At 43.1% G+C, this 63,311-nt stretch overlaps 1 long non-coding RNA gene across 1 annotated transcript; it reads right to left on the minus strand.

Moving 5' to 3' along the window:
- Nucleotides 1-20,522: 20,522 nt before the first annotated feature.
- Nucleotides 20,523-26,950, minus strand: LOC112447075 (uncharacterized). The gene is made up of 3 exons (XR_009494880.1): nt 23,966-26,950; nt 23,292-23,469; nt 20,523-20,813 (listed from the first exon to the last, which is right to left on the minus strand). It is a non-coding gene; the product is annotated as an uncharacterized lncRNA (long non-coding RNA).
- Between the last annotated feature and the right edge of the window lie 36,361 nt (nt 26,951-63,311).

Below are 63,311 nucleotides of genomic sequence, written 5' to 3' on the forward strand. Positions count from 1 at the left end.
CAAGAGGGTTGGTCAAAGTAAATCTGGAAGAAATGTTCCATCAAAGTGATTCAGACTACGTCATAGTTTGACTACTATCTCTCTGAGCATGCTTCTGTGTCTATCCACATGTACTATACTCTTTTTCCTCCTAGTAAGCACTTTACTTGTTTCACTACTTTCTGTCTCTTTGTGGAAATCCATTTCTATGCAGTTGATGGGCCAGGGCCTTGTCAGTGGTCTAGGATTCAGAGCTCTCACTGTCATGGCCTGACTTCAACCTGTGGCTGGAAAACCCCAACCCTGCTTCAAACCACTGCTGCCCGAGGCCATCCGAGATCAGTCTGACTGTATAGGGACCATAAAACTGCTGCCTGACGTGAAGGAGGAACTAATAATGGAAGTTTGATGTCTATTCGAGAGTGAGGAAGAAGGTGGTCTTCTCCCTCAACTCCCACTTTTCCTTTGATTATAAAACTGTAGCCCACTAAGTTCTTGGGGTGGTACTACCTTGCCCATCCACTTGTGTCTTTCACAAGTGTCTCTTTCCTTACCTGTCACTCTGCCTTTCATTGAGTTCCTTCTGCACTGAGACAGAAGAACCTTCTTTACCAAGTCCCGAGATGTATTCTGTGGTTTCAGAAGGCTGCTGCTAGTCACTAGGAACAGATGTCACTGTTAATGATTTTAATGCTTCTCTAGGCATGAGAAGATGTAAGAATTTGGACTCTTTACATTTTCTCCTGGAAATATCCTACTATCTGATGGTCTGTTCTCCAGTTTCCCCCCAAGCACAGAGGGCCTCATTCCTGATATGTCTCCACCTCGAAGTCCTTTCAGGGTGGGTTGAAGATCGGTGACTACAGTAGTTGGTGATTTCATTCTTGTAGAACTAGATGGCAAGTGACATTCTTTAGTTGGCACAGGGATAGTCCTTTCCCTAAGCAACTGGTGCATCTTTGGGCTAGAGGGAGGGGCAGGCCATTCTTCTTTCTGGGGAAGATTTGTCATTGTTGTTCACTGCATAGTGTGTATTTTCTGCCCACATTATGTAAGAAGGTAGCACAATTTATGTATTGGGCAATGTGGAAAGGCAGAGTTAAAACTCCAATTTCAAATTTATTCCAACAAGAATTTGTTGATTGATCACCATTTACCCAACAAATATTTGTTCTGCTCCACCTCATGAGTTCTCAGTTGCCAGAGATACAGAGGCGGATGAGGCCCTTTCCCTCCTCAGTTGTTGACTGTTTATTGGAGGACATGAATAAATCAGCGGACATGGAGATGGGAATGCAGCTGCCTCTACCTGGGTTGTGTGGTGGGGAGGAGGCAGGGCTGCCATTTATGTTGTGCACTGCACAAGGGTGCCAAGCCAGGGGACAGAAACCCAGCCCAAGGACCCTGATGCAACACGACATACACCCAGGGAAGGGTTGCATTTTATGCTAACACCCAGAGGAAGTAACTCCTTTCTAGTTTGCACAGTCATGATTTCCACGCTATCATGAGAGAGGAAAGGACGTTTGAACTGAGTTTAAAATATTGAATAAAGTCACAGGTGTAGAAAACAAACTTAGGATTAGCAAGGGTGGCTCAGGTGGCAAAGAATCTGCCTTCAATGCAAAAAGACCTGGGTTCGATTCTTGGGTTGGGAAGATCCCCTGGAGAAGGGAATGGCTACTCACTCCAGTATCCTTGCCTGGAGAATTCCATGGACAGAGGAGCCTGGTGGGCAATAGTCCATGGTTGGGGGAGGTGGGTCACAAGAGAGTTGGACACGACTGAGTGACTATACTCTAGTAAAGAAAATTTACCTTGAATAAAAAAGACTGGATAGAAATGGACTGAAAGACAGAAGTGCGGAGGGTCTTGCAGGCACAGGGAGTAGTGAGTGCAGACGAACTGGGGAGGGAGAGAGGACGGGTGTATTGGCAGAAAGACACACAGCTGGGAGAGCCTGAGATCCCAGACCCTAGGGGGGACAGAGGCAGTTCTTGAGGGGGTGGGTGTGCTGAAGAGTTCGCCATTTGCCTTGCAGCTTTGGGGGCCTTTAGAGGAGAAGGCAGTGGCACCCCACTCCAGTACTCTTGCCTGGAAAATCCCATGGATGGAGGAGCCTGGTAGGCTGGAGTCCATGGGGTCGCTAAGAGTCGGACATGACTGAGCGACTTCACTTTCACTTTTCACTTTCATGCAGTGGAGAAGGAAATGGCAACCCACTCCAGTGTTCTTGCCTGGAGAATCCCAGGGACAGGGGAGCCTGGTGGGCTGCCGTCTATGGGGTCGCACAGAGTTGGACACGACTGAAGCGACTTAGCAGCAGCAACAACAGCAGCAGAGGAGTTTAAGTCTCACCTCCAAATCAATATATTCAGTGTGGCTTCATGCTTTCTCGCAGGCAGCCCCTCTCCCCCACTGACTTCTCTGTTTCTCTGACCTCTCCATTTCTTCCCTGCCTTGGCCACACGCTTTGGGATTTAATTAGTCTGCCTTGTTCATCTTCTAACTGCTTCCTGTGAAATCTTCCTCTCCTTTTATCTCTCACAAGATGGAAAACTTTGTGACTGTGAAGACTGTGCCTTGTACTCCTAAAGAAATCTCTTTTTTAGCAATATGTCTCCAAATATGGTGTACACACCATTGGTGGTAAGTGTGGCGAGTTTAAGGGGGATGTGAACAAATATTTTTCTCTTAATATATTTATTTTATGGCATTATGTTTTATAAATATTTTAATTCTAATAAGATAAAAACTACCATGGGCACATCAAGTCTGTAATTTCACTAATTTGTCTGTTTAGAATGAGGCTGAAATAAAGTTGAAGTGAACTAGTTAATTTAAAGAAAAAATATACTGATTATTCAAGGAGTTCCCTGGCGGTCCAGTAGTTAAGACTTTGTGCTTCCACTGCAGGGGCACAGGTTTGATCTCTGGTCAGAGAATTAAGATCCCAGCAAGCAGTTTGGCATGGAAATAAAAAAAATAATAATAATAGCAAATAAACTCAAAGAATATTAAAAAAGATTAAGGCAGAAATGATAGAAATAAGCACATCAACAATAAATTTCAAATGAAATTTTTAAAAACACTGATGGTTTGGACACAGGAAAATTTGCAGAGGTGATGTACAAATGACTAATATTTGAGAGCCAGCCCAGTGTTGCACCTGCCATTAAGGGCTTAACAAACAGCTTTGGAAAATCATCTTGATTTTAGTTGGTTGAGTACTGCATATTCAGAATATTGTTTCCCAAAGTAACAGTATAAGAACTTGGAAGGAAGGAGAAGGGGAAAGAGGGGAGGCAGAAAAGGATGGGAGAGAACAGGGTCAGTGGTGGGCCTCACGGCCAGGAGGAGCTTCAGGTCCCAGCTGCTGGGCTAGGGAGGTGGGCTGAGTCCTGGGATTTTAGGGGCCAGGAAGAGGTGGAGCTTTATCCCTTACGGTTGAGAAGGTTACCCAGAGCAGGAGGCAGCACTGTGTTATCATCTGCTTGTCTTCCCCTTGTGCAACTCTGCTTTGACATCTCTTTCATCCTTAGAGGTGACACTGTCCCCCTTCCTCCCCAGCACACACACACACACACACTTTCTCCTTCTCTCTCAAACACACACACACACATATCTCCTTCTCAAGGTCCCACTTATTCAGAGTGTAAGGGAGCTGACCCTCCAAATTGGATCCCACCTGAAACCAAATCGTGTTCATTTCAAGGTTTCTGATGCCTGATCACCTGATTGACCACTATGTCTTTGGTGTCAGTAACTTCAGGTAATAGCTCAGACAGGGAGAGAGTGTGGGATTGGGGAGCAGGCCTCACCTTTGGCTTTGAAATCATAGTCTGCCTAAGGTGGTGAGGGGATAAACACACTGTGGGGGGTGTAGGGTGCCCAGCAAGGCTGTCACCCAGCCCCCTGATCCTCTCTCTTGGTTTCCATGTCCACAAGTGCAGGGGGTCCTAGGCCTGTTTTCACAAACCTCTTGTATTAGCCAGGATCACGTAAGGGACACATGGCGTGCTCGGAAGGTCTAACTGGGGAGAGTTATTGAAGGGGCCACTTACTCAAGGGAGCCCCCAGAGGAGGTGATGCTCCCCAGAACTGGCAATGGTGGTACCTATTATTGTCCCCAGGCTTGATGAAGCTGGGGTGGGGCAATGTTACTGAACCCATGAGATGGAAACTGTGGCCATAATGGGATGCAGCTGCTGCCAACTCTGTGGCTGGGCAGGGAGGAGTGGAAGGTTGAGCCTCTTGTTTCTTTTTCTTCCTGTCCTTTCAGTTCAGTTCAGTTCAGTCACTTCGTCGTGTGTGACGCTTTGTGACCCCATGAACTGCAGCATGCCAGGCTTCCAGGTCCATCACCAACTCCTGGAGCTTACTCAGACTCATGTCCACTGAGTTAGTGATGCCATCTAACCATCTCATCCTCTGTCGACCCCTTCTCCTCCTTCCTTCAATCTTTCCTAACATCAGGGTCTTTTCAAATGAATCAGTTCTTCGCATCAGGTGGCCAAAGTATTGGAGTTTCAGCTTTAACATCAGTCCTTCCAATGAATATTCAGGATTGATGTCCTTTAGGATGGACTGGATGGATTTCCTTGCAGTCCAAGGGACTCTCAAGAGTCTTCTCCAACACCACAGTTCAAAAGCATTAATTCTTTGGTGCTCAGCTTTCTTTATAGTCCAACTCTTACATCCATACATGACTACTGGAAAAATCATGGACCTTTGTTGGCAAAGTAATGTCTCTGCTTCTTAATAAGCTGTCTAGGTTGGTCATAGCTTTTCTTCCAAGGAGCAAGTGTCTTTTAATTTCATGGCTGCAGTCACCATCTGCAGTGATTTTGGAGCCCCTCCAAAATAAAGTCTGTCATTGTTTCCATTGCTTCCCCCATCTATTTGCCATGAAGTGATGGGACCAGATGCCATGATCTTAGTTTTCTGAATGTTGAGTTTTAAGTCAACTCTTTCACTCTCCTCTTTCACTTTCATCAAGAGGGTCTTTAGTTCTTCTTTGCTTTCTGCCATAAGTGTGGTGTCATCTGCATATCTGAGGTTATTGATATTTCTCCTGGCAATCTTGATTCCTGTCCTTTAGTCAAACCAAAACAGAAGCCAGAGACCAGGGAGGCTGGTTAGGGTCAACCTCCTGAAGTTTGAGCACATGGTGGGAAGCCCCCAAGAAGAGGAAGATGAGGGATCTGACAGGCAGGCGAACAGCGGGCATCCCTCTGCCTGTCCAGTTTCTGGAGACTTCCAGCCCCACCCACAGCTTGAAAATCACGATGCTCCCCAGAAAGTCAGATTCCCAGGATTAGGGGGAAAAGGGAAGAAAGGAAATAGAGGAAACCTACATATTTTATGCCTTATAGACCTCAGTAGCTTTTTGTTGACTTTTTTTTATCTCGCAACTTTGTGAAAAACATTACAGAAGTGAAGTAGATAAGTGTGTCTTGCTCAAGTCATATTTACTGGAATCAGGCCTTGATTTAACCCTCAGTCTCTAAACTATTTGCTTCGGGCAACTGGCTTTCAGCTGTGGGTCTCCAGGCCTTGGTGAGCCTTAAATCAGCTCAGTGGGTTATGACCAACATTTGGAAAATAATGAAACAGTGTTAGATTAGAAGATTTCAGAGTTTATTACCTATAATATGGGTAGATATTGTTTCTTGAAACTTTCATTTCCATTGTGTACACACACACACACACACCCTTATGTGCTTGTGTGTACTAGGTTGTGATGCCAAATATGATTTTTCCTGAGGTGTCTGTTTGAAGAAGTCGGAAAATACTGCAGTGAACTATCATGCTGCTCTTCCCAGTCTATAATGTTTATTCTTTTATTCACCTGTTAATTCATTCCCGCTTATTACACACCTTCTATGTGCCACACTCTGAACTTACTGTGCTGATGCGGTGCACATCTCTTTCAGTGCAAATTCCTCCTCCATTCCCTCCTTACACTTCCTGCTTCACTACTTTCACTTCCCTGAACAATCCACGCTGTCTTTCATCTCAGGGGCCTTTGCAAAGCTCCACTCATCCCTCTGCTCTCTCTTTGAGCTGAAGAGTCCTTCCCCTGTCCTCAGACTGGCTTTCATTTCTAAAGCTATTTTTTAAAGAAGGCTGCAAATTTTTTGACACTTGATCCTTAGAGAGGAGGATACCATGTCACCTCCCCTTGAGTCTGGGTGTACTGGTGACTGGTTCAGTCAGTAGAGTAGGGTGCAGGTGACTTCTAAAGCTAAAGGTCATAACTGCTACTGCTAAGTCACTTCAGTCGTGTCCGACTTTGTGTGACACCATAGACAGCAGCCCACCAGGCTCTCCTGCCCCTGGGATTCTCCAGGCAAGAACACTGGAGTGGGTTGCCATTTCCTTCTCCAATGCATGAAAGTGAAAAGTGAAAGTGACGTCGCTCAGTTGTGTCTGACTCTTCGAGACCCCAAGGACTGCAGCCTACCAGGCTCCTCCATCCATGGGATTTTCCAGGCAAGAGTACTGGAGTGGGGTGCCATTGCCTTCTCTGAAAAGTCATAAAAGTTCATGTAATTTTCACCTTATTTGCTAGAAATATTCACTTTTGGAGCCCTGAGATGCCATGTAAGGAATCCAAGTACCCAAGGTCACCCAGCTGGAGAGGCCACGTGCGGATGCCTCAGTGGACTGTTTCAGCTGGGCTCAGCCTTCTGGCCATCTTTACTAAGATGCCAGGCATATGGCTGGGCTGCCTTGTACCCACCAGAACAGCCCACCCGTCAAATGCATACCAGTGAGTGACCTCCGTGTATGCCATGATGAATAGAATCACCCAACTGAGTGTACTTGTGATGACAAAACCATGAGCTATAATGAAATGGTGGTTGTTTTAAGCCACTAGTTTCTGGGGGTGGTTTGTTACATAGCAGTGTGTGCGTATGAGCTCAGTCGCTTCAGTTGCATCCGACTCTTTGTGATTCTATGGACTGTAGCCCACCAGGTTCCTCTGTTCATGGGGATTCTCTAAGGAAGAATACTGGAGTCGGTTGCCATACCCTCCTCCAGGGGATCTTCCCAACCCAGAAATCAACCCACATCTCCCGTGTCTCATGCATTGCAGACAGATTTTTTACCACTGAGGCACCAGGGAAGTCCATGTAGCAGCAGATAATTGCAACAATGCTATCTATGCTGCTATAGTGCTCTATTTTGTCCCCACCAGAGACCTTATGACACTGTAGCTTAATTTCTTAATAGCTATTGTCTGTCTTTCCTAGTAGAAAATATGAGGCCAGAAACGACATTTTGCTGCATATTATAATTCTAATATCTGGCATCAGTTCTGCAAAAAAATAGGCTTAGTAACTATGTTTTTAAATTTGGCATGAATTGCATTAAATGAAATGAACCAGAGCTGATTACAGGTAGGCTGTCCGTATGTTCATGTTTGCCTAGAACCTACTGACGTGATATAAATATACAGGTGGCTCAGTGGTAAAGAATCCACCTGCAATGCAGGAGACGGGAGCTCAGTCGCTGGGTTGTGATGACACCCTGGAGCAGGGAATGGTGATCCACTCCAGTACTCTTGCCTGGAAAAATCTCATGGACAGAGGAGCCTGGTGGGCCACAGTCCATAGTGTTGCAGAGTAAACATGACTAAGTGGCTGAGCACAGCATGCAAGTACTAATAAACTCCTCTCTCACTCTCAAACTTAAAGTGTAAAATTTGGGGGCACCCTAATTAGAGGGATCTTTGTGGGATCAGGGCAGGATCCCAAGCAACACCCATCAGAGTCTTTAGAAAGTTTGGACCTGGCTCTAGGTGGATAAGAATGTTGGATTTTTTTACATGAGAAACTTTGAAGAGTGGCTTATTAGTCCTGTTGCCATTATATTTTGATTATGTGCTCTATGATTAGATGTTGAAAATGCTAATGCATAGTAATACATGATTGATTTGATTATCCATCCTAATTATACTTTGATCACTTTTGATAAATATATTGATTCATATTTTATTTATTTCACAGAATTCTTTGTATAACTATGCTTTGATAATATCTGATTGCATCTTAATATTTGATTGCTTTGAGTAGCTCTTGTTTTAACCATTGGGAAGTTGGATCATATTAGCTATGATATATTTGACTAGGTGGTGCTAAGTGATTAAGAATCTGTCTGCCAATGCAGGAGACACAAAAGACACGGGTTTGATCCCTGGATCAGGAAGATCCACTGGAGTGGGAAATGGCAACCATCTCCAGTATTCTTGCCCTGGAAAATTCCATGAACAGTGGAGGCTGGTGGGCTACAGTCCATGGGGTCACAAAGAATCAGACACGACTGAGCATTCCCACGTGCACACACACATATCTGACCAGTGGTTATAAGCATAATATGCAAAACATGCCTGAGTATGATAATCCCTGCTACTTGTCACTGTGTTACATTTGGTAGATCACTTCTCTGGCCTCATCTGAGAAGTGGACATCATAATAAAATTTACTCGTAAGAGTGCCAAGTGGATTAAATGAGATAATACATATTAATAGGGTAAACTGGATGAACCCTGGTTGACATTCTGTATAATTACAATGTGTAATTGATATTCCTTACTCCCGTCCAAGCGTCTGTTTGCATGAGCTGACATGCATTAAAGTTTGTATGGTTCATGTTGCTTCACGAGGAGGCTCAGGAATAGGGGAGGGGTAGTTTGGGGTAGGGTGCTGGTGACGGGGAGAAAGGAGAGGAGAAGAATGAAGGGGGTGGTGGCATGGACACCACCCTCCCATGCCGGCTACATGGTCCAGGTTTTCACAGTTAAGAGATCCTATCTAAAGGGGCAGGTGGGCTGGAAATCCATGCCCGGACACAGGGTTGTGTCAGCTTTGAAGATTCACACAGAGGGGCCATAGGAGTTATTCAGAGGAGCCATATAAGAAAAGGCTTTGTTCCCACCGGTTTGAGATCCAGTAGAAAGAGAGGGAATGGCTGAAAGACTTGACTGAGTGAACGACCATGCAAGTCTAGGCACAAGGAGGGCTGTTTTGGAGCCCCCACTCCATCTGCTTCCTGCTGTGGCATTCTGCCCTGGCTTCCAGGGCTGCTGAAAGAAGAGGGCTGTGTCTGGGAGATCAGCATTTTCAGGAAGTTCAGAAACCTGGGTCGGGGGGGTGGTTTTGGTGGGGGGCAGAGTAGGGGGACATGAAATGAGTGAGTGTAGGGGGTGAAGGGTGAGCCCTTTAGGTACTGTAACAACTGAAAGTCACAGGTTCCCTTACTCTGCCAACACTTTACATACAGGATCACTTTTAATGGTCACAGCAATCTTATGACAACCACCACTGGTATATTTATAATCCCTGTTTTACAGATGGGAAACAGAGGCAAAAAGGGATTAAATAATTCCTCCACTGTGATAGAGAGTAACTGGCAGGACCTGTACAGGTCTACCCTGCTTTTTGAATGTTTGCTTTATGCCACTTTGCTTTTATGAAAAACCTCCATTAGTATCTGTTTTTGCAAACTGAAAGAAATATAAAGAGGATTTCCATTTATAAGAAAACAGATAAAAAGTGCAAGTCGAGTTTAGTGTTTGTTTTGCCTTGAGCAGTTATAGAGGCAGCATGCACCCCCAGCAGAGAGTGGTACCACCAGCCTCCTTCCCCAGGAACTACGCTCAGTGTCTCAGCATCAAACCACCATAGCTTTGGACTGTGTCTGTGAGCATCTGTGCTTTATCCCAACTGAATTTTGTGCATCCATTAGCAAGATGTGTCCTAAGGTAATTGCTTCTTCACTTTACACCATTTCAGCTTAAGAAAGGATTCACAGGAAAGCTTTGCTTTCAAAGAGCAGGGAATCCTGTATCTGAATCCAGGTCATCAGATGCCAGAGCCACCACTCTTGACCCTTACTCCAGATTGCCTCCTCACCAGGGACCCTGTCAGGGTTCCTGGGCACTGATGAGCATCCCACCTCTGCCCTTGGAGAGCCCCGGAGTGGGGAGGAGTTAAATTCCTGCAAATGTGTTTTAGTTGCTCAGTTGTATCCTACTCTTTGCCACCCTGTGGACTATACCGCACTAGGCTCCTCTGTCCATGGAGTTCTGCAGGCAAGAATACCGGAGTGGGTTGCCATACCCTTTTCCAGGGGATCTTTGTTACCTAGGGATCGAACCTAGGTCTCCCGCGTCGCTGGGTGATTAGAAAACTCAGTGAAATCTGGGCATCTGCGTCAATGTGACCCCACGTCTTCCCTCAGCCTGGGGACCCTTTGTGTTTTTGGATTTATAGTACATTTGCCCAGGACCTGGCCCACACTTGCAACTCAGTAGAGAGGTCCATTTTCAGTTTTGTGGATGATTGGTGTGGCCGCTCTTTTCTGCAGTTATGCTTTTAGAGATGAGAACACAGAACCCCTCTTAACTAAACGAGTGCCCTCTGTGGCCCCCTGTTGAGCCTGTCCCTTCCTCTGACCTGGCTTGAACTTCACGGGATACAAAGGAGACCAGAGAGTGGGTAATGGTCCCTGCTATTGGGCCATCAGACAAGGCCATCAACTGTCAGCTGGGGTCTCTGGCTGCCTTCCAGAAGATTCCAAGACCCTGAGAGTATGCAAAGCAATGACCAGACAGAGCACAAGTGCATGGAGCCCCAGAACGACCATCCTGAGGCTTAAAGTACACTTTAACAGAATCCCATGTGAATAACCATAAATTAGGAAGTACCTTCTATTCTTTCCTTCACAAAAAATCATTTTACCCACGTCCTTGACACAAGATGCTATCTTTCTTTTCTGTTATTCTATTTTATACCTTTTTGAGTACATATAGTATGATTTCACCCCACTCCAGTACTTTTGCCTAGAAAATCCCATGGATAGAGGAGCCTGGTAGGCTGTAGTCCATGGAGTCGCTAGAGTCGGACACAACCGAACGACTTCACTTTCACTTTTCACTTTCATGCATTGGAGAAGGAAATGGCAACCCACTCCAGTGTTCTTGCCTGGAGAATCCCAGGGACGGGGAAGCCTGGTGGACTGCCATCTATGGGGTCGCACAGAGTCGGACATGACTGAAGCAACTTAGCACCAGCAGCAGCAGCAGTATGATTTTTAATATGTTTGAGATTTTCAAAATTAAAATGACTTTCTCATTTATATATGAGGAGAAAATTAAAATTAATTTTTTTGCCATGAAGAGATTAAAAAAAACTTGGAGGAAATAATAGTAAAATGCTAGCAAGTCTGTGGGTGATGTGATTATGGGTTATTTTAACATTCTTTTCTATCCTCAGTAAGCATGTTCTGCTTTTATAATATGAAAAGAAGTAGAATTTATTCATATGTGTGGGTGTTTTCTTAATTTTTAAATTATGAGAACAGTTGTTTCCTTCAGTATAGTACAGACAACTTTTATTTCAAATAGTTATGATATTTTTTGTTTGTACTTCGTTTTACTCCTGGGAATTCCTCCACAGCAGATGTGTCCAGCTGAGACGGAGGTAGATTAATGACCAAAAGTACAGACCCAGCCAACTTCTCATCTGAGAGTTGAATGGAAAGAGTTTTGGATTAGGAATTTCAAGGGTGAGTTCTGGTTCTGACACCACCAAACACTGAGGGTCTCAGCCTCCTGATGTACAAGTAGTCTACCACCCCTTCCAGGACTAGGCTGGAGTGAATCTTTGGTGCGTTCTGGAAGTCATTGGGGAAATAGGGCAACCCATTAGCCTCAGCTGACTTTGTTAGACTAGAGCAGTTTAATTACCTGGAAAGTTGGCAGTTCAGATTAAGTCCGAGAATAGCTCTTGCACCTGCTGAGTAAAGGAAGTAAAGTCCTGTGGTGGCTCTATAACAGGGCTTCCTGGAATTGGTATTTGGAGTGATGTTTTTAAGGCATTGTGGGGCGTAGATGGATATGGAGGAAGGAGGACAGCCTAGGACCTGAGGGTAAAGGAGCAGCGGTGGCAGCAAGCCCATCATGTGTGGATGATGGATGGGAGACAGAAAGGCAAAGTGCCAGGGAGGAAACCCGAAATGTCCCCAGCTGGAGGGGAGCCCAAGAGCTTGGGAGTCCGTCGTCTTGCTCATGGTGCCCTGCAGTAGCCACCCAATAGCAGTCTCCATATATTCTGTGACAGTTAACTCATAAACTTTGTTTTTCTTTAATTTAGCTGTAAGTTTAAAGTAAATATTGATATTTTCTAAGATATAAAACCAGTCACTCATCACAATGCATTTCAGTAAAACCAAACAGTTTGGTGCCCTAGACTTAAAGAGGTTTCTCTAATTGGATAAAAAGATGAGGTCTGTGCTTTTTCATTTGCCTGATTAATTACTGCTCTGAAACCCTTGAAAACAGACATGGTCTCTAAGTAGTATCTGTTATTTAATCGAGGACAGATGTTTTCAGAAATCTTTAAATAGGCCTGGAGAGTTACTGGCTCTTAAGCGAAGTGAATCACTGAACTGTATGTTTTAAAAGTGACTGTAACATGCCAGCACGGAGAAGGCAATGGCACCCCACTCCAGTACTCTTGCCTGGAAAACCCCATGGACGGAGGAGCCTGGTGGGCTGCAGTCCATTGGGTCGATAAGAGTCGGACACGACTGAGCGACTTCACTTTCACTTTCACACATTGGAGAAGGAAATGGCAACCCACTCCAGTGATCTTGCCTGGAGAATCCTAGGGACGGGGCAGCCTAGTGCGCTGCCGTCTATGGGGTCGCATAGAGACGGACATGATTGAAGCGACTTAGCAGCAGCAGCAGCAACATGCCAGCAAAAAGCAATTTTTACTAATGTTCAAGTTATGGTCACTCTAATTGTGGTTTCTCCTAAATCACCAGCATCAAGAAGCAGCACCAAGATAAAGCCAGAAAATGGCATCACCACCCACCCGGGGGTCCAGGCTAAGCGTCATTGCACACAATGGTTGCACTTTTTCCTACCTGCACTTCCCTTTCTGTCCCTGCTGTGTCCAAGTTTTGCTGTCAAGTTCATCCCCTAAGCACCTCTACAGGGATTTCCTTTTGTCTAACCACTACCCAAGTTAAGGCAACAGTATCAGTTGAGTTTAATAGGAAAATAAATTTCACCCCAGACAGTTTGAACAAAGCCTTCAATGGGAAGGCAATGTTGGGGGTGTGGTCAGGGCTAAGGAAGCAAATGAGCCAGAGAGAGGTACCCAGGGAACAGGGGTGTTGGATACCATTACCAGTCCTAGCCAAGGGACCCTGTGAGGACACTGTGCTCCCAAAGCCCAGTGAGAGCCCCAGAGGAAGCTGTTGTGGTGGAGAGGGGGATCTGGAAGGGAGTGCAGCATCAAAGTGGGGAAGGCAGTTCCTTTTCTCCTCCCCTTCTCCTGCCTTCCACTGGCACCTCCTTCTGGCCAAACCCAATTGAAAGCCGTATTGAGGGAACCCCCAAGATGCAGACCCCATGGACAGCCTTGAGCACAAAGCAGGGCAGGGTGCAAATCTGGAGGCTCAAATGATGAGTAAGGAAAACAGGAGACAGCACCACCAAGGCCTCTCCAAAGCTTCCCACCTTATTATTTTCCATAATGTGACAAGAGGGCTCTTTCTAAAGCAGAACTCACCAAGTCACACTGCCTGCTTACAACCCTTGAATGACTCCTGATTGCCCTCAGGGTAAAATGAAAACTCCTCAACATGGCACCATGGATTGAATATTTGTGTGCTCCCCAAAGTCATGTATTGAGTCCTAATCCCCAGTGTGACGGTATGGGAGATGGGGCTTTGGAAGGTGATTAGGTCATGAGAGTGAAGTCCTTGTGAATGGGATTAGTGCCCTTATAGAAGAGATTCAGAGGGTCTTGCCCCTTCTGCCCCATGAGGACACAGGGAGAAGAGGGCCACCTGTGAACTAGGAAGCTTGTTCTCATCAGAATCCAGGTCCTCCAGCTCCTTGATCTTGGTCTTCCTAGCCTCCTAACCCTAACTGTGAGAAATAAATTCCTGTTGTTTATAGGCCCCCTGGTCTGTCATATTCTGTTACAGCAGCTCAAGCTGACTTGACTAAGAGACACAGTGTACAACGTCTTATGAGTCAGATTTCCATCTGCTCCCGTAACCCTTTGCACTCAATGCAGTTCTGAGACTGTGAACTGCTGTCTCTCATCACCAGCCTTAGTCCATACTGTCCTCTGCCTGTGACATTCTTTGATTTCTTGTGCCCTACTCTCTATGACTTTTTCTTTTAAAGACTGTTCAGGGTTCTTTCTATTTTTTCTTTTTTGAGATCTTTTGTAGTTTTTTTTTTTTTTTTTACTTTTGATTTTATTTTATTTTTAAACCTTACAATATTGTATTGGTTTTGCCAAATATCGAAATGAATCCACCACAGGCATACATGTGTTCCCCATCCTGAACCCTCCTCCCTCCTCCCTCCCCATACCATCCCTTATTTTCTAAAGAAGTTTTGATTTTACAGAAACCTTGAACAGGAAGTACAGAGAATTCTCATGTATACATTTCCTTTCTAGCCCTCTCCACAGTTTTACCTATTAGTAACATCTTGTATTAGTGTGGTATATTTACTCCCATTGATTAACCAATTATGATACATTATTATTAACTAAAGCCCATCATTTACATTAGGGTTCACTTTACTGTTGTACAGTTATATAGTTCTATGGTTTGACAGAGTACATCATGCAAAATGCTGGGCTGAATGAAGCACAAGCTGGAATCAAGATTGCTGGGAGAAATATCAATAACCTCAAATATGCAGATGACACCACCCTTATGGCAGAAAGTGAAGAACTAAAGATCCTCTTGATGAAAGTGAAAGAGGAGAGTGAAAAAGCTGGCTTAAAACTCAACATTCAAAAAATGAAGATCATGACATCCGGGCCCATCACTTCATGGCATATAGATGGGGAAGCAATGGAAACAGTGAAACACTTAATTTTCTGCGGCTCCAAAATCACTGCGGACAGTGACTGCAGCCATGAAATTAAGAGACAGTTGATCCTTGGAAGAAAAGCTATGACAAACCTAGACAGTGTATTAAAGAGCAGAGACATCACTTTGTTGACAAAGGTCCCTCTAGTCAAAGCTATGGTTTTTTCCAGCAGTCATGTACTGATGTGAGACGATGTTTAGCTTTGTAAGAAACTGTCTTCCAAAGTAGCAGTACCATTTTGCATCCCCACCCACAGTGATGAGAATTCGTGTTTTGCCTCACGTCTTCACCAGTATTTGATGGTGTCAGTGTTTCGGTTTTTAGTTACTATAATAGGCAAATAAGTGGTATCTTATAATTGTTTAAATTTGCATTTTCTTAATGACACATGATGTTGAGCATCTTTTCATATTTTTTTTTTGCCACTTCTGCTGTAGTTTGAGCTATCAATTTAGTTGACACTTTCTGCAGAAAGGTTACTTCCTCATTAAATGACTAAGACTGTTGAAGATGTGGTTGAGAAGACCAACTGAAATTTTATTCCATTATTTCCCTAAGCATAGTTTTAGGGATTTAAGTAACTTAAGATTTGTACCAAAATATATACTTAATAAAATAATTTATAACAAATATCTTGGTAGTAGGGTGTTGAAATAGATATTTTAATTTCTCCAAATCTTTCTAAGTATTTCAGGTTAAACAAGGTGTCTTTCAGCAAAAACACGAGTACAATTAGTATAATTAGCAGCTAACATGTAAGTCCTAAGAAAGTCTTTTTAGAATATGTCACAACCACTGAGAAAGTAAATGACTAATGTCTGGGTACAATCTTTATGCAAATCTAATGGTTTCTAATTCTTTGCACTTAAGTAAATTACAATAGAGTTTAACTGGGTTTTCAATTGATATAATTTTAAATTTAGCTTTGATAAATGGTTACTCTGTGATCTTAGCATGTACTTCAGAAGAATTTCAAAGAATTGAATGGCATGGCTTTAACCACCTTCTTTCCATTCCCATTAAACTACATTTAAGGGCACAATTTTCTAAGCACATATACTGTTATAAACAAAGAAGAAAATAAACCGAGGAAAAGAACTTTGTGAGTTTTTAGAAATGTCTTTTACTGTTGGTTGCTGTTGTTCAGCCACCCACTCGTGTCCGACTCTTTGTGACCCCATGCACTGCAGCGCTCCAGGTCTCCCTGTCTTCCATCTCCCGGAGTTTGCCCAAGTTCATGTCCATTGCAATCAGTGATGCCATCTAGCCATCTCATCCTCTGACGCCCTCTTCCCCTTCTGCCCTCAGTCTTTCCCAGCATCAGGGACTCTTCCTGTGAGTCATCTGTTTGCATCAGATGACCAAAATACTGAAGCTTCAGCTTTAGCTTCGGTCCTTCCAGCGACTATTCAGGGTTGATCTCCCTTAAGGCTGACTGGTTTGATCTCCTTGCTGTCCGAGGGACTTTCAGGAGTCTTCTCCAGTACCACAGTTAGAAGGCATCAATTCTTTGGCATTCGGCCTTCTTTACAGTCCGACTCTCACAACTGTACATGACCGCTGGGAAGACCATAGCCTTGACCATATGGACCTTTGTTGGCAGAGTAATGTCTTTGCTTTTCAACACACTGTCTAGGTTTGTAACTGCTTTCAAGAAGCAATCATCTTCTGATTTCATGGCTTTAGTCACTGTCTGCAGTGATTTTGGAGTCCAAGAAGAGGAAATCTGTCACTGCTTCCACCTTTTCCCCTTCTGTTTGCCATGAAGTAATGGGGTCAGATGCCATGATCCTAGGTTTTTTAATATTTACTCTTAGACCAGCTCTTTCGCTCTCCTCCTTCACCATCATCAAGAGGCTCTTTAGTTCCTCTTTGCTTTCTGCCATTAGAGTGGTATCATCTGCATATTTGAGGTATTTCTCGCACCTATCTTGATTCCCACCTTGTTATTTATCCAGCCCGGCATTTCTCACGTGCTCAGCATATAAGTTAAACAAGCAGGGTGACAGCAGACAGCCTTGTTGTACTCCTTTCTAGATCTTGAACCAATCAGTTGTTCCATACAGGGTTCTAACTGTTGCTTCTTGACCCGCATACAGATTTTTTAGGAGACAGCTAAGATGGTTTGGTGTTCCCATCTCTCTAAGAGCTATTCTTGTCTACTCATGTGTCAAAAATTCGCTTGGTACATGCCTCTCTGTATCTGTCTTTCTCTCTCTCTGTGTGTGTTTGTATGTGTGCTTAGTCGGGGTCTCTCTCTTTGTGATCCCATCGATGGTGCTCCACCAGGCTCCTCTGTCCATGGATTTTCCAGGCAAGAATACTGGAGTGGTTTGCCATTTCCTACTCCAGGGGATCTTCCCCACCCAGGGATCAGACCCGTATCTCTTGCGTCTCCTGCATTGGCAGGCAGATTCTTATCACTAGCACCACCTGGGAAGTCTCTCTCCAGGAAAGTGGAAGTGTTAGTTGCTCAGTTGTGTCCAACTCTTTGTGACTCCATGGACTATAGCCCACCAGGCTCCTCTGTCCCTGGGATTTTCCAGGCAAGAATACTGGAGTGGGTTGCCATTCCCTTCTCCAGGGGATCTTCCTGCCCCAGGGATCAAACCCAAGTATCCTGCATTGCAGGTGGATTCTTTACTGTCAGAGCCACCAGGGGAGCCCTTTTCTCTCCACTGCTGCTGCTGCTAAGTCGCTTCAGTCATGTCCGACTCCATGTGACCCTATAGACAGAAGCCCACCAGGCTCCCCCGTTCCTGGGATTCTCCAGGCAAGAACACTGGAGTGGGTTGCCATTTCCTTCTCCACTGCATGAAAGTGAAAAGTGAAAGTGAAGTTGCTCAGTCATGTCCGACTCTTAGCGACCCCATGGACTGCAGCCCTCCAGGCTCCTCTGTCCATGGGATTTTCCAGGCAAGAGTACTGGAGTGGGTTGCCATTAACTTAGGTGACAGTTTTTCCTAGTCTTTTTAATTGTTCCTTGCTAATTTTTTGAGCCTCTGCCAGGTGGCACTAGTGGTAAAGAACCTGCCTGCCAGGGCTGGAGACACAAGAAACGTGGGTTTGATCCCTGGACTGGGAAGATCCCCTGGAGGAGGGCATGGCAAACCACTTCAGTATTCTAGCCTGGAGAATCTCATGGACAGAGGAGCCTGGCGGGCTACAGTCCACGGGGTTGTAAAGAGTGGTACACGACTGAAACGACTTAGTCTGCACGCACACGTCCGCGTTCTAAGCCTAAAGCTAATACTGTGTATTTTAGGCTTTTATTGAGGCACCAGTTTGTGCACGGGTTTGTATTACTGCATGGCAAACCACTGCAAACCTTAGCGCCAAATCAGTAATATTTATTATTGCTCACATGTCCATGGATTGACTGGGCCTCAGCTTATAGGCTCAGCTCCACGTGTCACCTTTTCCTTGGACCAGTCAGTGAGCCCCTGGTCCCCATTCCTCTCATCAGAATGGTAGACGTGCAAGAGGGCAACTGGAAACATGTGACACTTCTTAAGTCCTAGGCTCAGAACTTGCACACCATTACTTCTGCCCACATGCTGCTGGCCAAACAAGTCACATGGTCAAGCGTGAGGCCTAGGGACACCCATCATAAAACCAAGACAAGAGTCTGGATACAAGGAGGGGTAAAGAATTAAGGTCACTATGTCAGTCTGGCATTGCTTCAAGCATAAAAATAGGAATCTCTTCTACGTGCTGGCAAAACTCGTAAAATTTTCCTCATAGTGCATTGTTTTCACTTCTTTCTCTCACCAATTAGACTGAATTTCAGACAGTACCTGGCATATAGTAGATACTCAATAAATACTTATGGACCAAACAAGTTGACTAGATACAGGAATGAATGCTTTCCTGAAGGGCAGCTTGCCAAGTCAGAGCTACAGAGACAAGGAATTAAGTCTTGATTTGGAATGTTGTCTAGACATTTAATTTGAAACTTCGAGATTTTCATTGCTATGTCTTCTTAGGAAAATATTAACAAGAGCTTAACCTTTTGTTTGACCTTTATTAAAGCAAGGTGATGCCTAGCATTTGGAAGACGTGGTAAACGGAAAAAGAGTCATCAAAGAAAAAAGATGGAACCAAAGGGACGTTGTTGAAAGGGAAGAGCTGATGATATACCTGTGTGGGTTTTCATGCTACTTTCTCCCTTTTTCTCAAACGTTTTCTTTCAAAAAAGATGAGCGAGAGAGTCTAAGTAGCTGTCCCAGGGGTGTCCAGCCTGTCACTGCCTGTTATTTGTAATCTGAGCCAAGAATCAGTCAGGGAGGCGGGTAGTGGTGCAGTAAAACCTCCCTGTGAAATCTTGTTGGCAGGCCGTGTGACAACGTCAGTGAGCCATTTGGGACGGTCCTGTCCACACCATCCTTCCATCTGTGCTCACAGCCTGGCTGTCGCCGCCAATAAGAGCAGCAATATTTCTTCCTCTCATAACCCACTCTTCTCTGTTCTGCTCTTTCAGAATTTTATTGTTGCAAATACGCTGCAGTGCTTGGAATGAAAGGAGAGAGGAATCTTTAAATTCCACTTGACTACCATCTGTGCAAATCAGACGGCTCCTTCCTTCTGGACAGCCTAAGCCTTCTCTGCTTTTCAACACAAGCCCTTTCCTTTGGTTAAGCATCCAGATTTTGCTCATGCTGTGCCTGGCCTTTCCTCCCAGGTTCAACAGAACTCAGCCATCCAGCCTTCACGTGGGGAAACATCACACAGAGCACAGGCGAGGGGGTTACCCTCGTGTGGATTCACATGCCCGCGCTGCTGCTCACGAGCTGTCTTATCTGAGGGAAGTTAACCTCTCTGAGCTCCATTTTTCTCGCTTGTGAATGGGAAGAGCAGTAGATTGTTGTGGTGTTAGACCTCACATGGACATGAGTTTGCACAAACTCCAGAAAATAGTGAAGGACAGGGAAGCCTGGCGTGCTGTAGTCCATGGGGTCGCAAAGAGTCAGACACGACTGAGCGACTGAACAACAACATATTTAGCATATCAAGTGCTCAGTGTGTGACTTTTTAAAAAACAGACTCATCCTGCCTTCTCCTTTCTCAGACTTCTCAGGCAGTATTTGCCATCTTATATGGTTTTTCATTCAGGAGACATAAGAGACAGGGTTTGATTCCTGGGTCAGAAAGATCCTCTGGAGGAAGGAAGGCATGGCCACCCCCTCCAGTATTCTTGCCTGGAGAATCTCCTGGCCTGAGGAGCCTGGTGGGCTACAGTCCATAGGGGTGCAAAGAGTAAGACATCACTGAAGCTTAGCATGCACACACACACACGGTCTTCATTATTCCATGGACTTATTCTTGCCTGTCACTCCAGATTAAATTACCTTATGAGTGGAAATCATTGACTGAACTGTTTTGAATCTTTTATGATAATTGGTGTATGGTAGGTGCTGATTGGCTATGTACTGCAACACGATTAAATGCTTGTTTTTTTTTTTTTTTTTAAATAACGAACCTATTTTAAATATTGCACAATGTATTCTGTTTTATGTAAAGTTTCCAGGCATCTGAGGATACAGGCTAGGGTTTCAAAGATCTCTTGATGAATATTTCATGTTGACATGTGATTTTTGGATTAAGAAAACATTAAAGGAGCCAGGGATTCTGACACATTTTGGTTTGTTTATTTGACACATTTTAATTTATTGCCTATTCTATGCCAGGCTGGCTGTTTCAGGCTCTGAAACTGACAAACAATATAGGGAAAAAAATAGAAATAAACAGGCAAACCCCACTCTGCCTGCAGGGAGCTTATATTCTAGTGGTTTATGGTATTGGAAGATGGCATAACATTTCTTGGATTTTTTGGTTAAGTCAGTGCCTTTGAAGACACTGTTTTTGATGTATCTTCTGAATTATCTTCTTTCAAACAAAATACCAGGAGCTGTGATACCTGTGAAAAAAATAATTTAAAAAATTTACATGTCTAACTGTATGCCAAATATTGTTCAGTTCAGCTCAGTTCAGTCGCTCAGTCGTGTCCGACTCTTTGTGACCCCATGAATCGCAGCACGCCAGGCCTCCCTGTCCATCACCAACTCCCGGAGTTCACTGAGACTCACGTCCATCGAGTCAGTGATGCCATCCAGCCATCTCATCCTCTGTCATCCCCTTCTCCTCCTGCCCCCAATCCCTCCCAGCATCGGAGTCTTTTCCAATGAGTCAACTCTTCGCATGAGGTGGCCAAAGTACTGGAGTTTCAGCTTTAGCATCATTCCTTCCAAAGAAATCTCAGGGCTGATCTCCTTCAGAATGGACTGGTTGGATGTCCTTGCAGTCCAAGGGACTCTCAAGAGTCTTCTCCAACACCACAGTTCAAAAGCATCAATTTTTCGGTGCTCAGCCTTCTTCACAGTCCAACTCTCACATCCATACATGACCACAGGAAAAACCATAGCCTTGACTAGACGAACCTTTGTTGGCAAAGTAATGTCTCTGCTTTTGAATATGCCATCTAGGTTGGTCATAACTTTCCTTCCAAGGAGTAAGCGTATTTTAATTTCATGGCTTCAGTCACCATCTGTAGTGATTTTGGAGCCCCCCAAAATAAAGTCTGACACTGTTTCCACTGTTTCCCCATCTATTTCCCATGAAGTGATGGGACCGGATGCCATGATCTTCATTTTCTGAATGTTGAGCTTTAAGCCAACTTTTTCACTCTCCACTTTCACTTTTATCAAGAGGCTTTTTAGTTCCTCTTCACTTTCTGCCATAAGGGTGGTGTTATCTGCATATCTGAGGTTATTGATATTTCTCCTGGCAATATTAACTTGTTAATTCTCACGATAACATGAGAAGGTGGATACTACTTATCACGCCCACCTTAGAGATGATAAAGCTGAGGCATGGGAAGGCCCAGTAAATGACCCAAGGTCACATCCAGAGGTGATGAGCAGCATCTTAGCTGCAGCATCATCTTGAACTTTTATTGGAAAGAAAGCACAGTGGTTTTTGAGTTTCCTAAAGAAAAAGACCTCAAAGCTGGATTTATTTGACCAGAAAGTCTTTTCTCTCTGTACCATCTCATCCCATCTCTTCCAAAGCAGGGAAGGAGAAGTTGGTTTGGGAGGGAGACAGTAACAAAGTAGGAGGTGAGCGCAGCAGGTGAGAAAGGTGTAAGTGTGCATGTGCTAGCGGTGGGGATGTGAAATGGTGCAGGTGCCATGGAGGCCAGATGCTGGTTCCTCTAAACTAAGCATAGAATTGCCATAGGATACAGCAATTACACTTCTGGATATACACCCCAAAGAACTGAAAGCAGTCCTTGAACAGATATATGTACACTCACAGGATTATTCACAAGAGCCAAAAGGTGGCAACATCCCAAATGTCTGTTGGTAACTGAGTGGACAAGATATGTTACATACATATGATGGAGTACTATTCAGCCTAAAAAAAAAGAGATTCTGACACATGCTACAATGTGGATGAACCCTGAGAATGTTATGCTAAGTGAAATAAGCCAGTGACAAAAACACAAACATTGTGATTCCATTGTATGATTCTCTGGAATCATAGAGACTGAAAGTGAGCTAGTGGTTGCCAGGGGCTGAGAAAGGGGAGATGGAGAGTTATTACTTAATGGGCCCAAAATTTCAGTTGGAGAAGATAAAAAGTATTGTAGAGATGGATGGAAGTGGTGGTTGTACAACCATGTAAATGTACTTGATGCCACAGAACTGTACACATAAAAATGGTTAAAATGGTAAATTAGGTGCTATGTGTATTGGTGGCTCAGTTGGTAAAGAATCTGCCTGCAATGCAGGAAACCCAGGTTCAATCCCTGGGTGGGGAAGATCCCTTGGAGAAGGAAATGGTAACTGTCCTGCCGCTCACATGGTTCACTGGACCCAGGGTAGATGAGGCGCAGCCAGGGAAGCTGGAAGAAGACTCAGGGTGCTGTGGGGACTGCAGACAAGTTTATTTTCTCTGGGCAGCAGCAGCAGCAGAGCAGCAGCAGTGAGTCTTCAAAGACTACTGATATACAGGACAGACAAAAGTGGCCCTTGGCCAGTGGGCACGCAGGCCCAGTGCTACCAAGGTCAGCAATATAGTTGTTTACAGAATATAAGGTGTGAGGCCATGAGAGAGCAGAGCAGGAGAGCCTGGCTGACGCCATATTGTCAGGTACTTTCTCCACAGCAACCCACCCCAGTTTTCTTGCCTGGAAAATCCCACGGACAGAGAGGAGCCTGGTAGGCTACAGTCCATGGGGTCACAAAGAACTGAACGTGACTTAGTCACTAAACCACCACCAAAAAGAAAAGGAGAGCTCTGGGACAGGTTCCTTTACACTGGGTGGGGGGTTATAGGTTAAGTCTGCCCTCTTCTTTCCTGAGCTCAGAGGGCTGCTCAGAGGGCAGGGACGAACCTGGTGCCACACCTGAGAAGCTTCAGCTGCAGCCCTCATGGTTGAAGTGGTTGGTGTCCAACTTGAAGGAATTCGCTGCTTCAGGACTGAGGTTGGTCCACAAGCCAGAGGGGGTCTCTTGCCCCTCAGATCTCAGTGCGGTAGGAACCATGACCTGCAGACAGTGGGGCCGGGCGGCCTGGGTGGGAGGGGGATGAGAAGCTGTTAACCCAAGCAGTGACCTTTCCCTGCAAGAGTGTGGAAGTGCTCACTGACTACCCGAGTGTAGAAGCAGAGCCCTCCCCTAGGTCGTCAGGATGCTACTTGAGATACGGCCTGTCAGCGAGGAAACAGTAGATGTGTTGAGGGAGAAGCCCGGGCTTCTGGGAAAGGACATGTCCTCACTCAGCCTTCCAAGCGGCTGTGCATGGGGCCCCAGAACCTACCACACCTCTCAGGTAGATCCTGAAACCAGGGCTTCAGTGGCTGCTGGGCTCTGAGTCTCTTTCGTTTTCCCTCAAGCTAAGATGGGCATCGGAGAAGGTACTCTTGCCTGGAAAATCCCATGGATGGGGGAGCCTGGTGGGCTGCTGTTTATGGGGTCACAGAGTTGGATACGACTGAAGTGATTTAGCAGCAGCAGCAAGATGGGCATCGTGGGGCTTAGAACAAGAGGGTGCCTGGGATAAACCAACCCCTTGGAAGGTACCAGCCGGGCTAAGATTTGCATCAGCTGCTTGGCCTACAGCCAAGATGGGCATCAGCTGGGCTGTGCTTCAGGAGGCCTGAGAAAGTCGGCATCCAGCCTCTGCTTCCACGGTTGCCAAGTTCTAGACTCTGCCCTTTATGACTAAAGAGAGTTCTAGACAATAGATTGACTTACTCTGGGAGTAACATATACCAGGCCACAGCAGCTTACCCCAGGTTTGTGCATATTTTATTTAACCAACATTTCCCTGGCACTCCCCAGGTGCTTTTCAGATGTTGTTGTTATTGTTCAGTCACTAAGTTGTGTCCGACTTTTTGAGATCCCCATGAACTGCTGCACACCGTTTCCCTGTCCTTCGCTATCTCCCACAGTTTGCTCAAACTCATGTCCACTGAGTCAGTGATGCCATCCAACAATCTCATCCTCTGTTGCCCCCTTCTCCTCCTGCCCTCAATCTTTCCCAGCATCAGGGTCTTTGCCAATGAGTCGGCTCTTCGCATTGTGTGGCCGAAGTATTGGCACTTCAGCTTCAGCATCAACCCTTCCAATGAGTATTCAAGGTTTATTTCCTTTAGGGTTGACTGGTTTGATATCCTTGCAGTCCAAGGGACTCTCAAGATTCTTCTCCAGTAGTTCTCCTAACAACCTTATGACGTATCTGTCCCATTGTACAGATGAGGAAGCTGAGGCACAAAGAGGTTCAGTAGCTTGTTGAAGGTGACCCAGCTTGTGAGAGGACACTGTCGCAAAGTAAAGAGAAGTGAAAGTGAAGTAGCTCAGTTGTGTCCGACTCTTTGCAACCCCCGTGGACTGTAGCCTACCAAGCTCCTTCGTCCATGGAATTTTCTAGGCAAGAGTACTGGAGTGGGTTGCCATTTCCTTCTCCAGGGATCTTCCCGACCCAGGGATCAAACCCGGGTCTCCTGCATTGCAGGAAGATGCTTTACCATCTGAGCCACCAGGGAAGCCCCTGGTATCAAATGTATTCTCCTAACTACCATGCTTTATCGCCCTTCCCTCTGGACCACCAGCTGTAATATGGAAGGAAGACCTGGGAAGGCTGGCAAAGTCCTTCTGTGGCTCTCTTGTTAAGAGCTGCAACATTGGGTGCCCTTTGATGCATCCACTCAGCTTTACAAAAGCAACCACAGCTTCAGCACTAAAGGCTTACTTTTCTGAGGCTGAGCACGCTCTAAGCACACTCCATTTTTCTAATGGAGCTGGCCTTTGGTGAAGCAAACACCAAAGCATCTTGGAGCTGGGGATTGCACTATGGGGATGAATGGTGTGCAGGCTAGCACACCAACCCCCAGATGGCAAAGACCTGACTAACGCTCATTAAAGAGACTGCTGCTCAAAGTGAGTCCTCAGTTTCTTGATGGAGCCGAACAATATGATAAGAAGAACAAAGTTTGGAGATAGAAGCCCAGCTGCGTGACCTTGAATAAGACACTATCTCTTTAAGACCAGTTTTCTTGCTACAGAATGGTGCCAATAATATCTTCTTCCAGGGTGTCTGAACAGATGAAACAAGAAAATATATGGCTGCTCTGATGATCTGACATTCAACAGGGAGAGGTGACAGACCCCAGGGCTGTACCATAAAAAGACTGGGAATCTGGAAGTATGCTCTGGGATGCAGATGATCCTGGAAGAGCAGAAACTAAGTTCGCTGGCTGAGTGGTGCCACTGAATGAGAGAGGAGGGACTTGGGGGTCAACCACTTCAGGGGTCAGCTCCTAGCTCTCTGTCACTTGCTAGCTGTGTGACGCTGGGAAAATATCTAAACTTTCTAAACTCAGTTCTCTCTTAATAAAATTGGCATATTAATATACAACTTTCAGGACTGTTGAATTTTATTCAATAATGAGTGTAGAGGGTGTTAAAAATGCTACTTTTCCCCAACTCCATAGTCTATGGCTTCACCTGTAAAATAACAGTATTAATACCATCTCAACGATTGCAGCAGTAAAGCCCCTCTCCTAGTGTTCAGTGTACCTATCATGGCTGTTATTTTTAGCCATAAACCTCGTTGAACCACTTATAATTGCAGAAAGCAGGAGGGGAATCACACACAGTGACTGGATCTTACCAGAAACCACTCTAGTAGCCAAACAATGGGGTGCATTTTTCCAGTTTCCCTCCTGCCAAGTCATTCCTGTGTGTCATTGCATCTGATTAACTTTTGTATAGGGACTCAGAAATCTAGGTTTCTGGGGAGCACAGAGCAAGTATGTCTCTCTTTCCTTCTCTCCTATCTTTTGCTCTATAAAGTCTCTTCTTGACAACATCCTCCAGTTTTGACCCCAAAGGGGGGCACTTCTGTTCCAATAATTACATTATCTTTATAGGATCTCTATGATCTTTATAGGATCTCTTATATTATCCTTATAGGATCTCTAGTGGGTCCACAAATGGGTTTTAAGTGGGAGTGCATGGGCCCCTGAAACTGGTTTACATTTCTCCAGTTAGAGGCTCCACAGCATTAATGGGGTTCTGTGATGCCCCTCCCCAAAAAAGGATAGGAAACACTTTTCTGAGAGAAGATGGATGTAGAAATTCTATCCCACTTGGGACCTAAATACAATTTATTTCTGCAAGAGGATGGGAGGCAGATTTAATTGGAACTTTTCCCACTCTTTTTAACACAGAAGTTGTAGCAGTAAAAAAGATCTAAATTTTTGTGCAGCTCCTTTCCCCCACAAATGTTTATTTTTGCCCTCCGGAGAGGAAGTCCAGTGTCTTCGGCCCAGTGGACCCCCATCTTGGGACCTGCCCACAGTTCAGGTAAACTTGCCTTTTCTAGGAGATCTTTGTCCTTGAAACCCTTTACTCAGTGATGAATGTTGTCATTAAAAGTCCACAGCCGAGCAGAAGCCCTCCTGGATTCTGAGTTATTGAGTCTTTCTGCCTCTGTGAGATGCTTCCTGGTTAGGTGGCTCTAGGTGACCTTGTGAACTTCCCTTACGACTGCAAACAGCCTTGCCCAACACGAGTGAGCTCCAGATGCCAGAAATCTAGTTGCATCATTTAAAGAGGTTTCTTCCTCTGCAGCTTCTAGAGGGTCCTAATTTGTGGCTTTTTAAAGCAGCTTGACCCCAAACAAGCACTGTAGACTGATTGGCTGTCCTTGGCATTTGCTTCTCATAAATCCAGCCTGGTTTAGGTGAACCTCAACTTGGACTGGTAGGAGAATTTGTTTAGTTATGCGGGGTTGTAGGCCCTAAATTGGGCCATATTGTCACTTTTTTTGGTAACACAAACCAAGCCCACAGACTGCTCAGCTTTTGTCAGTGACTATGATCGGTCAAGTCTGCTTGGTGAGCTATAATTCAGAAGGAAAAAGTCCGATAACTTAGTCTGAGCTTCACCTTTCATGAGCCATCAGTTCATACATCACCCATGACATGAAAAGGGCCTCATTCCCACAGAGTTAGCCCCAGAACGTTTTTCCTGGTGTTAAGTTCTTAAAAACAGCATCTGTGCTTCGAATATTATTCTCTAAAATTTCACACAAGTGCCAATGATTCTACTAAATCAGCCTTGCAGGGTAATTCCTCAGGGTTCCTTATGCTTGTTTAGGCCAGAGTGAATATTCAGGAAAGTAATATTCTGTAGGTCACCATTTTATTGCTTGATCTAGTCTACAATATGTCCTACACCCAAGAGCACTGGTCAACAGGGGCTCGGAGGGTATAGGTTTGCCTGCTTATCATTTAGAACATTCATCATTTACCACAGATTGAACATCTGCTCTGTGCCAGGCATGGTGTCAGACACAGGGGCTAAGGCATGGACAAGGGTGGGCAGACACTTAGTCTTCTGAAGCTTGTGTTTGTATGGAGAGGATAGACTAAGGAAACAGAATAATTATGGATCAACAGTAGACCTTGTGAAGGAACCAGCTAGGATGATGTAATAAGGAGCAAGGAAGATGGGGATGGTCTGTCACAGGACCAGCTGACCTGAGGGAGGAGAAGGGGCCAGCTGGGCCAGAGAGGAGAGGCCAGCCAACAAGGGACTCCTTTCTCTTCCTAGTATATTGTGGGATAATAGTCATTCAGGGCTCCTTTATCCACCGGATTACTGGAAACCTGAAGTCTACTTAAAATATTTCTTAAAACTAGCTCATTGTGATGTTTGAAGATTCAGAGCATTACCCTGAGTAATTGAGCAGTTTTAGAGGAGCATCTCCTTCTGCAGAGCCCCTGCGGGAGCCTGGGGGGTGTTCTGCCTGCAGAAAGGGTGTCCTCCCTCACCCTTTCCCTGGTCACGGCAGCCCGGGGAGGACACTGAGAACAGTCTTTGTTGATCCACAGGCTCTCAGTGGAGAGATTACTTCCTGGTTGTGAATTAGTCACCAGGGGGAGTTGGTTTTCCTTCCAGGGGTCAGGCGTGCTGTTTAGTACAGACAGTCCCAACTTGCTGAGAAGTGGGATGTCCTAATGTCATTTGTTAGAGTTCATGGTTACCTCATGCTCTGAAAGTGTCAGGAGGCTCGTTTTAAATATTTAACTGGATATAAAATTCATTTCACTTTGAGGATTTTTTGAGAAATTGATGAAACCCCGGGTGTTACAAAACCATTTCTAAGAACTGAATAATACAATGATCTATTCAGGACCTTAACAGCCAGAAAGAATAACTTGTTTCCTAAAATGCTCATGTAGCTCAGGAAGGGAGGCCATCTAATTATCTGCAATAGGGGAAACTGAAGAAAAAAGTGTGAGGCTTATATTCGCATAAAATATTTGGGTAAAACAGTGGTGATTTGCCCCACCTTTGAGAAGTACAGTCAGTTCCTGGATTTATCAGCACTGCTGCTGCTGCTAAGTCACTTCAGTCATGTCTGACTCTGTGCGACCCCATAGACGGCAGCCCACCAGGCACCCCCGTCCCTGGGATTCTCCAGGCAAGAACACTGGAGTGGGTTGCCATTTCCTTCTCCAATGGATGAAAGTGAAAAGTGAAAGTGAAGTCACTCAGTCGTGTCCAACTCTTCTCAACCCCATGGGCTGCAGCCTACCAGGCTCCTCCGTCCATGGGATTTTCCAGGCAAGAGTACTGGAGTGGGGTGCCATTGCCTTCGCACAGATAATTCCCAAAGTGCTGCTTGCCGCAGATGGTAATGATGACACTGGGGCCCCCATTGCTCCCACTGGATGAAACAAAGTGATAATGGGACTATTTGATTACAGGTTAGCAGGATGGGAACTAAATTGAAGCCGGCAAGCTTTCAGTTAGTACAGACACGGACTTTTACAAATTAAAAATAGAGTGACAAGAGAAGTCCCACGAAATCAAGTAACCACAGTTTTTGGATTGGTGAAAATGGCCATTGCCATTCTCTTTTCTCCTTATAAATATTTTATCCAGAATAAGGAATAAGTATAATCATGATTAATTAATGTACAGAATAACTTTTTTTCTAAAAACTTAAGAAACCCTATAACTAAATTACTTAAGAAAATTTAATCATAAAGTTGGTATTGTCATGGATTAGTTATAAAAGTTGGGAGAAGGCAATGTACTTCAGTACTCTTGCCTGGAAAATCCCATGGATGGAGGAGCCTGGTAGGCTGCAGTCCACGGGGTTTTGAAGAGTCGGACACAACTGAGCGACTTCACTTTCACTTTTCACTTTCATCCATTCGAGAAGGAAATGGCAACCCACTCCAGTGTTCTTGCCTGGAGAATCCCAGGGACGGCGGAGCCTGGTGGGCTGCCTTCTATGGGGTTGCACAGAGTCAGACACGACTGAAGCGACTTAGCAGCAGCAGCAGCAGTTATAAAAGTTACCTATTAACTAGTTCAGATGATTTTCAAATTTTCTTGGCCAACATATTTTTGGAGATACTGTATTAATCAGATCTTAATGGTATGCAAATCTCAGAAGCATAAGTCAAATTAATTAAAAAACATGTAGGGGTGGGGAGGAAGTGGGATTAATCAGGTCACCTAATTGAAAAGTCTAGTGTAATCTTTGTTACTTAGTAAAGACAGATGTTTGACCTTCCAAAGTAACCAGTCTCACCTGTTGCTAATAAAAATGTGGCGTGAACATAAATCTAAATCTGATAGTTCTCTGTACATCATCTTGGGATTTTAGGAGTATTAAACTACTCCAATGTCAGTGGAAGAATGGCAGCTTAAAGATAGACTGTCAGTTTCGTGGAATATTTTTGGAATATTTTGGAATATATTTTGGTATATAAAATAAACACTTTCTGTAATGCACTCTTATAGTAGAAAAATGAATTTTAGTTGTGTTTAGAAACTGGGTTATGTAAATAGCACATGCCATAAATGATATACTATTTACTAATATAATTGCCACTGTCATTTAAAAAATCAGAAAATGTTTGTCTCATGTGAAACAGTGGTGATTCCATGATGAAGAAAGAAAGGATCACGGATATGGTTAAGTATAAGCATACATTTTATAGAAGTCAGAAAAAAATGACCACTTCTATCTCAGGTTTGTTTGATTACTATGTGATACCAACATAAATATGTTGAATGTCTTGAGAGGCATTTTTAATTTTGAAAAAGTTTAAATTTGCTCATGAGAGTTACTTTATCTTTAAATGTTAGAAAGAATGGAAAATGGGTACAAAGTTAACGGGAGAACTCTAGCACTTCCGAAGAAAATATCCAGCGTATCCCTAGATAGCACTTGACCTTCATCATGTGCCTGAAAATGGTCAGCTCTGATGGAATTGCATTTGAGCTGCACAATTCTCTGAAGGCATTTTGCTGGCATGTTGGACTCCTGCAGGCAGGAGAATGCCTCCTGTCTTACCTTTACTGTCACGTTAATATGATAGTTTTATACACATGTCCCTACCTGCTGTACCAAACCTAACTTTCATGCTGTGAATTAAAAGATGTGGAGACGTGAGTTAATAGGTAGATCTTGCTGTTTGACAGGGGGAGAAATGCCTCTTAAGTAAAGATATTTTCTTTTTTCAGAGTCATTAAACTTTAAAGAGCCAAATTCTACAGACTTCATTTTGCAAACATTTCGCTCAGGACTGCTAAACACTTTCCCAGTTAGGGGGATACAGTGGGGTGACATGGAGCGCAGGAGTGAGAGCCAGGAAACTCAACAGTCCCAATCCTAATCTCCATTCTTCCACCGTCTTGGAGGCTTTTCTAGAAGGATGCCATTCACCAGGGCAGAAAGTATAGGAGGTGGAGAAAGAGGGAATCATGCAATTCTACAACCACAGCAGAGCTGCCCAAATTTCCATCTTATCTCTACTTTTGCCTCGTTGATCATCACAGCACTGAGGTGGTTCAGCAGTCCTGTTAAGAGTGGGAATAACAAGACTCTCTCATTCCTATATTATATTCAACCAAGGGGTAACCAGGGCTTCCCTGGTGGCTCAGATGGTAAAGAAACTGCCTGCAGTGCAGGAGACACAGGTTCGATTACTCTCTTGGGAAGACCCCCTGGAGAAGGGAGTGGCTACCCACTCTAGTATTCTTGCCTGCAGAATTCCATGCACAGATGAGACTGGCGGGCTACAGTCTGTGAGTTCGTAAAGAATCAGATGTGACTGGGCGACAAACACTCAAGGGGTAACCAGGGGAGAACTACCATTACTGAAACTCTGGCCAGTCCTTCAATAGATGCGCACCCACAGATAATGACTCCAGGGCAAATGCCTGGGTAGTTGTGATGGCTTTAGTATGGACTACTCAGAGCCTCTGCTCACCTGGGCTTTCGTGGGTTCTCTGACATTCTGAGTGAGGCTTTCTGAATAGAAACCACATGATATCTTCTAATAGTCTGGTCTCTGTAGGACTGAGACCGGTCTATTGCTTTGCATATTCCTGGTAATGAAGACAGGGATTTAGAGTAAAAATTCCTTTTCTCCAGGAAGTTCAACCATTTTTAGGAATCTGCATAGACACACACTTATACTTATCTTTAGTCACCATCAAGCAGCCAAGTCCCCACTGAGAAGGGAAAAGTTGTGAGAAATAATTTCCAAACACACCATTGGGGCCACCATTGGCCCCACCATTGTAAGGCCTCTTACATGTATGTTCAGCCTCAAAATTCCTCACATTTGGCAAATGTGATGCTGATGAGGAAAGACAGTAGGTCTTTCAGCAGAAATGACACTGTTCACGACAATGTGGTTACTCCGGTTTTCTCATCCACCTGTCTGTCCACGTGCTCTGGCCTAAGCAAATCCCACAGAATATTTTACCGTCAGGAATGACCATAACGTTGTTAAAGTTCAAGCTGGGTTGACAGAGCAAAGAAAGGAATGTCAAGGTTTTCAATGGGACACAGGATAGACGAGTACTTTAATGATAGCCATGAAATGAGAGGCATATGCAAAGACCAAGCATGGAACTGCTCATTGAAGAGTACACAACTCTCTTATTTCTTCTCTCCAGACCATTGAATGGGGGAGTGACCATGGCTGTGTGTGTGTGACTTCTTGCTGTTGTTCACTTTTCTTTTCTTGTTCCCATGATCCGATTCCACCTCTACAGGATTCTCGGGAAACAAAGTCGCAAAGTAGGAGGAGATTAGAATTAGAATCAGGTCCACAGACAGAAGCCAGGAGCTTGAACATATTAGTTGTGTGACTTGAGCAAGTCCCTTATCCCTGAAAAATGAGGGGGATGGTATCAAACATTCCGTTTGCTGGTGGTGCGTATCAAATGAGACTGTGTATGAGAAAATGCCCTGTAAGACAGAAGGCATTGAGCAAATGCTCCTTGCTACTCCTAGTCAACTTGCAACGGAAAATCATTCTACGAACTTAACTGCCATGGGCTTTCGTGGTCCCTCCTTTAGGATCACTATCTTCTAGTAGCTACTGACAGGTGTGCCCAAGCATAGGAATAATCTCATTATCACTCACCTACCATAGAAATGGTAGGGAAGCTCCCAGGCTCTCAAGAACACATTGTAGTAACATTTCTGGGCTTCGTATCAAGTTGAGAATACATGTCAAAGACCTGTGCTTGACCAGACTGTTTTTTGGTCACTCTTTTCCAGTACCTAAAAAGGATCATATAGTCCTAATTAGGCCTAGAGAGGCCCACAAAAGAAACGTGTTTCCAAGAGCTTTGGATTTATGAACTGAAAACTGTGGGCTACTGTGTATTTTAATATATTCAGAGAGACAATTAAGATAGCTTTAGTTATGGTTTTGGAAAACAGTCTGGGCAGCATTCAACGGAACATATAGCCTTTCTCTGTCAAAACCCAAACTGAAATGACATATTTGGAATCAGCTCACTCTGTTAAAAGCAACCAACCATCTGAAAACACTCAATGAACTGGAATAAAGTTGTACAACGTTTTGTGATTCTCCAGAGAGGAACAAAACTTTAGAAGTAAATTTAGCTGCCAAACTGCAGGAATATACAATTCACAAAGAAAGGAGTTAAATGGCCTACAGCATGTGAAAAAAATGTTCAACCTCACTGAACAAAGAAACGTCAGTTAAAACAAGAAAACTTTCCATTGACAGAGATAAACACAATTTCCATTACTCAGTATCAGCCAGATTCTGTTTAAAAAAATAAATAAAATAAAAAAACGCGCACTCTTGTACACTGTGGTCAGGAATGTATATTAGCACAATCTTCTTGGATTACAATTTGGCAAGATCTGAAGTGAAACTTTCCCAGTCTGCTTCAAGAACTTTATTTTCAGAAATGTATCATAGATTTCTTAAAAATTTCAAATCAAGGTGTTTCACTGCAATCTCGTTTAGAGCTTGGGAAATTGGGAAAACCTAACTGGGCAATAATAAAAGAGTTAAATACGCTGGGGTTAAACATCTGCTATGAACTGCCTGTTTGTGTCTCTTTGTCCATGTGTTGAAACCTACCCCCCAGCTGGATGGTACTGGGAGGTGGGGCCTTTGGGAGGTAATTAGGTCGTGAGCGTGGAGGCCTGTGATATTAGTGCCTTTACAAGGAGAGGAAGAGTGTTAGCTCTCACACTTGTCACGTGTGGGGATGCAGGAGAGAACCGCAATCTGTAAACCAGAAAGAAGGCCTTCAGCAGAACCTGGCCATACTGATATGGGTACTGCTTGCTTTACAGAAGTTCACTTTACACCACTTCACTTGTAGGGAAGACCTATATGTACGTGTTTTTGCTAACTGAAAGAAATCCTACAGGATTTTCACTTTTAGGAAAAATATGGGAAAAGGTTATTGTTTCTTCACTTTACGCCGTTTTGGCTTATGAAAGTTTTCATAGAAACGGTCCATTTTCTGACAGCGGGCAATCTGTATCCTGATCTTGGACTTCCAGCCTCCAGAACCATGAGAAATAAACGTTTGTTTCAGTCATCTAGTCCATGGTATTCTATTATAGCAGCCCCCATGAACTAAAATATTATCCATATATAAGGGGTTCTACAGTCTTTAAATTTTGTTATTTTAAAATTTGCTGAATGATGTGGGGAATATTGTTCTATAATATTAATCATAATAAAGGACCATGCAGAACTGTGTGTGTAATGCCTAGCTGGGAAATCTATGTATAAAAATAGTGAAAGACATTGTAAGAAAATGTTAACAAGAGTTGCCACTGTTAAGTAAGAATACACAAGGCTTCTATTTTCTTTTAAAAATATTTTTTGTACTTTCCAAATTATATGTGATTAATAGTGACTCGGACGGTGAAGAATCTGCCTGCAGAGCGGGAGACCTAGGTTAGATCCCTGGGTGGGGAAGATCCCCTGGAGAAGGGCATGCCAACCCACTCCAGTATTCTTGCCTGGAGAATCCCATGAACAGAGGAGCCTGGTGGGCTACAGTCTGTAGGGTCGCAAAGAGTCGGACACGAATGAGTGACTAATAACACAACTCACAATATATTATTATTATTTTAACAATAAATAAAAATGTAGTACTAAAAAGTGTAAATACTTGATGTCCTTTCAAAACTTCAGGATGAGCTAGCTTAAGCCGACAGTGGAGCATCCACCTGCCCAGCAAGGAGGGCCAGTTTGACCTCTTGAGAAGGATTCCAGCTGGAGCTGGAGATCCATCATCAAAGGGAATACTGGGACTTTTAGTTCTGTCAGCCATCAAAATCCTATTGAGTACATACGACAAGAATTAAAAGAGAGGGTGAAAAACATCCCTTTGTAATATTTCCATTCTTTTTCAGGGTTTTCCTTCTCTTTAGAGTAAATTCTGTAAAGGCTTATCTTTTCCATTCTGCTCAGCAGATGACCTGAAAACAGAGATAAAGAAAATAATACATTTCGAATTTTCATGACAAAAGTTAGTAACAGTGGCCTGGGAAACACAACTGAGATTTCTTTTCATTTAGGTTGGGGATGAGGTCGTGTATTGCCAGGGTTTAGTTGAACACCTGTGAGTCTAGTTCTTTTTAGTTTTGCGGATAAAAAGGGCTTTCTCCTTCAGGCCGGAAAGAAAACGACTCTAATTGTGTCTAGTACCTCTGAAAAATAGGCTCCAAATCACAATGCAGAATCAAGAAGAAAAAAGCTAGTTGGCTTCTGTGCTGGATGTTTTCCATTTGTCTCCCCAGATACTCTTTGCATCTCTCAGCCTGCTCTGTCTGAGAGGACTACATTTAAGGACTGCATCTATGGTCCACACCCTCCGAATTCCATCTGGGTTTGGCCAGTGGAGTCAGAGGAAGGGGAAGAAGAAAAACACTGGTGTACACCATTTCCTTCTCCAGGAGATCTTCCCAACCCAGGGATTGAACCCAGGTCTCCCACATTGCAGGCAGATGCTTTACCATCTGAGCCACCAGGGATGCTCTACTTACTCCCCTGGTTCACTGCCACTGGGCAGGGCTTGTTGGCAGTTGCATCTCCCAGGCAGCCTCTTCTGACAGCCTCTTCTGACAACCTCTTTGGGTTCCAGTAGCTGATTCTGTGCTCACTCCTTCAAGAAGTAGGTACTATCAACTTCCTGTTGGCATAAGCCCAATTTCGTTTCCATCCTTGTTGGCTTATCTTAAACCCACCCAAGCCTTTTAAACAGTGCCTTCATCAAACCCTCTTCTACATCCCCTTTTGAGTTTGCCATCTCTTTCCTGCCAGGACCCTGAGCTTTAAAACATGTTAGGGACAGTACAGCTTCATTCTGTGTCATGACTATGCATGAGAATATTCTGATGACACATGGGTCAGAGTCTGCCGTTCATAATTAACGTCATGTGCGGAAGAGTTTGTGAACATCTCCCAGTGTGACAGTGGTCAGCCGTAAGTTCCCAGGGTCGGTCAAAATGGACCTTAGCAACTGGGTTTCACAGAATTCTGATGTGTCAAAACAGATGTATGCTGGAGTAATGTGTTAGTAATAACGAAGAACGGAGTTTTGTGTGTTAAAAATTAATTAGAGTAGATGTGCTATTTTCATCACTATGCCATTCTTATTCACAGACATTTCAGGGTGTTTTCTGGAGACATGGGGAAAGGGCATAGAGAGTTCCAGCAAATGCACCTGAAATTGCCTGTCATCTGCATGTATCCCTAGCTGCATGCCCGTCCATAGGCGTAGTCCCTGAGAATATGTCACACGTGTGGTATCACCCATTTTATATGTGGTGGTGGTGGTTTGGTCACTAAGTCGTGTCTGACTCTCAGGACCCCAAGGACAGTAGCCAGCCAGACTCCTCTGACTATGGGCTTTCCCAGATAAGAATACTGGAGTGGGTTGACATTTTCTTCTCCAGGGGATCTTCCCTGACCCAGGAATTGAACCCACCTCTCCTGCATTTGGCAGGCAGTTTCTTTACCACTGAGCTACCAGGGAAGCTCATCTTATATGCAGTCATAGGGGAAAAGGAGGGGAACTATTGTTGGGTCACATAGCAATTTATTATGGGAATTCCTTTCACTTAATAGCTCTACTCTTTGTCCTCTGATTTTTCTTATCAGTCTGCAGTATGTTACTGATATTTTACTAATATTTTAATTAATATTTCACGTGTATCTTAGATCTATTATCTTACTTAATCCTCGTAACAGTTCACATTTCATTGTTGTTGTTTAGTCACTAAGTTGCGTCCTACTATTTTGGGAGCCCATGGACTGTAGCATGCCAGGCTCCTCTGTCCATGGAATTCTCCAGGCAAGAGTACTAGAGTGGATTGCCATTCCCTTCTCCAGGGGAGCTTCCCAACCCCAGGGACTGAACATGCGTCTCTTGTGTCTCCTGTATTGGCAGGTGGATTCTTTACCGCTGAGCTACCAGAGAAGCCCTAGTTCACATTTTTCCAACTAAGAATTCACCAGTAGACTGAAAGGGAGCCATGCTTCGGAGCTCATTGCATACTTCCATCAGAGAGCTCCACCTTGGGTCTCAGGGTGCAAATGAGAGCCAGGTAATACTCACAAGCACTGTTTCTTGCTGAGACTATAACTAATGGATCTCAAACAGTGAACAGAAAAAATAAGTTTAAGTCTCTTCCTCTGGTCAGTTTAATTTATTTGCTGTATCTCGAGGATCTTGAGATGAATGAAAGACATTCTGTCCTCCAGGAATCTGAATCCTAGTTGGTAGAGAGAGGATATAAATAAATAATGAAAGAATTGTAGTGAAGTGTGATTAAAATGATAATAGAAACATGTTTAAAATTTATTGGGAAAACAGATGAGGGAGCAATTACATCTTCGAGAGGTGGAGGAGTGTCATGAAGAATTATGTACCAAAGGTTATGGTTAGACTTGATCTTGAAGGGTGTTTAGGAGTTCAGCATTGAAACTGATTGAGAAGGAGGTGTTACAGGCGAAGGGCCCAGCAGGGCCTTGCTTCTCATTCCTGCCAAGGCTTAGAGTCTCCAATTGCTTTTTCAACATAGCATTTCCTGTGACCTGTCTAGGTTTCTTACTTAGTCCTCTTTGGGTCCAAGGGATTAAAGTACCTTTGGAAGAAAGGTGCTGGGAGAGAGGAGAGCTCAAGCTGGCCTTGAGTAAAATTTAGCCACTGGTCTTGGTTTTAGAAGGACCGTGTACCAACCACACCTGAGAGAGCAGCTGGAGACCCCTGAGTCTGAAATCTGACAGAAATCTGGCAGAAATGCCTGAGATGTGTACCACAAGTCACGGGGCCTGGCTCTAACATACTTCTGCAGATAGCCTTGGAGACTCTCTGAGACAACGATCTATCAGAGATTCCTCTGGCCACATGGAGTTTAGATTATGAAAGTATTAGGGAAATACTAGGAAAGGAGAATTTATAGAAGGGATTTATCAACTCAATACTATTACTCATAAGTATACTGTATTATATCAGACCAGGAAGAGGAAAGAGGATTTAGAAGACTGTCTAAGATGTCATGAAGATTGATAGAGTTTACTTGACTGAGAAAAGCAGACCAGTTAAATCCAATTTAAGATTTTTAAATAAGCGAGAGTCCTGCAACTTCTTATCTTTGCCTCCAGACAGATGTGAATTCTTTCTTGCTAAGACCTGGAGACCTTATTCACCACTGTCTTATGTCGTCTTGTCTTGAACCTTAGACCTACTATTATTTCTTATTCTCCCAACATGGTCAATAGAGAGACCCTCAATGCCAAGGAGACAAGGGAAAACAAAATGAGGGGGTGGAAAAGAATATGCTACTCCTTATTGAGAACCCGAGATCAAGTGCCTGGATCAGCGTGGCTTCAACAAGTAATGGGATGTAGCAACAAAAAAAAGATATAACACTTAGGAATGAACTTAAAAATAATTTGCAGATTTTATATAGAAAAAACCTTCAAAATACTCTTGAAAGGCATACAAGTAGACTTGGACAAATGGAAAGAAATGGTTCTTGGATAACATGGTTTCATAGCATAAGGATCATAGAGATGTAAGTTCTTTTTAAGTTAATATGATTCCCAATAAAAATACCAATAAGCCTTTTTTCTGGAACTAGGCAAGTTGATACTAAAGTTCACACAGAAAAACAAAACAAGACATGCAAGAATAGTTGAGAGCTGTCTACCAGATATTATAATGTACTATGCTCAGGTATGCTCAGTCACTCAGTCGTGTCCGACTCTTTGTGACCCCATGGACTGTAGCCCACCAGGCTCCTCTGTCCATGGAATTTTCCAGGCAAGAAAACTGGAGTGGGTTGCCATTTCCTACTCCATAATGTACTAAAGCCTCTATAATTAAAATAGTGTGATACTGGCACTTGGATAGATAGTGACACCAATGGAGTAGGATAGAAAGTCAAGAAAAGGACCCAAATATAAATGGAGATTTAGTACATGATACAGATGGTATCTTGAACTTTATAAATGAATATTAGGAGGGCCACTGGATAGCCATATTCAAGAATAAACTCCAGATGGATCAAGTGTTAGAGGAAAGTGTTAGAAGAAAATGTGGGTGACTTTCTCTATAATGCAAGTTTGAGAAGGTGCTTTCTAAATACAGCTCAAAATCCAGATGCAACAAAAGAAAAGACAGATAATTTGGACTGAAAAGTAAAATATATTTGCATGTGAAATAAAAAAAAAAAACATGTCAAAGCCCTAAGACAATGGGGGAAAACACTTGGAGCATATATCACAGTTAAGGAGCCAGTCCTCCCAATACATAAAAAGTAACTGGTTGTGGGAGGTGAGACGGCTTCTCAGGCTTTCCCCAGGCTTATCATTCAGTCTTCACCCTGGGTTTTCTACAGAGGCCACAGTAATTAGCTTGCTATTGGTTTGGTCTGATTTAGCGTTTCGTGTCTACTTTGTTGTTACTTTTTGCTAGCGTGTACTTTCACTCCCTGGGACCTGTTGATTTATAAGTGTTTTCCCGGATCACATTCTGTGCTGGGCTCTGCACCTGGTGTTCTCTCTGGGCTGGCAGCCGACGACTGGTTTGCTGGGCTCTCATTTCACTGAGGGCTCCTAGTGAGATCCACCCCTGTGTGGGCAGGAAGAGGTTCAAGGAAGGGGATTGAACTGAGGGGATTCTTTAGCAGGGATGAATACACCCCAAAATACCCTTAGTTTACAGTCTTGGGGAGCTCCAGGTGTTATCAGACACACAGAGTCCTTTATGATGTCCCAATAGGAATGGATAAGTTTTCACAGGACTGTGGCAAAATAAATAAATTTTAGGTATAGATATCTAAACACAATCTTCATTTTCATCTGTTACTTGAGGCATCATAGTTGAATGCACACAGACTAAATCTCATTGTCATCTAATTTGGTAAGGTGTCATGGATGGACAAGAGAAAGATAATGATGGTCTGGATTGAGAGAATGTTCTGGAAAATTAAAGGAATGCTGCTAAACTGCCCTATCCCCACCCCCTTGTGATGCTGGGGAGCAGCAGCCTTAAGCAGAGATTTATGGTCACATCAGGACAGACACATGCATTTCCTAGAAGTGTATTCTTGGAGATCTAGAGTCTGGATTTTGAGCTAGGTTGACCCACAATTGACCTGCTAATACTACTACAACAGCACTCTGCTTTCTGCTTTATGAAAGCTTGTATTTCACATCACTGATCTCACTTGCTCTTTGCCCAGCTCTGTGAAACAGGCAGGAGCAGATATTTTTTGTCCTCATTTGCAGGTGAGATAACAAGGGCTGAGAGAGGCTAAGAGATGTGGGTTGAGCCCAGTGGAGGAGGACTCTGAGCCAGGAATAGGGCACCTGGGATAGAGTCCCACCTGGCTGTTCACCGCCTGTGGTGTCTTCAGCAAGTCAGTTATATAAAGGTCTCTGAGCCTCCACTCCGGCGTCAATTAAATGAGAGCTTTGCACAAGACAGTCATTGAGGGCCCTCCCAGGGCGGCTGTTCCAGGATTTTATCACTTGCTGGACTTCACTAGGAATTAGTCAGTGGATGAGAAACAGTATACATGGCCCCTGAGCTGCAGAATTCTACCCCACACTGCGTGGAACCTGGGACCCACTTGGGATCAGGGGTAGGCTTTTTCCTTCTGCAGGCTACAGCTGGATTCCCTAATTACAGGAAGTTTTTAAAGATCATGTTATTGTCTTGTAATCTTTTCTACGTCTCCTAGGTCTTTTTTCCATAAATATTTTCCAGCTTCACTGAAGTTTACTTTGCATACCATAAAATTCACCCATTGTAAGTATATAATTCATTGCTTTTTAGTAAATGCATAGAGTTCTGCAACCATCACAGTCCAGGTTCAGAACTTCTCCTTCATCTTAAAAAGTGCATTTGTGCCCACTTATTTCAGTCTTCACTCACCTCTCCAGCCCCAAGCAACGTCTGATATACTTTCTGTCTCTATACATTTGCCTTTTCTGGACATTTCCTATAAATAGAATCATACGGTATGTAGTATTTTCCATACGACTTATTTTACTTACCATAATGTTTTCAAGGTACATCTGTGTTGTAGTATATATCAGTACTTCATTCCTTTTTATAGCCAAATAGTACTCCATTATGTGGGTTAGCCATATTTTGTCTATCTATTCAACAGGTGATGGATATCTGAGTTGTTTCCACATTTTAGCTATCACGAGTAATACTGCTATGAGCATTGTTGTACAGGTCTCTATGTAAACATATATTTTTTACTTCTTTTGGGTAAATTCCTAGGTGTAGACATGCAGGGTTGTTTTCTTAAGATTTTATGTAGTATTTGAGTCTCTACTTTTATATACTTGAATAAAAGATTCAAAGAAAATGTGTGGGAGAGTAAATGTGTAACCTGTTTTAATAAGCTTTCTTAATTCTGGGTAATCCATCTTGAAGGAGTGTAATTATACAAAGTAGTGGTTGCTATGGACTGAATTGTGTCTTCCTAAAATTCATGTGAAGTCCTAACCCTCAATACCTCAGAATGTGACTATATATGGATAGAGGGCCTTTAAATAGATGATTAAGTTTTAATGAGGTCTTAAGAGTGGGGCCCTAATCCAGTATGATTAGTGTCCTTATAAGACAAGGAAGAGACTCCAGGGGTCCCTGCATACAGAGAAAAGATCACATGAGGACACAGCAAGAAAGTGGCTATCTGCAAGACAAAGAGAGAGGCCTCAGGAGAAACGAGAGCTGCCCACACCTTGATCTTGGACTTCTGGCCTCCAGAACTGTGTGAAAAGGAGTTTCTGTTGTTTAAGCCACCCAGTCTGTAATATTTTGTTATGGCAGCAACAAATGAATCCATGGGTTTTTATTTTAAGAAATTTGCTTTTCAATGCCACAGGAATGGTGTTTGTATCATATCAATTGCCTTTACGCATTGTATCCTCTATTGTCCTTCATGCACCTTGTCACAGCTGGTTTCTCTTCTGTTCATCCACGCGGTGGGCTCCTCCCTGTTTCACTCTAGTTCCTGGGCACATCTCCAGGTACCTTCTGTGGCAGCCCAAAAGCCACCTATTCGATGAACACTTCCTCCCACTGGGAAGCAATTCTCAGAATCCCCCATCTATTTCTCTCTGCGTCTCCTATGGCAGAGGCTCTAAATACACGGCATGCTGGCAGTGGGTACACTTTATCTCTCGTGATAGACTAAGAGTTCCCTGTGGACAGGGAAAGTGGTGTTTATATTTACTGTCCCTCTAACCTAACCTCTAGCTCAATGTCTGATGCAAAGTCAGAACTGTTTTAATTAATTAAAACAAACAACTCCAGTTACCAAAATATTTATGAAGTTTCAGAACTTTGTGAAGATTCCTAAAATACTGGTTAGTGAGGTATGAGTAGAAAAAGGATTTGGGAAGAGCAAAGTGCAGACCTTACAAATTTAGGAAGAGAAAGTGTAGACACTGGAAAGTCACTGCTGGTGACCTTCAGCCAACTCACTTCCGTGCCTCAAAGTGGATTCGTTTTCAGGGATCACCACTTATCCCTGAAAGTGCTGATCAGTAAAGGTCTGCTCTACTGTGAACATTTTGTATCCGTATAGCTCTTAGTGAGTTCTGCAGGATTCCTCTCTGAAGGAATGAGAAGAGGATTCCTCTCTCCTTAGTTATGTGGCTGGCTGAAGAAGTTCAAGGTCTAAATTACACTGCAACTCAATTAAAATGAGCTTAACATGAATTTTGAGTTTCTGTTTTCCACAAAAAACTTTTCCAAATATCTAGAATTTAGAAGTGCTTGTTGTTACCTTCCGGAGGCCTAAATCCTTAAGAGAAGATGAAGGCATAGGACTCTACACTGTCCTTTTGACAATGAACAATTTTTTTAAAAATGCACACACACACACACACAACCAGCTTGGAACCATAGATCATCACATTCAAATCAGACCCCATTAGGAGAATGGGTTGTATGGGAATTATACCATAAAATAAAACAAAACAGAAAATTCCCCCAAATGATAAGAAAAAAGAGCCTGTGTGGTAAACAGTCCCAGAAGGAGCTGCTATACTACTGGACAAGTGGCCTCTGACTTCTTTGGCCCAACTTTCCACTTCTCCTTTGGGTTTCTTTAATTTTTCCTCTACTCTTCCTACAAGTCTCCAAGGATTTGGAGATCGTTATTTCTTTAGGTGGAGGCACAGAAAAAAATCCTTGTTTTCTTTCTTCACTCTGCAAATTAGAAAAACAAAAAACAAAAAACAGCTAGGAGAAATCGAGAAGGGAGGGCAGAGGAAGGCAGTGCCCCTGGCTGCAGTGTACAGGACTTTGATCCAGGGGATTAAGTCCCGACGGCAGGCTAGAGGAGCTGCTAGTGGTTCTTCAAGTTCTCCCGTGATCCTTTTCTCCCTACTCCTGTCAGCTGTCAGTCTATAATGCCATCTCTCTGCTTACAATGAATCCACTTAGTAACCCTGAACCATCAGTAGCAAGGAAGACCAGTTATGTGACCCTTAGGAAGTTCCCTAGTCCTCAGGGACCTCACTTGCCAAGTTGTTTTTTAGCTTCTATTTATAGCTCTTGTTTCACTGGCTGCGTGTCCATAATTGATGCCATTAAAATCCCATCCCTCTCAGTCTGCTTCTCAGCTCCACACAACAGCTTAGATGTTCTGGTTTGCCAAAGGGTGAGAAAGAGCAGGTTTCCAGCCATGATTCTGTTGGCAAGACTTGACATCCTTTTTCCCTCATCTGTCTCTGATGGGAAGGGTCTCTTTGGTAAAGAGTCTGTCTGGGACTTGTCTATAAAATAATGTCTTGTTCAGTTCAGTTCAGTGCAGTTCAGTCACTCAGTTGTGTCCGACTCTGAGATGCCATGAAGCACAGCACTCCAGGCCTCCCTGTCCATCACCAACTCCCGGAGTCCACCCAAACCCACGTCCATTGAGTCAGTGATGCCTTCCAACTGTCTCATCCTCTGGCGTCCCCTTCTCCTCCTGCCCTCAATCTTTCCCAGCATCAGGGTCTTTTCAAATGAGTCAGCTCTTCACATCAGGTGGCCAAAGTATTATGTCTTGAGGTTAAAATAAATAGATAATATCAGGAAGGAAAAAAAAAAGTTTGTCTTGTTTAGAACAAAATGCTAGTTGTTCTTCAATTTCTCCAAGCGTGGTCCCCAAGCCAGCAGCTTTAGCATCACCTGGGCGCTCATTAGAAATGCAAATTCTCAGTATCCTCTTAAGGCCTTCTAAGTCAGAAACTCTGGGGATACAATGGTCTGTGTTTTTAAGAAAATTATTTACCTTTGGCTGTTCAGGGTCTTCATTGCTACACACAAGTTTCCTCTAGTAGCTGTGAGCTGGGGCTGCTCTCTAGTTGCAGTGTGCGGGCTTCTGATCTTGCTGGTTTCTCTTGTTGAGGAGCACAGTCTTTAGGGTGGGTGGGCTCAGTAGCTGTGGCACATGGGCTCAGTTCCCCCCAGCATGTGGAATCTTCTCAGACCAGGGATCGAAACTGTGTCCACTTCCCTGGTAGTCCAGGGGTTAATTTGTTGTTGTTCACTCACTGAGTCATGTCTGATTCTTTGTGACCTCATGGATGGTAGTTAATAGTCTATATTTTAATAAGCCATACAGTTGAATCAGACACTACTCTGAACCACTGGGTTAAATATTATCCATTCTCTTTCTTTTAATTTTTTTTCTCATAATAATAGGACAATCAGGGCAGCAATGTGTTCAGTTAAAAGACAACATTCCTTTTCATCCTTGCCAATAGAGGCTTCCCTGGTGGCTCAGATGGTAAAGAATCCACCTGCATGCTGGAGACTTGGGTTCAATCTCTGGGTCATGAAGATCCCCTGGAGAAGGGAATGACAGCCCACTCCAGTATTCTTGCCTGGAGAATTCCATGGACAGAGGTTTCTGGCAGGCTACAGTCCATGGGGTCGCACGGAGTCAGACACGACTAAACAGCAAAGCACACAGCACATGTGATGTCATTGGATGAGGCTTCTGGGAAACCACATAAAAGGGGACTACTTCCACTGGCAGAAATACCCTGTTGTTTTTTCCCCCTTCTTTCTACTTTCTGCTTGGAACCAGAAGTCTAGCAGCCATCTTGGACCTCTAAGATGGAAGTGACAAATGAAGGAAAGTGGAGAAGAGAGACTGAAGGAGCATTGGCCCCTTCAGAGATGCTACTATATCAGCCCTGGACTGCCCCCCTTCAACTGCTTTAGAAGAGAGAGAAAAAAATCTCTATCTTGTTTAAGCCGTGTGGTTTCTGCAGTTGAATCCAATCCTAAAGATTTTGTATTACAGTTGACCCTTGAACAATGCAGAGGTTTAGGGGGGCTGGCAGTCAGTAATCAAATACCACATATAACTTTACAGGTGGTCTTCCTTTTCTGGGGTTCCTCATCCACAGATTCAACCAACCTCAAACCATGTAGTACTGTAGTACCTATGTATTGAAAAAAAAAAAATCCACGTATAAGTGGATTTCAAACTTGTTCAATTCAAACCCAGGTTGTTCAAGGATCAAGTGTATTATTACTTTGTTATTGCTACTCTGAAAAATATAAGAGCTAAAAGACTTCTTCAGCAGCACATGGTGAAATTAAGATATCATTCTCTAGGGTGAGGCATGGACCTGAAGAAAGGGATGAGGAGGAAGAAAGATAGAAAGGACAGTGGGGGATTAAAGGAAGGTAAGACCAGAGAAAGGGTCATTCTTAGATATCCACCCGACATATACTCTTCATGGATTGAAAGTTGACTTCATAAATAAAAAGATTATTTCTCACCATCATCTGGACTTTATATACATCAGCTGTTGTCTTAAAACAAGTAGACTGCTAGAAATTTCTCCAGCAGAGATGAATTTATTTGGGATAAGCAGAGAATTGCAGTTTGGGGTCCTTTAATGATTTTAAAGGCCCCCGTGCTGCAGTCCATGGGGTTGCAAAGAATCAGACACGACTGAGTGACTGAACTGAACTAAATGACTTTAAATTTAATGAAAGGGAGATAAAGGATGAACAGAAAATTGGAGATTAGGAGAAAAGGAGAGAAAGAATAGTTGGAAATGCAGGGACATAGAGCTTCTCTGCTTAGAAGAAATCACAAAGCACAGCCCTTTGAAGGGAGACTCAGAGTTACAAATCTTTATTTTATGATTTCATTTTCTTAAAGCTCAGTTTGTAAATTAAGCAATTAAAATATTCAAATTAAAAAGCCAAAGTAAATCACAATCATGAGCTCTTAATCTAGTTAGATTTTGTCTTTCCTCCCTCCAAATGGAGAATTATGCGTCATGCCAATGTCCATTGAAATCCCAGTAACAAAACTGTTTTCCATGGAAGGGAAGCTGGGAGGGGGGTCTTTTCATACAATGTCCCCTCAGACACCAGTCCTGAGAAGATCAGGTATGGGGCAGTCTGATTATTCATATGGACATAAGTGTAGAGAGGTATTTTCAAATTAAATACAACAGTAGAAGAAAAGAAAGGCTATTAGGAAAAGGGTATCTCTTTACTCTGACCCCAGCAAGATGTCAGTTATGTGGTGTGTTGGATTTGTAAACCAACGGCAGCATCTTCATTGGAGCTTGTAATGGGGGGAGCTCAGATCTCCCAGAGGGATGGGGAACCCAAGCAGGGGAGAGGAGGATTTTATCAGTGGTCAAGAGGAAAGGCGCATAGGACTTTCTTCTCCAGCCTAATCCTCTACCAGCTACTCACCAGCCAGATGCACAGATAGAGAAATTGCAAGCTGTCCCTTACCACAACCCATCTCCACTGCGGTTACAGACATGAGATGGCGGAGCTCGGGAAAGAGCAGTGAGAGCAGGGTGAGAATCAGGGCTGCCCCAAGTCCTAACGTTCCTTTCCACCAGCGATGAACTGGAGTCTAGCTTGCCCTCAGAGGCCAATCAGCCAACATATTTCAAGACCACCTTGACAATTTCCAAATGCCCTTGAACCAAGCCAAATTCTCAAGAAGCTGCCAACTTAGACTATATTGTCCTCCACTATTTTAATTAAACTGCTCTAATTAAATTTCTCACCACCTTGGAGCATGTGGTCTGGGACTCAGACTTCATTTGATGTATTAAAATAATGTGCTGTTGAGTGAAATTTATATCTGTCTCATTAGATTTGTCTGTAGATGGTTTACACAAGCCTGACCAGGAGAGGGCTTCTCCCTCCATTCTTTCCCCAGAAGCACAGGCTACAAAGTTCCCTGTTCCAGCTCCCTCGGGAAACCTGAACAGAAGCCAAATTAAGAAGTGAAATAGCAGCAGCAGCAAGGCCAGGGACGCAGAAAGAGAGCCTGAAAGACCCAAGGGACTCTGGAGAGAGGACAGAAGGAAACCAGAGAGGAGAAACCAGATTAAACTCAAGGAGAGGAGTTGAGAACTCTTTTACCATCTTTTGGGTTTTGTGCTTAGCCTGAGTATCTCATGGTAAGATTTTCTGTCTGCTAATGAACTAAACATTCCCAGCCTTACAGTCATTAGGATGATAGCGGGTCACATGACAACCCCTAGACTTAGGCGAGTGAGACTATTGTCAGGCCAGTTTCTTCTATGGGTTGGCCTTCTTCTTTCCTCCTTCACTTGACCCTTTCAGCTCAGAAACTCCAGTAGGAGAAAACTTTGCTTTGTTATATCCACCTTATAATCCCAGGGAAGCATTCTGATCAACTCTTCTTGGGTAATCCAGCAACAACTGCTCCCGGAGACCACTGACCACAGCGAGGACAACAGGGTTGAACAGTGTGGTAATTATAGTTAACAAGATGCACTACAGACTTAAAGTTGATAAGAGAGTAGATCGTAAATGTTCTTACCCCAGAAAAGAAATGGTCATTATGTGAGGTGATGGAGGTGTTAGCTAATACTATGGTGATAATCATTTCACAGTATATAATTTTACCCAGCCAGCATGTTGTATGTGTGAAACTTACACAATGTTATATGTCAGTTATATCTCAGTATAGATGGTGGGAAAAGAGGTTTGGCAGGTTTCCAGACACACTCCTGAAACATCCATTCCCTGCCATGAGAAGAGCATACCCCCCAGGTAACTGTTATTCCTTTGCTCTGGGTGAAAAGTGAAAAATCTACGGAGCAGATCTCAACCCAAAGTCCAGCCCAGCCTGGCTAATCCCAGAGGAGATCAGCTGAGTTGCAACTCATTGATGTGTGCTATGTGCTAAGTCACTTCAGTCGTGTCTGACTCTTTGTGATGCTATAGACTATAGCCTTCCAGGCTCACTGTCTATGGGATTCTCCAGGCAAAAATACTGGAGTGGGTTGCCATTTTCTTTTCCAGGGGATCTTCCTGACCCAGGAATTGAACCCATGTCTCCTGTGTCTCCTGCTTTGCAGGTAGATTCTTTATTACAGAGTCACCTGGAAAGCTCATGCAACTTATTGGTAGGCCTATTATAATTATTAAATAAATGCTCATAAGATGCTGAAAGTTGAGGATGTTGGTTATGCAGATTATTACAGAAGAGATCTAATGTACAAAGAATAGGGCCAACAATTACAGCTTGAGTGATTGGGAGAACCAGGGGCTGACTGTATTGACAAAGAGAGACTTGGAAAAGAGAAACAGAGCAGATCTGGGGGAAAAGAAGAGCACTATGAGTTGTGCTGTGTTGTGTTTTGTTTTAATTTATAAGTAATTGATAATGTCCTGACCTTAAGCTCTACTCAGCTATCAGATCTTGGAGAATGGAAATGGTATTTTGATTATTGCTGTACTTCAGGGTCTTGCATCGTACATGGCACATCACAGACACACAACAAATATTAGTTAAATAAATAAATAAGTGAAATGTAGGATGATAACAGGATACTCAAAAGGAAAGTCTCTAAACAGAAATGTCAATCAGAACTCAATTGAGAGAACTGAATTTATTGTAATGAGTTAATTAGTGTAGAGATGATGGTTAACCCATGGGAGGCTATGCATTCCCGAGGGAGATGCGTAGGGACAGAGCAGCACACAGCTAAGGATAGGCCCCTGGGGGTCTAGTATGAAAGCATGGGAGATCTAGTAGGGGTCTGTGAAGGAGACAGAGAATGATTAAGGAGGAGGAGCCTGTGTATGTGCTCAGCTGGTCAGTCATGTCCAACTCTTTGCGACCCCATGGACTGCAGTCTGCCAGGCTCCTCTGTCCATGGGGTTTTCCAGGCAAGAATACTGGAGTGGGTTGCCATTTACTTCTCCTGAGGATCTTCCCGACCTGGAGATGGAATCCACACCTCTCGTGTCTCCTGCATTGGCAGGCGATTCTTCACCACTGCGCCACCTGAGAAGCCCATTGTAGGGTCACTCAGACCAAAGAAGAGGAGGGTTTAAAGGGTCAACAGTATCAGTCTTAGGAGAGCGGTCAAAAAGAACGAGATTGGGGAAGAAACCTAGAATTTCTCTCAGTGGGTCAACTTAAGCTTTCTATCAATGTAAATTTCTATTAAGATCCAACAGAAAAGATATAAAGATAACTGAAATCATATTCAGTTCAGCTCAGTCACTCAGTCCTGTCTGACTCTTTGCAACCCCATGACTGCAGCACGCAGGGCTTCCCTGTCCATTACCAGCTTCCCTAGTTTACCCAAACTCATGTCCATTGAGTCAGTGATACCATCTAACTGTCTCAACCTCTGTCATTCCCTTCTCCTCCTGCTTTCAATCTTGGCCAACATCATGGGCTTTTCAAATGAGTCAGCTCTTCGCATCAGGTGGCCAAAATATTGGAGTTTCAGCTTCAACATCAGTCCTTCCAGTGAACACCCAGGACTGATCTCCTTCAGAATGGACTGGTTGGATCTCCTTGCAGTCCAATGGACTCTCAAGAGTCTTCTCCAACACCACAGTTCAAAAGCATCAATTCTTTGGCGCTCAGCTTTCTTCACAGTCCAACTCTCGCATCCATACCTGACCACTGGAAAAACCATAGCCTTGGCTAGATGGACCTTTGTTGACAAAGTAATGTCTCTGCTTTTGAATATGCTGTCTAGGTTGGTCATAACTTTCCTTCCAAGGAGTAGGTGTCTTTTAATTTCATGGCTGCAGTCACCATCTGCTGTGATTATGGAGCTCCCCCAAATAAAATCAGCCACTGTTTCCACTGTTTCCCCATCTATTTGCCATGAAGTGATGGGAACGGATGCCATGATCTTCGTTTTCTGAATGTTGAGCTTTAAGCCAACTTTTTCACTCTCCTCTTTCACTTTCATCAAGAGGCTCTTTAGTTCTTCACTTTCTGCCATAAGGGTGGTGTCGTCTGCATATCTGAGGTTATTGATATTTCTCTTGGCAATCTTGATTCCAGCTTGTGCTTCTTCCAGCTCAGCGTTTCTCATGATGTACCCTGCATAGAAGTTAAATAAGCAGGGTGACAATATACGGCCTCGACGTATTCCTTTTCCTATTTGTAACCAGTCTGCTGTTCCATGTCCAGTTCTAACTGTTGCTTCCTGACCTGCATACAGGTTTCTTAAGAGGCAGGTTAGGTGGTCTGGTATTCCCATTTGTTTCAAAATTTTCCACAGTTGATTGTGATCCACACAGTCAAAGGCTTTGGCATAGTCAATAAAGCAGAAATAGATATTTTTCTGGAATTATCTTGCTTTTTTGATGATACAGAGAATGTTGGTAATTTGATCTCTGGTTCCTCTGCCTTTTCTAAAACCAGCTTGAACATCTGAAAGTTCACAGTTCACGTATTGCTGAAGCCTGGCTTGGAGAATTTTGAGTATTACTTTACTAGCGTGTGAGATTGTGCAGTAGTTTGAGCATTCTTTGGCATTGCCTTTCTTTGGGATTTGAATGAAAATGGACCTTTTCCAGTCCTGTGGCCACTGCTGAGTTTTCCAAATTTGCTGGCATATTGAGTGCAGCACTTTCACAGCATCATCTTTCAGGATTTGAAATAGCTCAACTGGAATTCCATCACCTCCACTAGCTTTGTTCGTAGTGATGCTTTCTAAGGCCCACTTGACTTCACATTCCAGGATGTCTGGCTCTAAGTGAGTGATCACACCATCATGATTATCTGGGTCATGAAGATCTTTTTTGTACAGTTCTTCTGTGTATTCTTGCCACCTCTTCTTAATATCTTCTGCTTCTGTTAGGTCCATACCATTTCTGAAATCATATAGACCTTAATTAACAGTAGAGACAGGGGTCTGTTGATTTCAAGCACGAAACAGAACTGAGAGAAACTTTGGCTTCTGGGGTCATTGTCAAGAAAATCATAGGAAACTGGATGCACAAAAATCATTTTAAAATAGGAAATCAGACATCTTCACCTCCATCAAATACTCTGTATTTTTTCTTTTTCTATTTTTTTCCCTATGGAAACAAAGAAAGCAGCTACAGAGAATTCCTGCAGAGAAAACATATATATTCTTCTAAGCCAAGTGTTTGGAAACCAGAGGACAGTTAGGCTCTGTTAACAATGTATTAATTCACAACAGGACAGGCTTCATAAATAATAAACGAATGTCAAGGGGTGCCTCTACCATGAACTAGAACTGAGATGAATATCTGAGCGCAGTGTAAAGCTCTTTAGTGAAAATGAACTTGGGGTTCGACTTTAAATGAGTAAGTTTACTTACTTGGTTAAAGGTAGTAATTAACCGAAGAGTGATTATGGGGTCTAAAGGATCCATTTATTTGATAGAGAGTAAAAAGTCAGTTTCACTAAGCTTTGCGAAAAGAAGCATTAAGAATATTTGCAAGCAAGCTGATACCAAACTGTCACGTGAGCAGCTAATTTCAGATAGATAGCCAGGAGACTCTGAGAAAAGACTCTGTTGAAATAACAGTAAGAAATTCTACAACCTAATAAATACCATAGGGAGAAAGGAGTTAGAAATAGTGATATTTTAAAGTTAAAGTATAATGAAATTATTAGTAAGTTAATAGTAATAGAGAAGGAAAGAAAACAGTAACTCCTTAAAAGAGATTGGCCAAAATATCCCAGAAGAGCAATATAACATGCCCATTTGTTTTTTGGTTTCTTATCGTTATAAATGATGGACCATCAAAGCAACAGCAAACCCATTAATCAAGACTGTAAACAATTAAAATCTCTTTCCAGATCCGGGAAAGCATCCGAATGATCATGACAGTGCCAAAAAAAGGAACATAAATTTGAGTCAGCTCTTTGGATCTGGGAAGTGTTTAGGCTACCCCGCCAAAAAGTCAGAGAGCAAGAAGTCTAAACTAAGCTGATAACAACTGATCATTAATTAGAACTGAAGCCAACTATCTCAGTATAGAGAAATGTCTTGGCTACTCAGCTAAGAGCCAGAAAGCCAAAGGTCCATCTTGGGTTCACGATGATTAATCGCAGGCAAAACCACTGCCCAGAAAAGCCCCTATTAATGAAGGGGCGCCGTTGAGAAGAAGCAGCCCCGAGAGAAGCTGGCAGGGACCCCCTTGGGGAAAGAGAATATAAGATAGGGGATCTTGTCCTCTCTGATTAGGGGCTCAAATTAAGGCTGAGGCCCTCGAGTGAATAATAGTTTATAACAAAAACCAGCATTTCAAGGCAAATTGTGCATCTGATAACTCATCTTCTCATCGTCACTTAATAATTTTTTTTTAAGATTCTGATTTTTGAATATTATTGAAATAGAAGGAAGGTACAGGTAGGAGAGCAAGAGAGCAGTAATGGAGATTATTTAAATAAAAGGTGTCCAAAGGGAAATTAAATGCTGATGGCACCAAAAGTCAGACTCCAAATGGAAATATGTAAAATATGTGAAATATGTAAAATATGTAAAAATGACAGTGGCAAGGGACTTGGCAGGGATAATTTAGAGGGATTTAAGAACTGGATGTCACTTATCATCTCATGCCTACTGATATTTAGATTCATTTCTGCATCTATAAAAAAGCATTTTCCCTATCTAATCAGAGAAGGCACAAGGACCTTCTTATGCCCACATCCATTTTCCTTATAATAATTTGGTATTTCATGGCTTCTAGGCTGCACATTATTTTTACATTTAATACCTCTTAAGTCAGAGGGTATCTTACAATCATGACATGTCACATATGATTGGAGGTGTTTTTACTTTCTTATTGGAACCAAAACACTGACATTTCTCACAATTGATGCCATTTAGATATGATGTAGTTCATGGGTGATGTTGCTACACATACACAATTTGGTGCTCCAGAGGACCCTAACCCTTGCTCTGTGAGGTCTGAAATAAAGAAAGCTGGGGGCATACGTGAGGGCCATGGGCACATGCAGAGAGCTAAGCAGTCCTGAGAAAGGTTTGCCTGAGTCTCATACAGAGAGAATAGAGGTGTTCCGACTGTGCCCTGAGATCTTTGCATGCAATGTGATTAGTGAACTTGTCAACTCATCCTGTATGCAGCACAGGTACTTCTTGGGAACACAGGAGAGGTGACGGGCTACACTTGGATCCTTCCCTCACACTATATACCTGTACTGTTCTCGGGACTCATACAGGTCTCATAACAACACAGTGAAGTTGGCATTATAGCATCCTCTCCATTTCACAAATGAGGAAACTGGGGCTGTAAATAATCTGCCAAAGGTCACACGGCTAATAAGTGTGGAAGTCAGTAACTAAGCACAAGACTGTGTGGCTCTAGAGCCCATGTGCTTAACCATTACATCACCCTGACTCTACCAAGACAGTCTTTGGACAGTTCATGGCACTGGTGATTCACAAGGACTGGGTAGGAAAGGAGAGGGTGGAAGAGAATGGAGAAGACTGATTTTAGGCAAGAGGTGACAGTAAAGGTAAGAGTAATACTCACCCCTGAGTTTTGATACTGCCTATAATTAAGGGTTTTCATTTTATGAAGGTGGCTTTGTGAATGGTGAGGCTGCTGGTTTTAAGCATCCTCCTTCTGTATCCTTGTAGATGGGTCTCAGGAACCTGATTGAGTAAGCGATTAGTATTTAGTCCCTGGGATTCAGATGAGGTGTAATAAAATCTGTGCCATTTTTCCATCACCTGAAAATGCAAGTTTTATTCCTGGAAAAGTTGGTAAAATTTTCAGTGTCTTTTGGATGGATATAGAGTCTCTCATGCAGAGTGAAGTAAGTCAGAAAGAGGAAAACAAGTATCATATATTAACATGTATATGTGGAATCTAGGAAAATGGTACAGATGAACCTATTTGCAGGGCAGGAATAGAGATGCAGATAGGGACTGGACATATGGACATGGGGTTGGGGACGGGATGAATTGAGAGACTGGGATTCACATATGTGCACTGCGAGGTATAAAACAGACAGCTAGTAGGAACCTGTTGCATAGTGCGAAGAGCTCAGCTAGGTGCTCTGTGGTGACCTAGATGGACGGGATTGGTTGTGGGGTGGGGGTGGGAGGGAGGGCCACAAGGGAGGGGATATATGTATACATGTAGCTGATTCATTTCATTGTACAGCGGAAGCCAGCACAACATTGTAAAAAAAAAAAAAACTATACTGCAATAAAAATCAAAGTTAAAAAAAAGTTCAGTGTCTTAATTGTCCCGAGAAGGAATCACAAAAGCATTATATTCAAATTTGGACTCTGACTCTGTGTGTGTGTTCTTTCAGAGACACATGCCATTTTAAAAGCTGTAAAATATAATTACTTGGGTAAACTCTGAACATGTGTGATATTTCACAAATATCACTCTGATATATCTAGGTTATGTTTACACATTTTAAGACACATTAGGGTAATTTCCATGGGAAAGTGTGTATTTTCCCCAAAATTCTATGTAAATGGTAATTTTGAATACATAAGTACATTTTTGGTTAAAGAGAACATCGTTGTCACTTAATATATTACTGGAGATATACACAGATGTTGTTTATGTTTGCGTTTTATGTAAATTGCCTTTCAGTGGAGAAGAAATGTATACATAAGATTTCAACTTGTTATGTTTTACATATTTAGTTTGTGTAGTTTGTTTATGTTTCACAGAATGCAAATATAAGAAAGCAATAGAAACCAGCATATTGCATCAGGCTTTTTGATAGTTTTAAATGAAGTGCTCTGCATTTGTTAACCTTTACAAATGCTGCAGAATTATGAGAGACTCCAGGGAGATTGTCTTCCACCGTACTCCATGGAAAGGCATTCTAGCCTTCAACTGTTTTTTTCACTGTTCCTGAGGGCAGTCATTCCCACTATTATCTCTCTGCTCGTGATATCTCTTCAGATTCCATTTTCATGTCACCATGCACTTCCTGGGGGTCTTGTCAAATCTAATCCATATTAGACACCTAACCATGTCCTGATGCTGCTGTGACAAATTACTACAAACTTGGTGGCTTAAATGAACAAAAATTTATTCTCTCAATGTTCTGGATGTCAGAAATATGAAATCAGTTTCTTTGGGCTGAATCAACATGTCAGCACAGCCATGATCACTTTGGAGGCTTTAAGTGCGAACTCATTCCTTGCTTTTTCAGCTTCTGTTGGCTGCTGGTCATTCTTTTAAAATTTTTTTATTGGAGTATAGTTGTTTCTGCTGTACAGCAAAGTGAATCCGTTATACACATATCACTCTTTTTTAAAGATTATTCTCCCATATAGGCCATTACAGAGTATTAAGCAGAATGTCCTGTGCTTACAGTAGGCCCTTGTTATCTCTTTTACACACGTGCATGTGCTCAATCGCTCAGTGGTGTCTGACTCTTTGCAACCCCGTGGACTGTAGCCTGCCAAACTCTTCTGTTCGTGGGATATTCCAGGCAGGAATATTGGAGTGGTTTGCCATTTCCTACTCCAGGAGATCTTCCCAGGGATCAAATCTGAGTCTCTTGCATCTCCTAAATTGGCAGGCGGATTCTTAACCACTGTGCCACCTGTGTATATGTCATTTCCACTCTCCCAATTTATCACTGCCCTGCTGGTACTTCTTAACTTGTGGGCATGTCAGTTCAGCCTCAGCCCCATGGTCATACTGCATCTGTTCTGTGAGTCTCATATCCTTCTGCCTCTCTCTTATAAGGAAACTTGTGGATGGGTTCTAGCCCACCCAGATAATCTGGGACAACGTCCCCAAGGTAAGATACATAATTTAATTACATTTGCAAGGACCCTTTACCTCGTGTTGTTGCTTTTGTTCAGCTGCTAAGTCATGTTCGACTGTTTGCAACCCCACAGACTGTAGAACACCAGGCTTCCTTGTCCTTCACCATCTCCCGGAGCTTGCTCAAACTCATGTCCATTGAGTTGATGATGCCATCCAACCATCTCATCCTCTGTCACCCCCTTCTCCTCCTGCCCTCAATCTTTCCCAGCATCAGGGTCTTTTCCTCATGTTAGATCTTAAAATGAAACAGCCAATTTTATTACCAGTTACTTGACCAGCAAAAGGGGTTTATTTGGGAATAGTAGAAAACTGCAGTTATGGACAAGCATGTTGTATTAAAAACTATAGGCAAGTGTGGAGACATAAAGGACAGCAACTGTGCTTTTATAGAGGAAAAGGGGAAGCTGGAAAGGGCTGGTATAAATAGAGTCCACTGGGGGAGACTGGGAGTCATCGTATAGTGGCTCTCCATTGGCTGAATGTGACGGTCTCTCATGGGCTGGGCTGTTGCTGGGCGAGCAAAAAAATCCTCCTCCTGCTCAGCAGTAAAGGTAGTAACCTTCCTGCCCAGAATGACAAATACCTCTTGCCCTGTTGGGGTCTCTAATTGACCTTGAGAGGTAGCCTGTGAGACCTCCCCCTGCTGGCCTCCCAACTCCATTTTTTAAAAAATATTTTATTTATTTATGTATTTATTTATTGTTTTTGGCTGTGTTGGGTCTTCTTTGCTGTGCGTGGGCTTTCCCTAGTTGTGATACACCGGCCTTTCATTGAGATGGCTTCTTTCATGGTGGAGCATGGGCTCTACGGTGCGTGAGCTTCAGTCGTTGTGGCTCCCGAGCTGTGGAGCACAGGCTCAGTAGTTGTGGTGCATGGGCGTAGCTGCCCTGTGGCGTGTGGGATCTTTCCAGATCAGGGGACAAACCCACGCCCCCTTCATTGGCAGGCGGATTCTTAACCACTGACCCACCAGGGAAATCCCCAACTCCATTTTAAATGTGGCTTCCTTTATTTAGTTTCACACATTTAAATTTACACGTTTCAGGACATGGGCCATTGCCCCACCTACTTCACTACCCATCCGTCTAACCCATCTCAAATGCCACATTTTACACTGAAGTAAGAAAAGGAAAAAGCTCTGAACTGGGAACCAGAAGATCTAGATTCTAGTTCTGACTTAGAACTAATTGCTGTGTTACCTTGGACACCTCACTTCTTTGATTTCAAACATGTTTGGTTATAAAATAGTTGAGTTAGATGTATTTTGTCAATAGGGATGCCTCATCATTTTGGGTAGGATAATTCTTTGTTCTGAAGGACTTTAGTATCCTGACCCTAATGTGCATAGGGATCCCAGTCAGTATGATAATCCCCACCCACATTTCCCAGAGTTCTGAGGTGAGGTGGGGGAACCATATCGTCCCAGTTGAGAGCCATTATAATAGGATATCTCTTTTAAAAAGAGTAATATTTTTATTGATATTTCTTCCTGATTTAGAAGTCATGCCAGTGTTTAAAAAATATTTTTAAAAAGAGTGTAAATATTAACAAAAAGTAATTGCTATAAGCATTTTGACATTATCCATCCAGAATATTCTGCCCCTACTCCCACTTCTGGATTTGTAGCTTTCAGAGTTGTCTGCATCCAACTGCCAGGAATTCAATTACAGTCCTGGTTTTCCTAGTTTCGTCCTGGTTCTCATGGGATTTCCACTCCTGAGTCTGATCCACTAAGCTGTGATTCCCATTATTCAACTGTCAGTCTTTCTAGTCTTGGAGGGGCAGTGTTTTGCCCTGTCCTTCCCTCTCTTATGGGTCCAGTAAGAGTTGTTGACTTTTAGTCTGTTCAACTTTTTACTTGTTATGACAGAATGGTAGGGCTTCCCAGGTGGCACGGTGGTAAAGAATATGCCTGCCAATGTGAGAGACACAGGAGATGCACGTTCAATCCCTGGGTCAGGAAGATCTTCTGAAGGAGGAAATGGCAACCCACTCCATTATTCTTGCCTGGAAAATTCCATGGACAGAAGAGCCTGGTGGGCCACAGTCCATGGGGTCATAAAGAGTCAGACATGACTGAGCAACTGAGCATGCATGCATGACAGAATGGTGACTTCTAAAAGACACTTGCTTCTTGGAAGAAAAGCTATGGCCAACCTAGACAGCATATTAAAAAGCAGAGACATTACTTTGCCAACAAAGGTCTGTCTAATCAAAGCTATGGTTTTTCCAGTAGTCAAGTATGGATGTGAGAGTTGGACCATAAAGAAAGCTGAGCACCAGAGAATTGATGCTTTTGCCCGGTGGTGTTGGAGAAGACTCTTGAGAGTCCCTTGGACTGCAAGGAGATCCAACCAGTCCATCCTAAAGGAGATCAGTCCTGGGTGTTCATTGGAAGGACTGATGCTGAAGCTGAAGCTCCAATACTTTGGCCACCTGATACGAAGAGCTGACTCATTGGAAAAGACCCTGATGCTGGGAAACATTGATGACAGGAGGAGAAGGGACAACAGAGATGGTTGGATGGCATCACCGACTCGATGGAGATGAGTTTTAACAAGCTCCAAGAGTTGGTGATGGACAGGGAAGCTTGGGGTGCTGCAGTCCATGGGGTCACAAAGAGGTGGACATGACTGAGTGACTGAACTGAACTGAACTGAACTGAAGCTCCTTACACGTGGAATCAGAAATCTCCAGAGGAACAAAAGAAACATTTCAGTTTCTGCTCTCAAGAATCTTAAGGGAAGCCTAGAGGGGAAGCCAGAAAACAACCAAATAAACCTAGGTTAGACTCTCAGGTCGTGATGGCTATTGGAAAGAAAAATAAAGTGGCAGAAAGAAGACCAGGTGGGCTGGGGTAGGGGATGGAAGAGGGTGGCTATTTAGATAGGATGGCTGGGTGACATGTGAGCAGAGCCTGGAAAGAAGGAGCAAGCCACACAAACAGCAGAATCCCAGGCTATGGGACCCTCATGAATCTGACAAGATTAGAAAGCCAGTGTGACCAGAACTTGATAGGCTAGGGGCAGAGTGACCAGAGCTGAGACTGGAGAAGGATTCAGAAGTTAGATCACGCAGGACCTGAATATATTGTCAAAGAATGGCAGGAAGACAGTGACGGATTTTGAATCAGAAAGAGATTAGATTTGATTTTCATGTTATACCTTTGTTACAGTGCCACGTGGAGAATGGATTGTAAGAGGACAAGGGTAATAGAAGCTGGGAGATTAAGAACCACTGCACTTTTCTAAGAGAGCGGTGACATGACTTGACTGGGGCCCAGTGGAAGGAGTGAAAAATGGTCAGATTCTGAATATATTTTAAAAGTAGAGTTGATGGACTGGTGGTAGCAGTGTGAGAGAAAAAGAGAAATTAAAGATATTCCCTGTCAGGGGTGGGTTTCCCAGGTGGCATTAGTAATAAAGAACCCACCTGCCAATGCAGAAGACTCAAGAGACACACTTTTGATCCCTGAGTTGGGAAGATCCCCTGGAAGAAGGCATGGCAACCCACTGCACTGTTCTTGCCTGGAGAGTCCCGTGGATGGAGAAGCCAGGCAGACTATAGTATATAGGGTCGCAAAAAGTCAGACACGACAGAAGTGACTTAACAACGTCGCCTGTCAGGGGTAGGTACAAGGTTCTACTGTTTGTTTAGTTGCTCCATTGTGTCTGACTCTTTTGCAACCTCATGGACTGTAGCCTGTCAGGTTCCTCTACGGCTCTCTCATGGGATTTCCCAGGCAAGAATACTGGAGTGGGTTGCCACTTCCTTCTCCAGGGGATCGTCCCAACCCAGGGATCGAACCCACATCTCCATTCTCCAAGTCTCCTGCATTGCAGGTGGGTTCTGTACCGCTGAGCCACCAGGCAAGGCCCACAAGTGGAAAGGGATGCCAAAATGAAATCAAATATGAAATTTGGTTTTCCTATTAGATATCTAAGTAAGATGTTGAATAAGCATTTGGACAGGGGAGAGTTTCATGTTGGAGATCTAATTTGGGGTAGATGTTATTTAAATCTATAAAGCAAACATCTTATCTAGAATTGTGCTTTCCAATGTGGTAGCTACTAGTAGCCACATGTGGTCACTGAGCACTTAAGATGTAGCTAGAGGAACCAGGAACTGAATTGTATTTAATGTTATTTAATTTACATTTAAATGTAAAAAAAAAACACAACTCAGTTACTGGAAAACTTAGGAATAGTTTTTAACTGTAAGTGTTACAAAATAGAGTATTTCCTATGAAATGGAGAGCAGACTTTTTTTATGAAAGTGGAGATTCTAAATTAAGATGTACTAAATGTAAAATACATACTATATTTCAGAGTCTTGGCACCAAAATGTAAAATAACCCACTGCTTTTAATATTTATTGATTACATGCTGAAATGATAATACTTTGGATATACTGACATAATAAATATGTCATGAAAATTAATTTTACCTGTGTCTTTTTTTTAAACAATCTGGCTACTAAAAAATTAAAAAATTACATATGTGGCTTGCATTAGCTTTCTCCTGAATAGCAGAGAGTGTAATAAAAAAGAAATATCTGGGGACTGAATCCTGGGGTAGGTCTATGACTTAGAGGTTTTGCAGAAAGGGATAATCCTATGAAAAAGCCTCAGAAAGAAGGAAGACCAACAAGGACACTGAAGTGTTCTACAAACCTAGTGAAAAAATACGTGTTAAGAAACAGAGAGTGAGCAACTGTATGAGAAGCTGCTGAGAGGTTAGGTACAACATGGACTGAGAATTGGCAGCTGGATTTAGCAACATGAAGACTGTTAGGGAACTTGATTTCTGTGTGTGTGTGTGTGTGTGTGTGTGTGTGTGTGTGTGTGCAGGGGGCACAAAAGACTGACTGGAGTAGATTATTAAAAAATCAAGTACTAATTATTCCTTCAGGAAATTCTGATTTGCAGAGAAGCAAAATAATTGAGATATTGGAGAATAGGGGCTCAAGGAATGACCTTTTATTTAATGAGAAATATATTTTTATAATAGTTACTTATTTTTTAATTCTCTGTTGAGTTTTTGACCTAAATAAGTCATTTTGTAAATATCCATTAACTAGCAGGATAATTCTAATTTTATTTAATCAGAGTTGGAGGAATGCTAAGAATTTTAAATGAGTACCTGTGTTTCACTTGGTCCAAAGAATCATTATGAACTAAGGTCTAAGATTACTAAATCTGGCACATGGATTGTACACAGTAACCTAAAATTTAAAAAAAAAATGACATTATCTGGGTTGCAGTAGAAGTGTGTGGAATTCTAGAACTTTGGAATAGAACACAGATGCCAAGTTTGTATTCAACTTTGGTCATCATGTCTTATCTTAATTTCCATAGTACTTCATGTAGGTTCTGGTGCATTAAAAGTGTTATTAATGGTATAACTGAATGAATGAGTAAAGATAATCTTAACATCCTGAAAATACTAAGGGGGCTAGCAATACCCAAGAATTCACCAACAGATGGCACCGTGCTGTTTCCCATATGAGTTTATTTGACTTAGCAGCAGCAGGGATGACGTTAATACATTTAATTCTTGATTTCTAGGGCTGGTTAGGAGGGAAAATGGGATCCCTGAGAATATATTTAGCTCATTTAAATTTATAGTTGAATTATTCAAGCATGTTTATATGTATTTATTTATTATAAATGTCTATTATTTTTTAACTTTAACTTAGACCCTTTCCTTAGGTCAGACCTTGAAAGAAAAGAAAACAAGATTGACTTGAGGATAAGAGAAAGAAAATAGTCACAAGTTATCACTATTAAAATATTTGTGAATCCTAAGAAGTCAAGCTGCTAACTCATTCTCCCTCAGAGATTAACATCCGTCAACAGCAATGAAACCCAGGAGGTTTTGCAGACACTGGGAGCGCTGGCATGATGCTTTAGAGAGCAGATGTTGCATTTTGCAGTTCCAGTGTGTTCAGACTGAAAGTGACAAGGACTAAACACACAGTGTGCTTAAAAAGCCAAAACAGACGTAACAAGTCCCAAACCCGTATGGTCTGCACACCCAAAGTGTAAAATATTAATCTGAGTGCCATATGTAAATAGTGTTTCCACCATGACCCCTAATTACTTTGATTTTCTGTAGAACTGCTTGTTATTTCCATAAGTTCCTGTGACTGTTATTTCACCACCTGCAGACCTGAGATGTGAATGGATGTGTCCTGAGACAATAGTGTGTGAAAAGTCAATCCTGGCAGCTCCCATGAGCGTGGAGTCGTGGTCACACATAAGACGGATGGGACAGCAGGGCATCATGACTCACAGTGTTCAGTTATTTGCCTTAAAGTTTGAGAAGAGTGGCTATGGCCACCGTTATTTTTTGGTCTCATCAGGAAGTCTCTATCTCAGATGTGGATACATCCCTGAAATAATTGTGATGGGTCAAAGGTAAGAAAGTAGGTACTTTCAAAGTGACTGTGTCTTGCTGTAAATGGAGCAGGACAATAGATATCCACAGTGCTCAGCGCTGCCAGCACCCCACTCCGCATGAAAGCCTGCTGGTTGAGGTTTCAGAAGGGGTCAAGCAGGACTAGTCTGAGCCTTCCTGGAAGATCTGTGAGATCCACCCATGTTCTGGTGTATCTGAAATGGCCACTACTTTGCCAGGAAGGCTATCACTGTATTTCTGGAGAATAGCACCACAAATGAACTTTAAAATTTATGCACACAAGTGACTAAATATTTAAATAACACAGCAATCATTCTCCGTGTGTTTTCTTCCATCTGAGCATGCTCCTCAGTTGCCCTTTTGGCTTTCTTCTGTCCTTCTTTAATGGAGGCTCATCCCAGGGCTTTGTAACTCACTCACTGACTCAATTACCATCCACAGGATGAAGATTCTAGGTCTCTCCTGAGCTCCTGAGTTCTGTCTCCACCTGCTGAACCTTTCTTTTTGAATGTTCCATCAGTGTCTCAAATGCAACATGTGGGGAAAGGA

The sequence above is a fragment of the Bos taurus genome, chromosome 6, assembly GCF_002263795.3.
Source record: "Bos taurus isolate L1 Dominette 01449 registration number 42190680 breed Hereford chromosome 6, ARS-UCD2.0, whole genome shotgun sequence".
NCBI lineage: Eukaryota > Metazoa > Chordata > Mammalia > Artiodactyla > Bovidae > Bos > Bos taurus.